The 67,148-nt window shown below is 41.7% G+C and overlaps 1 protein-coding gene across 2 annotated transcripts; it reads right to left on the bottom strand.

Moving 5' to 3' along the window:
- Window positions 1-8,648: 8,648 nt before the first annotated feature.
- Window positions 8,649-57,957, bottom strand: arhgef40 (Rho guanine nucleotide exchange factor (GEF) 40). 2 transcript variants are annotated; one of them, XM_080874478.1, is made up of 27 exons: window positions 57,706-57,957; window positions 45,646-45,735; window positions 43,284-43,391; window positions 40,143-40,428; window positions 38,707-39,847; window positions 38,260-38,498; window positions 37,994-38,167; window positions 36,538-36,652; window positions 35,815-35,908; window positions 35,612-35,698; window positions 34,458-34,574; window positions 32,754-32,852; window positions 32,474-32,625; window positions 30,996-31,134; window positions 30,721-30,840; window positions 28,347-28,538; window positions 27,698-28,219; window positions 27,190-27,572; window positions 26,554-26,803; window positions 26,243-26,332; window positions 23,787-23,993; window positions 20,649-20,828; window positions 19,932-20,112; window positions 17,899-18,009; window positions 14,971-15,080; window positions 12,444-12,487; window positions 8,649-12,266 (listed from the first exon to the last, which is right to left on the bottom strand). In XM_080874478.1, exons 1-26 carry the CDS (start codon window positions 57,706-57,708, stop codon window positions 12,461-12,463), a joined length of 5,217 nt encoding a protein of 1,738 aa, XP_080730604.1. In that variant the 5' UTR covers window positions 57,709-57,957; the 3' UTR covers window positions 8,649-12,266; window positions 12,444-12,460. The 2 variants fall into 2 exon arrangements, with proteins under 2 accessions (XP_080730604.1, XP_080730605.1); XM_080874479.1 differs by having other exon boundaries at window positions 38,260-38,495.
- Between the last annotated feature and the right edge of the window lie 9,191 nt (window positions 57,958-67,148).

Genomic DNA, 67,148 nt, shown 5'->3' with positions numbered 1-67,148 from the left:
GTCATCTCTTCACATTTGTATCCTAAATATGGCATCTGGGGTGGCGGGTAGCTGACAGTTAAGAGACATTTTTTTGGGGTGGCAGGAGAAGAAGGAGAAGAAGAAGAAAGTTTCACACCAACAGAAGTGAGATAAAAGTGATGACAGAGGCAAGAGGCAGCTAAAATGTTGTGGTGAGCCACCCCGGAAGCACATGGCCGCTATGAGGATGGGAAGAAACAAAGTGCACAAATTTCGATGTGTTGAGGAAGAGGAGGGGTTCCCAACATGAGGCTGGGTGACCAATAGGAGTCGCCCAGGGGTTTTCCAAAAGGTCCCAAACGAAAGTGTAGAGGTAAAGAGAAAGTGATGATAAAAGTACAGAATGAGTTTTAAAAAACTAAAAATGTTTCTGTCGAAACTGAACTTGAGGTCAGGCAGAGTTTCATTTCTAGAAAATGTAACAACAACATCAAAGGAAAAATAACAAGTCTGAGTCATTCTTTCTCTGTCTTTGAATGTTCTCCACATCTCCTAGCCAATGCACACTACTGTGTATTGCTGTACCCACTCTAATAGCTAAGCCGCAGCAGGTGCACCATGTCCACACCATGTACCAGCATCAATAGAGTTTGCATGAATAAGTCTCTGGAACACCCCATTTGTTTTGTCATAGACAGAAAGGAGTTTAGGAGTTTCTAATCATAGATCGCCTCTCCACCAAGTCACGCCAACTCCAGGCACGGTTTACATACACACATCAAAAGCACTGATGGCATGATAATTTGGGACCTTTAATGATTTATTTGAATTCTTTCCACTGTGAAATACGTGAACACATTTGAGTTCATTTCAGATTTTTTGGGATCTAATCAAGATAGGCTCAAATAAATGTCTGTTAGCAATATACACCTTTTGGCATGAGTCTAGCTCAGCGGTCCCCAACCTCCGTGAGTCGTTTGGTACCGGGCCGCGAGAGTTGAGGCTCAGGTGTGAAATGTATGGTTTTCAGGGTTTTTATCGGTTTTCAGCGTTATTTTGTTATCGTTTTTATTGTTAACTCGGTTTTCCTTGGTCTTTTCACGTGTGTTATGAATAAATCTTCTTTTTTTCGGTACAGGTACTAGTTTTATTTTGTTGTATTTATCCGCGACACCTTAAAGGCCGGTCCGTGAAAATATTGTTGGGCATAAACCGGTCCGTGGTGCAAAAAAGGTTGGGGACCGCTGGTCTAGCTGACTTCTTTCATGGCAGAAATGGTAGATTTTAAAATGGTTTGTTTCCTGGGACGGACCCAGTCTTTAGGTTTTAGTCCACACATTTTCAGCAGGGTTGACATCTAAGCTTTGGGAAGGCCATTCCAGAAGCTTTAATGTGTATTTGCACACGATATCCAAGTTTCAGACATCTAGCTGTTGATTCGAGGTGAATTTGAATAATTTGAAGGTAGTCCTCCTTCTTCATCATTCCATGCAATGTACCAGAACAACTGACAGCAAAACATCCCCCAAGCATGATGCCGCCACCACCATGCTTGGCAGCTGGTACAGCGTTTATAAGTTTTACAGTCTCACCTCTACTCCTCCATCCTTTCGTCATTGTAGCCAGTTAATGCAGTCTTTGTCTCGTTTGATCATAAAATGTTTCTCCAGAAGGCCAATTTAAGTTGAGTTTGAAGCTGTTGATTTTGGAGCAGGTGCTTCTTTCTTGGTCAGCACCCCGCTCCTTGGGTCTTCTTCTACACCTTGGCAACATGGTCACACATCAGAATAACTTGTACTTACAAACAGTCATTTGAACTGATAATCTTGGAATCTGCAGTTGTTAAGAAATGGCTCAAAGAGAGCTTCCAGACTCATGTAAATCTACAGTTCTTCTACCTAGATCTTCACTGGATTCCTTCGACTTTCCCATTATTCTAAGTATTGGTCAGTGCAAAGAATGCTATCAAACAAATCTGTTTTATCCTGCAAGGAGAAACTACCAGTTGAAGTAAATCATGATCACTAACAAGAAGTTAACATCCCTTGGCCTAGTCAGGTTAAAAGAGATTCTAGAGCATTCAGAACCCCTTAGTAAAAGATTTCAGTGAGTTTTCAGACTTTTGACCCTGTGTATATTACAGAAAATCCCAAATTAATACAAACTTGTGTACTCAGTTCTTTAGATTAAAGATATGTCCTGTATAATAATTCCCGGTGTTGTTGTCTGTGAGGTCTTAAGGGAACAGTGACATTGACACTGAGCTTATGGTAGCTACATTAGCAACAAGAGCATTTTGTGTGATTTTGACCTTGACTTTCATATCCGCCATCACACAAAATTTAAACACGATATCCTGAAAACAGTGGATTCCAGACTACTGACAAGCAAAAGCCTTTTTCATTAGTACCTAGTCAAATCGACTTGCCACAGTTTTGAGGGTTTTCCATTAGGCCATAGTACTCCGTACCAGGTACTAAAATAGTACCTGCTCGACCGTGGTTCCAAGTGATCCAAGCAGGTAGTAAAAAATGACGTCGTCAGACTCCATGCCACCGATTGCCTGGTCAGTGGCGTCACTCGATGAGCCATGCGAGCGCCCCATTCACGAAAATCAAAACTGTCATTTTTGAAACTAGACAACAAGGGAAATGGCTATAAAAATCAACCCCCTGGTCCCAGAGTCAACGAAAAGCCACAGATCAAGCAGCAGACATGCCTTCACTTTGACATTCACCTTTGTCACACGCTTGGCCGTGTTGCTATGACGATGACCAAGCACATTAGGTGGTACTCTATTGTAATGGAAAACCAGTCGATCCGAGTCGAGTTGTGGTGAATCGATCTTAGTAGGTACTAATGGAAAAGGGGCTAAACAGAACCGATTACATACTAGAATAAATAACTCAAGACAAAGAAGTGGTTAAACACAACAAAAGAAACTCACACAGATTTATTTAATTAGGTTTTTTATTTACTTCAGCCTACAACACTGACCTTTATGACTTTGTAGGAGTGTAGGGTCACCACTGGAGACACAGAAAGCTGTTTTGTGAGCTCTTTAAAGCTCAATTTCTATCATTTAATCATTAGTTATTATTAATCTCTGGCTCTCTTCCACAGCGTGTCTTTGTCCTGTTTTTGACCCCTCATCCCCAACCGGTTGCAGCAGATGGCTGCTCCACCCAGAGGCTGCTTCTGCCTGAGGTTTCTTCCTGTTAAAAGGAAGTTTTTCCTTCACACTGTCGCCAAAACGCTTGCTCAGTCATGTGGTTGCTGTAGTTTTCTCTGTATAATAGAATCTGGAGGCAACTGTTGCTGTGATTTGGTGCTATATAAATAAAATAGACTTGAATATCAAAAAGGTAATTGTTTGGATCCCTTTGAAACATTTAAAGAACGAGCACAACTATGCACAGCTTTTCATTTTGTCCAACAGAATCAAGGCTGATGATCTCTTGATGTACGCTGATACAGAGCAAGCGGGTTTTATTCAAGCTTCATTTAAACCCACAGTCCTCAAAGTGCAGCAGGCCAGCGGTGGCCTCTGTTAACAATTCATGCAGCCCCCTAACAACTCCAAAAGAATGCCCTTCTGTACATTTCATTCATCCGGTGCTGCTACATTATGTCACACTGCAAAGTAGTTGCACTGACTGTGACCAAAGGAGCTTTCTCTTTAGGTTTTAACTTTTCTCTGTCTTAAACCTACTTAACATTATCAAATAAAGCTGGGTTACTAAGCAGAAAAAATACAAACACTGAATATTTGCACACGTTTAAAAACCCCTGATTTAAAGCATGGTGCTGCCATTCCACTGAGACTGAAATAGTAAGTGCTGCTAGCTGGCACACAACCTCCAAAATAAGCCAGAAAGACAGGCATTTTTGGCATTCTGTTCCCTTATAAAGTTAGGTTGTACACATACAGCAGCTACACCTTCACAACCTACAACCAACCACCACGAACAACCACATGAATTTAAACCCTTGAGACTGTTTATTCATAACTTTGAAACCCTTGTGTTTCAGTCTTTGAATATAAAGAAACAGCAGTTAAAGATGATTTACAGCTCATCATCTGCTGAACAAAGCACGTCTCCTACTTCACAGGACGACATATGCAGTGTATCTTTACTGGAGGTTTCCGGTCTAAACATCACAGCACTGTAAGCTGCATTCGGTTTCCATTCTTGTGATGTCACCAAATCCTGTTTGTGTTGAACTGAACTGAAGCAAAGAGAAACTTTTTCCCCCTCAGCAGATAAATGTGTCATACTGTGCACAAAGCTCGACATCATTCCACACAGTCAAACATCAAAGGGAAGCAACAAAAAAGCGAGACATCATTTGGAATCGAGGGGACTTTAAAAGTAAGACAGCTTCTTTGTTTCTTGGTGGGTTTATCACAAATGGCCGGTTTTAAATTAGTTGCAGTCTCTGGAATCTATGCTTATATATATATATATATATATATATATATATATATATATATATATATATATATATATATATATATATATATATATATATATTCATTACACTTTCAGCCACTGTATGCCATCAGTTTTAGAGCTATATCAACTTGCACTGAAAGTAAGATCCTATTATTGCTTGGCTGGAAATAAGAAGTTATTTGACAGGTCTTGATTTAGCTCAAATATTTTCAGGAGATCTTTGCCCTCAGCTTTATCTGCTCCGGCTGGGTCTGCATTTTAAGCTCCCAAATGCTGAGTTAAACACAGACTTTGTTTTTTTGTTTTCTTTCTGCAGTGTGCTCTCATGTTCACTTGCAAGCTGCACCGTGGCTTAGAGAGTGAACAGTTAAAGGGCAAATGACAACAACAACAACAACAACAACAACAAATAAGCCAGTCAAATCTACAGTATGTGGGCCAGGGTGCATGCGGAGTGACAAAGCCCACGCGCCTCATCCGCGAGCTCTCAAAGAGAGTTCCAGAGTGAAATTCAAAATATATGACATTAACAAAAAAGCCACTTTGGGAAGTATTTCTCTTTACATTTCAGGTGCGTTCATATTCTTTCTTTTCAGCAAACAAGAGCTGTAGTATAAAAAGCATTTAGGCGTAACCTCTGTTCCTACTTTTCCGCATGACGTGCAGAAGAAATCACAAGTGTGAATGTTTCTCAGCTCCAGTCCTTGGTTTTAACATTTTAAACGTGTTGTGCTCTGAAGGTAAATGTTGGCTGGGAAATTCAAATGTCTTTGCTGACGCAGAACATATCTCCTGGATCAGCCATTGTAAGCCCGCTATTGTGTATCTGAGAGTGACTGACTAAAGTCTGTGGCATATGTGCCGTGCATGCCTGCCTCAGTGTGTGCACATAGTAAATCACTTTGTGTATACGAGCGTGTGCATGAGCATGTTTTGCACGTCAGCAGGTTATATATGTGTATACAAGTGCATATAAGCTCCATCTTCTGATGTCCCCACAACTGTACTCCGTGCATTTTGGCCTTGCGCGTGCATGTATGCGTGTGTGTGTATGAGTGTGTGCTCGTCTCCCCTTTTTTTCTCTGTTTGTGTTTGTGTGTGTGTATGCACACTACATATGTGTATGTGTTTGCGGCTGCCACAATGGCATCATCACCCGCCCCTGACGCTTTGATTGTTTTCTCCGCCGCAGCAGAAATACACCAATTAATATGCAGAGAGTGAGTGAGACAGAGATGCACACACACACACACACACACACACACACACACACACACACACACACACACACACATACAAAAACAAAACAAAACCAAAAAAAAAGAGAAACAGCCGTAGGGAGGGAGATGAGGAGGGAGGTGCAATGGAAAGAAGAGTGAGGAGGGGAGGTGGGGGGTGGGCAGAAGAGATGGCACAGAGAAGGAGAGAGAGGTAAAGAATAGGGGAGATGAAATGAAAGATGAGGAAAGTATATGTGTGTGTGTGAGAGAGAGAGGGAAAGGGAGAGAAACAGAGAGCAAAAGGGGGAGAGAGATGGAGCGAGATAAGGTGGCGAGGGTGGAGGGGATGATGGGGAGGGGGCGCATAGATGGTGGGGATGAAATCTGATAGATGTTTGAGTAAAAACAAGAGAAGGAGAGAAAGAGAAAAGAGTGAGGGATGGGGCTGAGGTGATGGAGGAGGAGGGGATCAATATGTACATATTCAGTGAGATATGTTGGCAAATCAATTGAAAGGAGGGGAGGAGGAATTGATCTGGGGGCTGGTGGAGGAGGAGGAGGTAGAGGTGGGAGAAGGGTGGCGGGGGGGGGGGGGTCACAAGGAGGAAGGGAGGGAGGGAGAGAAGGAGGTGATGGAGGAGGAGTGCAGAGGTGGAGTGATATGTGGCTACGGCTGCTGTCCTTTTTGTCGCAGTGTCAGGGTATTGATACTGTAATACACCCCCCCACTTCACCCCAACACACACACACACCATCTCACCCCCCATCACAATGCTGCCGTGACAACGTCTGTCGCGGCGACGCCTACTGGCACAATGCAGCCACAATACTGAGGGCACTGAAGCATCTCTCTCACACACACACACTCAGAGAGAGAGCAGAGCAGGCCACAGAGAAAGAGAAAAAAAGGAGGGAGGGAATAAAAAGAAAAAAGGGGGGAGGGAGGGGTGAGATATAAGGAGGGAGAGGAGGAGATTAAGAGGGAGGAAGATGGATGGATAAAAAAGGAGAGAGAAAAGGATGGAGATGGAGAGGAAAAGGGGGTGGGGGTGTGGATTGATGGAGAGACAGGAGCGAAGGGAGGGACGGAAGGAATGAAGGAGGGAGGTGGAGGAGAGATATGGTGGGATAATATTACATGTGTAAAATGCCGGAGGGTGTGTGCCCATAGAAACATGTTTAATGGCTTTTATGATTGCGGGGAAGGTTGTGTGAGGTGTGTGTTTTTTTGGCACAGTGATGTATGCGGCGTACGGGTGCGAACAACAAAGTGTTTTGTGACAAATGTGTGACGATGCCCACGTGTTTGCATGGACAGTGCACTGCGTACCTGTGTCTAGACGGCGTGGGTAAATACAACGCACAAAAGCCCGCACATGCATATGTGGTTGTTGTTTTAGGATTTTAGGGCAATTTGTATCAATTTTAGACCTCTTGCATCCTAAGTGCCTAAATGTTTCAGCAACATTTGAAAAAAGAAAAGAAAAAAGAAGCGTAATCTGTGAGACCAACTGGAAACATTTTCCAAAAAAACGGCACATTTGTCCTCTTTAGTTGGCACGAATGCAACATGTTGTTGACTGTCGTGACATGTTTTGCCCATTTTGGACATGGTTTTCTGAAGAAGTGAGGGTGAGAAAGGTTGAATTTCATGAGAAAATCCTAACAATAACAAAACCAAAACTGGCCGTTACACCTGAAATCATTTGTCAGGTTTTAAAGTTTCCTCCTCTGTGCTTGAAATCACTGGTGTCGAACTTCTACTCAGAGCAGAAAAATCAAAAGAAATAATTTATTTTTTAAAGAAAGAAAAAAAACTGACTGCTTTGACCTCCCTTTGCCAAAATGTCTGCGCTGGCATATTACTGTATCTGCCCCCCCCCTCAACATGCACTCTCATTTACAAAAGAAACGCTTGGCTGGCTGCCTATAAGTCAGTTTATCCGCGTGAGATGACCAACGTCCTTTTTTTCCCCTTTTCCCCCCCTAACACTATCTCATACAGTGTGTGTGTGTGTGTATGATCTATAGTCCCCCCACCCTTCTCCTACTTCCATCACCCTCTCCCCTCCTCCCTCCCTCACCCTAACCCTTCTTAATATGATGTAAAAAGCTAATCGCATGCAAATGTCTGTTGTCCCGGTAACCGGGCCTGAAAAATCCCTTTGATGTTTCCCCCGACTCATTCTCTTCACGTTCTCTTTGTTCGCCACAGTCTCGCTGCTTTGTCAACATCCCCCCTTTTACCCCGCTCACTCTCTCTCCTTCATCCTTCCTGCAGCTCTCTCGGCCCTCGCTCTTGGTTCTCTACATTAGGAAAGAAAGAAGAAGAAGAAGGAGGAGGAGGAAAAAAGTTCTAACTCTACTTTGTGTCTCCCTCTTTCTATAAGCCCCCCTTTTCTATTCTTCCACTTCTTTTTTTCCCTCCCCCTGCCTGGTTACCCCCCCACCCACCCGCTCTCGTGCTCCTGCTCTCCCCTTGACTGTGCCTCTCTGTCTGTCTGCCCCTTCGCCCTCGCTCATTTCCCATCATTCCCACCTACTGTCTCCTGTCCTTCTCTTCTGTCGATCCCTTTCTCTCGCTCTCTCAGTTCTGCCCCTTCCTGTCCCCCCCTCCTGCTCCTCCTTCTTCTTTACCCAGCCTTTATCTCTCATTCCTCTCTCTGTGTCCCTCACATGCACAGATGGACACACACTCATGCTCTCAAAGTGCACTCCCCTCCTTTCGAGAATTTGATCCCTGGAACTATTTGATATGGCGCTGCACTGTAGTTATCTAATCATTCGGGGTTTTGTGAGGCAGCAGCACAGCTGGCTTCCACAGGAGACCCCGGCACTCATTACTGCAAGTTTTTTTGGTTTTTTTTGGAGGGGGGTTACAAGGTTACAGGCCTCATTTTGAGGTTTACACCCTGCTGCAAAAGGTTCAAGCGCAACAAACCACCCACCCACCCAGCTCTTCAGATCCCCCTCTGTTGAGGCTGGGAACTTTAATTCAGTTTTATTTAAAAAAAAAAAAAAAAATCAAGTACGTACAACATGCATGTCAAACAATCCACATTGCTTCCAAAAAATGTAAACATCAGGCAAAGTGTTTCATACAAAAAAATAAAAAATAAAGAGAGAAGTTTCTATACATTAATACTGCCTTACAAAGTGCCATACAAAAGTGAGAGATTCTGCATATGACAATTTATGCTGCAGTAGGAATGAAAGATGGTGTTCATTACATTGCTTCCAATATAATGCAATGTACCAAACAGCTAAAGGCTATGAAGTTTACAGACTTCTCCGAGCCAACAAATTACATATTGATTCAGAAACGGCTCAATAGCCATTTGCAATTTGTGAATTTGGATGCAGATATGAAACGTGCTAAATCTGATAACAGCGAAAAACCGCTGCTGCTGCTGTCTGCAGACATGAGCTTGACCTCCTGTTGCTGCCGGCATTCGCTACCTGCTGGTCTCATATTGTACCTTAAGCATGGTATTGTCTGATACACATGCTACTCAATCAAAGCGGCGAGTGCATGTTTATTGGTTTTACTGCCTGAATGCTTGCCGTCATGAAATATGAATAACACAGTGAAATGCTGAAACCTTTCGGGGCCGTGTCATGAGATAAAATGGTATGTTTTGTGTATCTTGTGCATCTTTTTGCACATTTCCTTATAATTCATTTCAACTTCAGAGAATGAGGACATAACTTTTTGTGTATGGGCCCACAAACAACAAGTCTCCACAGAGTAGTACAGGAAGTGCAAGCTTGTCTAATCTTTTTCTTCTGTTAGTGTTGAGGTTTGATATCTCAAAGAAAAATGTGACATTCTAGAGAAAAAACAACAACTGTTTTGTTCATGGTATAAGTTAGATAAGAAAATTGACTTGAATCTCAATATTAAATATTAGGGATTTATGCAACTAGTCGACTAGACATAGCTGCCCTTTGACACTAACCTGATAGCTGAATCCTTCTGTGTCCAACTTTTAGGAAGCAAATGATCAATGTAAAATCACATTAAGATTTGATCCACTCTCTGTGACATCACAGAGGCCCGAGTAGTCAAAACTGTCTCAAACAGTGTTTATTGGCAGTCTGAAGCCTAAACCTTTGTGCCATGCATGTACTGTGACCCCATTATTTGGCCACTGGTATTTGAACGCCTGCCTGGAAAAAACAAGGCTACTGTTGCTAGCACCGCTTGGATTAGCTAAACTCTGCAAACTTATCTGACGTTGTGTGCGTTTGCAATATTATATACAGCGCACATTTCAGCAACATTTAAGACATGGTTTGATTAACGAGGAACATGATTAAGTATTTATTGTATCTCCTAAGATGTAAATGAAATATTTGTTTGGCTAATGTTTAGCATGAAACTTTAAAGTAAAGAGTTTTAAATTATTTCTGAGGTTTTCTGTCTTTTATGCTAGTCGACTAGTTTCTATTTTCTTTCATTTAAAGAACTTGTAAAGTAGTTGCCTGGAAGATTCCTACTGAATACAAACTAGCAGTAGGTTAGCGGACATTAGCCTAAGCCTGCTGACAAAACTATGCTAGCTACTTTGTTTCCAATCTTTATGCTAAAGTAATCACCTGACAGTCATTATCAGTAAGTGTTATAAGACAAAATCAAATAAAGCAATATTTTTTTATCATATTTTAACAGCATTAGCAAGAAAAAACACCATGTCTTCTTTAAAACTTCCACATTCCCCCTCAGAAGTATATGAAAACCATGATTTTGGAACTATGACTTCCAGATTTAAGAATTCTTTAGAAAAATGCATGAACGTATATTTAAAAAAAAAAAAAAAAAAAAAAAAAAAAAAGCTTTAGCTGCACTGTCAGCATTTTAGGTATCTGTATTGAGTCTAGCTTTCCTTCCATTTCTCATTTCTGTATACAGACAACATACCTTTAAAATTCAGGATAACGAAATCAGGGTCATACCATGTTCCCAGAGTCCTTTGTTCCCCAGCTTATAATAGGATCCCAAATTCGCTTAATATGATGTGGGTCTAACCCAAACACAACAGGAGGATTGATGTGCGTTAAAAGAGTATAGAATTGCCAAACATAGGACCCTGGGAACATAAATACAGTTCTGAGGAATCCCATGTCAACCAATCTGAACTAGACTTTCCAAACTGTAATTTTCTACCGGGGGGGGGGGGGGGGGGGAGAAACATGAAAATAATAGTTTTGGGATATTTTAGGAAAATGTCTTCCTTTAAGCAAGAAGCTAAGAGATTAGATTTAATTAATTCTCTGAAAAGAATTAGATGTAGTTCATGTCTTCTAGCCACAAGAATAAAAGCAGTAAAACCACAAATTAGCACAACAAACATACCCACCTTTCTCCATTTTATGGAGACAGCATTCCAATGAGGAATGCCCGTACTAAATGTACAGAAATCATCATTGCACAGTCACCCATTTTATACCTTTGGCATATAGAATATGGCATTTTACACAGCAATGTTCTTCAGTACTCCGAAGAACATTTTTAAGGCACCAATATGTTGCTGATGTAAGTTACACTTTAAAGAAGACTAAATACCATTTTGCCTTTAAATTGTGGCCACTGTTAATAAAGAAAAACAACACGTTAGCTTAAATGAAACACTCTAACACAATGTATAACAGTCTGATATGATGCTGTAAATCCTTCCTGGTCTTCATCAAGGCAAAGCTCACGGCATGCGTTTCAAATGTAACCTTGCCTGTCGTTGATGTGGTCACTGTACCAGGCTCGAAACTGGTCACAGTGAGTGTGCGGGCATGAGAATGTGAACAGTGCTCCACTGTCTTGTAACAATAAGAGTGACTGCATGTGTTGAGGGACATTGTGTGTTGTGTGTGTGAATGTGAGCGTGTGTATATGCTCACACCACCCTTGCTTAATTTACATAGATGCAATCGCACCTAGGCTATGCCACGCATTTTTACACAGGTAGGGAAAACGAAAAAAAGCGTACAGTACTCCATTCTGCGTTATGAAAATGATAAAGAACATAACACATTCTAAATCTGCAATCCAACGGTGGATTTACGCCCTGCATATTACTTCCCGTTTATTATCAGATGCTGGAGCATGTGATGCGTACAGTCAGCCAGCCGAGGCAGTCAGTGGTTCAGACCAAGTGGTTTGGCCTAGTGGGGAGTCGTGGGGCAGACAATGGCCGCACTGTGTGGCTGAAGTGCCTTTGGTGTCAATGACTCTGCCAGCAACTGAGACTGGCAGATCCAAAATGGCGGAGCGCAGAGAGTCCCGCTGGTGCTTGTCATGATTTAAACAGGACAGTTTTGATCCTTTTTGGATGCAGATTTTCTTTGGTGGGGGGTCATATCAGAGCTGGGAGGTTTTAAAAGTGGAGAAAAGCAGTGCTGCGCCGCTTAATCTGCTGGCACTTTATTTATTTTAAAGAGACGGACGGGGAAAGGGGAAGGAGAGAAAGCATGTGGGAGAAGTTCAAAAGGGTGATGGGGGGGGGGGGGGATGAGGAGGGCTCTCTCTCTCTCATTTTGTCTTCTTCCTCTTCAAAGTCCAGTTTGGCTCGCCCAGAGGTGGAACTGAGATGTTTAAAAACTTCAAAAAAAAAAAAAATCTGAGGTCCAGTTTCTGGTTGAAGCGACAGAAAGAGAAGAAAATATTAATAGTGACACATGCAGAAATCCCCAGAATAAAGAATGACTAAAATAAATGCGATCAGCGTGGGAATGCAGCGACATGAGCAGCGCATGTAAAGTGGCAGAGTGCAGAAAAAAAAGAAACGTGTGATAAACAGAGTAAACTTACGCTTATTGAGATGACAGTCACACAGCTGTAGAGGGAGACTGGCTCTGAGGAGGAAGAAACAGTCGCATTTTTACATTCGGCGCTTAAGTGTGCGTACACACCAAAAATGTGCGTGCACCCGTGCGCAAGCGGCAAATCCTCCCTCTGTTGTCGAATATGTGCATATCGCTGTCTGCGTGTTTGCCCTATCTGTTTGGGCTGTGTGTGTCCGTCTGTCTGTCAATCTGTTCCCAGCGCTGTCTGTTTGCTAATCTGTCATATTCTGTTTGCTAGATAAGGAGATTGTGAGAATGTGTGTGTGTTTGTGTGTGTGCACACTGAGCAAATTCATTTAAACTCTACCATGGCGATGGCAGGCAGGTATTGCTGTTTGCTTACAGCCAGATTCATGCAGTGTTTTCACTTTACAAACATACAGAAATGCTTTGACTGGTTTAAAGGATGCCTTTTTAACACAGATCAGCTCAGTGTGAATGAATGACTTTCTTCACCATATCACCACTATGTTACATACAAATGATTCAAAGTACATAGTGCTGTGCAAAAGTCTTGAACCATGAAGTAAGTGCGATGATTTACTGAAACGTGTAATCGTGCATGGAAATGCAGCATGTAAGGGTTTATGGAATCTAATGAGCTTGAAAGCCAAAATTTGGTACGACCACCTTTAGTCTTTAGCACAGTCTGAGCACTCTTAGGCAGCTTTCTTGTCGTTTCTTTAAGTAGTCTTCAGGAATAGTTCTGCAGACATTCAAAGGTTTTATTCAGATGTTGGCTGTGTTTCGTTTCATTCTCGGTCAGTCTTTAATCCCACACTGCTTCTGTAATGTTGAGGTCTGGGCTCTGTCATGGCTGGTAGAAAAATACACAGTGATGCACTATCGAGGTATTGGAAGTGTGTTTGGGATCACTGTCATGCTGAAAAGTGAAGCTGTTGCCAGTCAGATGTTGTTCAGATGACATTGCATGGCAGATCAAAATCTGATGGAATTATAAACACAGGAAAGTACCATCTATTTTGTCACCACTCGCTGGAATGTGGCCTCAAGCCACGATCGAGCGTCCCCCTCATACATTTACACAAGAACTGGACTGGAAATCAGTCCAGTTCTTGTGTAATTTGACATTTCTGTGAGGCTTCATTGAGCCCATCTCTCAGGTGCTGTGTCAGGTCTTTAGTGCACATGACTCTCAAATAACTTTACTATTCATCTATTATAGATAGTTTATAGGTCTTTTTGTCTTTCATCCTCGACTTGTCCAGTTACTTCAAATTTCTAAGCACATGCTGCACAAAAACAAGCTGAGATATGTCAGGGTTTCAGCTAATAGCTCTGTGGGAATCACCTTGTTGGTGCAAAGATTTTATATCCCTGGCATTTTTCATAGATTTGACTAAAGAAATTGGAATTTTTGTTTGTAACAGGCCACCAGTAAAAGGTCCCAAAAGATTTAAAATTGGCTCATTGCTTATTTATCTGTTATGTGTAGACACAAAACTGATTAGGTGCCTTTTTTTTTTTTTTTAAACGCTCGAATAAGTTATAGGTCAGTGTCCGGCTTCAAGATCACTTTAAAAGTTACAAGATAAGCGAGAAAATGGGAAGTAAAGTAAAGAGATGAAAGGTGGCTTAAGATTGTTGCAAAATCAATGTTTGTAGACTAATGTTTTAAAGCACTTAGAAAACATAAAAAAAAAACAAAAGCAGGTGTCACAAGCAAAGAGTAGTTTAGTGACCTGTCAATCACAAGAAGCCATACTCTGGTTTATCATCTTATAATCTAGAACTAATTTAGATAGTGAACATCATGGTTTATTAAATAAGACGGGAAACTAGCCATTCAGGCCACAAACCCATCAGAATAATGTTGACATAAGGTCATAAAACAAATGACAAGATGGGTCATTTTCTCATGTTCTTCCACAGTCAGAGTTATTTCAGCTACCAGGAGTCGTCCATGCTTACCATTAGAAAGAAGGCAAATCTGCTGGCTATGTTCATCTTTTAAATACAGTCTCTTCTTCTATAGTGTCCTTTAAACACACCTCTTTGCTCTTCGCTAAATAATTTTAAAAAATGCTTAGAAATAAAAATGTTTGCTCTGGAGTAATTTGTATGTCTTCAGCCGGCAGTAGCCCACAGATTAAAGGAAATAAGGCAAAGAGAAACAGAACTCTGTGGGCGTTCATGGCTAACATCTTGATACTAATGACAAAGTCATGTTTGTAGGAGTTTAGAAGGGTTGCCTACAACCATATTTAGCTCTGCAAACTAAAGCCTGGGCTTTTAAAAAGGGACTTTTTCAGCAAAGCTCCCCTTCCTAAAAGGCTCTAGAAAACCTAAGAAGATCAAAAAAGACGCTTTCGTTTCCAGCGAGCAGAAAAGCACATTTCTCACTTCACGTCTATATTAAAACACTGGTGAAGTGTTGAGTAATTACAGGATATAAAAATAGCTTTTATTCACCTCGGCGATCACATGTTATCTTTTGGGCTTGTTACACGTGTATACTTTTTTTAGCCCACCTGTGAGCAGCTTGTTGATCCAGAGCTTCTCCTGGGGTCCCTCCCAGACGCTGGAGATCCCCCCTCCTTCTGACTCCCGACAGAAGAAGTGTCTGAACAGCTACTGTGGACTGAAGGGGACAGGCAGAGAGAGTGGGGCTGTGTGACAGAGGTCTGTGCCAGACACAGTTAAAACAATCACATTTTGCCGGTGGAGGCACAAATAATAACGCCTTCCTGCGTTTTGAGTAAAATGCACATGCATGGAACAGCTGCGTTTTTAACCTTGTGCACGTTCGCGGTTTAACGGCGCTCGTGTTATAACACTTTCCTGAAAGGAAAAAAGAGATGGAGCGCACGAACGCCAGAAACAAAGAGAGAGGAGTCAGAGTGAGATGGCATTTTTCCCATCCTGTTCAATGAATTTCTAACGCTGTGTTCTGTCCCACAGGACAATTCATGCATTGAAATTCTGAACTGCTGCACTCAATGAGACACCTGGTGAGCAGTATGTGCATTACACTGGGCCATGAATGAGAAATCACTTTGGCTCTGAGACAACAACGGCTGATGGAGGCTGAATGATGGCCCTGGAATCTAAAGGACTGTACTTTAGATTAGGTACTGTGATTTTATTTATTTTTTATTGTTTTATGGAACTATGTGCCTACACCCTTTTTGAAAAATGCAGTTTGACATGTGATACAATTACTAGTATCAGATTGCGTTGTTCATTCAGCAGCATGCTGTGAACCTGTTACTAACCACCCCATATGTATCCATTGTCTCTAAGGCTTTGTCCTCCATGCACTCGGGAGTCTCTAAATTTCTCTTACTGCTTAAACACTGAACAGCTTTTTTAAAGACCGATTAAAATCCACTGGAGTTCTTCCTCTGCTTGTGTTCTACCTCTCCGGCAAGTTTTCTGAAATTAAACCAGGTAACTTTTACACAGTCTTGCAGACCAATAAACACTCAATGTGGAGAGAGTTCATATTGGCCCTACAAGCAGGAAGATGGCACGCTGTCATAAAGGGATGGACATGGACAGCGACAATACTCAGGTGGGCTGTGGAGTATTAATGATGCTCAGTTGGTACCAAGAGGCTCAAAGTGTGGCGACAAATCATGCTCCACAGCGTTGAACCGTTGACATGCTTTCATGTTGTTTAAGCCAAACTCTGACCCTACCATCTGAATACAGAAACGGAGACTCGGACAGCAGGCAACATTTTTATAGTCTTCTGTTGTACAGACAGGAGTGGCACCTGGTGTGGTCTTCTACTGTTGTAGCCCATCTGCTTCAAGGTTTGATGTGTTTTGCATTCACAGATGCTCTTCTGCCTCTATTGTAATGAGTGTTTGTTTGTTTTTTGAGTTACTGCTGCCTTCCTATCAGCTCAAAGGAGTCTGGCCATTCTTCTCTGACCTTTGACATCAACAAAGAACTTTCACCCAGAGAACTGCTGCTCAATGTATATTCTCTCTTTTTTGGACCATTTTCTGTGAACCCTAGAGATGACTGTGTGGGAAAATCAGCAGTTTCTAAAACACTCAGAGCAGCCTGTGCAGCACCAACAACCATGCTATGTTCACAGTCACCTTTCTTTCTCATTCTCATGCTCATTTTGACCTTCAGCAGGTTGTCTTGACCACGTCTACTCGCCTAAATTGAGCTGCTACCATCTGATCAGCCGATTAGATATTTATGTGTAACTAAACAGTGTAGTACTTAATGAAATGTTCAGTGAGTATATATGATAATATCACAGTATTGCTGAAAACTGGATGTATTATTGTAGTGCTGATTAATTCGCAGGTAGTTTTAACTTGTTCTCAAAGTGGGATAGGATTACAAGGGGGCTCCTTTGGAAATAGTTCTTCCCTGTAAAGGATCCCTTCAATTAACAAAACAATATGCAGTTGTAGAAAAAGTACAATGACAAAATGTTTTTTATTAAATTCTTTACTTTTTAACACTCTAAGTGGAACTTTTACCTGAAGGAAAAACTGAATCTGGGACTTATATTATTATTTATAACTTGTTGTTTTGTTACTAGGCCTCAGCCGCACAATGACTTGAAATCCAGATCATTAAAGGATAATGTTGGAATTTTGCCCAGCTCAGTTAGTGATCAGGACAAATTGGCTACATGAACCTAGCCTAGCAGTTTCAATAACGCACCCATGCGAGCGCCAGGCTGCACATTTTGTTTATGGAAGTGAGACAGTTTGTGTCACTGCTTTGAAAACAGTTTAAGGCAGACACACAGTAGCGAGGGCTGTGATGGGATTTGATCATGGCACAAGTAAAACGTGTTTCCACAGTTGAGCTTTTTGACTGCGCCGTATATTCTCCGCAGGCATGTCACAGCTCTTCAAAATTTCTCAGTGTGAGACAAATATCAAAAATTCATAGAGAAGCCCAGGGGTGCACGATTGGAAAGAAAAAAGAAAAAAAGAAAAAGAAAGAAAGAAAATAAGAACAAAATAAAATGTGTACCATATTATTACCTTGTCACATGGGGAGATACACCCAGGACCCGTTTTCTTTCCTATCTGTAATCTCAGGGCCACATCACTTGCAGCTCGGAGAGCAAATTCGAACAATCCAGTAATCCAATCTGGTCACATAAAACTGGGCGAATTCCCGAGGACACAGGTTGTACTGAAAAATGGTTTCAGCTTCCTTTATCTGCGAGTCGAGATGTGGAACAGCGCGCCTCAAACTAAGGAGTGCACCTAACTCAAACATAACGTCCTCCGCCAGATCACATGCTCACTTTTTAACGCTCGAGATAAGCTTAGTTTCCACAACAACGATTTAACACAGCCGGGAAATCAAAACATGAGATCATATTACATTATCATTCCCAATTCTACATGCACCTTTTTTTGTTAAGTCCAAGGCGCCTCAACATCTACAGGTTTGTTCCTTTTTAAACTTACTTCTGTCGCTGAGACTGTAGATGGAGTCCAACTCTGAGCCTGGAGTTCCTGTTGCATCCAACAGAAGCCTACTGGAAACTCCCATGCACAGTGACTCCTTCAAACACAACTCTGTGAGAGCAAAGGCACAAAAATAACTTCATGTTTACCTCATATATTGCAAGCTCGTAGAATATTACCAGTTTTATTTTATTATTAGCTCAGAATATTGTGTTTGTTAGAACAATGCCATCTGAACAGAAGGTAACCACGCCTAAAAACGTGCCGAGCAACTTATTCAGCGTGATACTGCAATCTAAGCCGATGGCAGGAAGCAATGCTGAGGCGCAAGGCTTCATGGATAAAGGAAGGTAGAACGCCTTCATTCACGGCCAACACTTCCTTGTTTTTTGGAAAAATCAAAACAACAAACTGGGCCAGAGGGGATATTTTTACATGATTTCTACTTAAACATCTGCCACCAGATAGCTTATACACATAACAAAGGTGATGACTCAGTCTGAAGGACTTTAACCAAGTGTCCAGAAAATGAAAGGAGATTGGAACAGTGTTATAGTCTGCTTATGATCTGACAACTTGGCACAATGTCCTGTTTAAGGATCCAAATCAATACAGGAGACCTAGAGATCAACAGTGCCGTTTGTCTTCAGAGCAGCAAACTATGTTTGAAGTTGGACAAAGATAACCAGAGTAAATGAAAAATGCAAGTTTTAATAATGATTTCGTTGATTAAGGAGAAAAAAGTTATCCAAACCTGTACGGCTATAAGTAAGTGCCCTCTAAACCTAATAACTGGTTGCTCCACCCTTGGTATCAAGAACTGCATTCAAGTCTTGGTGAACTGGCAGCGAGACTTTCACATCACTGTGGAGGAGCTTTGGCACCTCTTCTTTGCAGGATTGTTGTAATACAGATACATTGGAGGACTTTTGAGCATTAACGGGCAGTTTGAGATGCTTTGACATGACCTTAATCACTCCAAAAAAATTACTTGAGCTTAGATGGTCACACGTTCTTGTTCAGGATTTTCTGGTAGAGAGCAGAATTCATGGTTCCATCAGTTACAACAAGTCGTCCTGAAGCAGCAAAGCAGCCCCGACCATCACACTACCACCACCATGTCTGAGTGCTGGTATGATGGGATTTTTAGGAATTGCTGTGTTAGTTTTTTGCAAATGTAACGGGACTCAAGCCTTGAAAAAGTTCAAATTCTGTCTCGTCAGAATATTTTCCCAACAGTTTTGGGAATCATCAAAATGTTTTCTGTGTTCTTCTTGGTCTGCTGTGGTTTTCTCCTTGAACTCTCCCATGGACGCCATTTTCATCCAGTCTCTTTCTTATTGTCGAATCAAGAACTCTGACCTTATCTGAGGCAAGTGAAGCCTGTAGTTCTTTAATGTTCTTCTGGGGTTGTTTGTGACCTCCTGGATGAGTTTTTGATGTGATGTTGGAGTTACTTTGCTATACCATTTGTGAATAATGGCTCATATCGTGGTTCATCGAGTTCCAAAACCTTAAAAATGCTTTGTACCAGTTTCCAGACGGACATAATCAATGACTTTGTTTATCAGCCGTATCTTTTCGATCAGGACATGACGTGTTGCTTTTTGAGACCTTTTAGCCTGCTTCACTTCTATTGAAGTCATTTCTCGATTCATCAGGCCTGGCTGTGGTTTTTGAAACTGAACTCAGCTTTCTAAGAAATGTGATTAAATACAGTTAATTCAAGACTTAACAAAGGAGGGCAATTATTTTTGCACAACAGGGCCAAGATGGATTTTGACAGCTTTTGCCTCCCTTAAGAAATAAAATCATCATTCAAAAAATACATATTACATCTACTCAGCTTATCTTTGTTGATTATTAAAAACTGTTTGATGATCTGAAACGGTGCAAAACAGCAAACAAAAAAAATGAAAATTAGGAAAAAGGAAAATGTTTTCAGTTTTTGTAACAGCACTGTTAAAATATACATTGCTCCTAAGCTGCTGAAGGAATACTGAGCTGTTGCTTATCGAGTTAAAGGTCTTTACCTGTATTGTTGATGGCATGTGTCCACAGCAGATGGGCTATGTCGTGAGTCCAGGCCTCTCGGTCTTCCCTGTCGCGCGCTTGCAGGGTGATGCAGTCTCTGGTCCTCGGGGCCTGTCGGACCCACACCTCGAACTTCACTCCCTCCTCGCCGACGCTCTGAGTCAGGCCCATCTCATTCGTCTGCATGGAGAAGTGTTAAAATCACACACAAACTCTATGACAGGAAGTCTGCTTCTGACACAATCCCACTGCTGGAAATGCTTCATGTGGTTTAGGTGAGGGGAAAGGCAGGACACATGACTGGGAATTCACCAGAGATTTGCCTGCTCTATTTTCACACGAGCACATCTGGACGTCACATTGCCTTTGTGCAAGGAATACGAGAGGTAAAAGGTTTCATGCCCCATCGGTATGCACTGGTCATCTGTGCTTGCACATCTCTATCAGGTGATGTTGTGATTCAAAAGAAAAATACAGAGTTAAAAAGAGTTTATAGAGGAAAGAGGGGGGAAGATAAAGCAGCGCCCAAAAAAACTTTAGAAACCTCAAATTTAGTTTGCTTTCAACAGAATCTAGACAGAAAGCAGATTTTACAGATAAGACAAAGTGCTGGAGATGGTGTGAAGGAGAAGTGTGTGTGTGTGTGTGTGTGTGTGTGTGTGTGTGTGTGTGTGTGTGTGTGTGTGTGTGTGTGTGTGTGTGAGAGAGCTGTTCACCTTGATGCTGTGTTTGTAACTGTAGGCGGTGCGTCCCGGGCTGGGATTCTTGTGTTTAGTGAAGATTACGACGTGTTGATAAAGGAAAACGTTCCTCACGCCCGCCCGCTTCCTCCGAGTTCCCCCGCTCACCGTCAGCTCACCCTGCCGCACCAGCTCGCCGCGCTCCGTCACAGGGATCTGAAAACACACACAAACACACACATGTTAGGACACACTTATATTGGCCTTAGGCCCAGGACCAACCCTCAGCAAAAGATACCATCTTCATTTCAATCTTAATTGAATTGGTTCATTAATTATCTTGAAAACAGAAATAAAAATAAATAAGCATCATTATATCTGAGAATCCATAAAACGCTAACAAAGCGAAATATTCTCACTTTTACAGATTCAATTTTTCCCCCCACTCGCTCAGAGGAGAAAAACTCTGTTGATTCTGCCCATCTGTAGAACAAAAACTAGGAGTTAAAAATTAAACGGTCGTCGTATTATAAAGTCTCAAATCCTCCCTCCTGCACCTACTCTAATTTTCTGTTTGGAGTTGCGAGACACTTTGACTACAAAGACTGAAAAGCTTTATTCTCTATTCAACTGCGAAGGACAAAGGAGCATTATTATTACAGTGCCTTGCATGGTGACATATTCTTCACATGGATGCTTCGTTCTGCTGGATCTTTGCTCTAATTGGCCAGCTGAATCACATCTTTTGTAATAATAAAAAAAAAGAAAAAAAAAGTGACTTTTTTGTTCATGTCAATTACAGGGTTGCGACTTTGAGATGCTGTTGGAAGTCAAAGGCACACAGACACTCATAATAGGCGAAAAAGAAATTACATAATTGTCAATGCTAGATATGCAAAAGCACAAAAGAGCAACAAACAAGGCAAATGCAAACGAAACAAAAGCGTGCGGACAATGAATTTAAAAAGGTCTGGAATTTTACAAGCGGCCACTGACATACAGTAGATTCTTATTTTTAAACCTCTAGAAATGAGTGGGTCATGATATAAGTGATGCTTCACACACTTTATGAACACCCACATCTACACCCACCCAAACACACACACAGCTGTACTTAAAATCATTTTTACTTGGAGAGGTGTTGCAGCGCAATTTTGAAGTAGCTCAGCGCAAGTGTTTGTGCTGCTGTAATCTTTCCCCTCGTTCAGAATGCAGAGAGATGAGAGGTGTGTGTGTGTGTGTGTGTGTGTCAAACATTTGTCACGACTACCACTGAATATTACAGCTGTGTCAGAGTACAGTGGTGTAGGGCGCAGGGATGTTAGTGTTTTTGGACTTTTGATAAGTCTTTCGGTTTTTGTTTATTCCCAGTGGGAGAACACAGTCTTTCCTCCCACTTGCCACGTCCTTGTTGCAGCTCTCAGGACTAGGAAATAAGAAAGATTCAGCTTCATAATTCAGGTTAAACTCAGTCTGGATTGAGATCAGATGATGACAACTGATCTCAGTGGAAAACCACATCAGCTGATAAGCTTCTAGGTTTACTAGACCCCGACTCACAAAGGATTTTTAAGACAGATAATGTTGCCAATATCCGATGACTCAAAAATCTGATATTCTGATACATCGGCTAATATTTTTTTCTTTCATATTTCTAAACTTAAACAGATTTCCCTGACATGTGTTATTTGTAGCTCAATATTTAATATTAAAACTCTGTTTTTAGTTCTCCAAACTTGTTGCCAACAGGAAACATGCAGAGTGCCCCCTGCTGGACACACTATGAAACATCAGCCCTCAGAAAAAGATTGAGTGTTTTTCCCGTCTCTTTCTTACTTTTTTAAAAATTTGAAATCTTATTTGTCTTTATAATGCCGATACTGATACATTTAAAAATAGCTACCATCGCACTGAAGAAAAATGTCCGACTCTGCTCACATCAGCAGCTTGTTGTGTTTTTGGTGTTTCAAACATGTGCTCCTAACGGGAAAGTTGCACAGTGCCATCTAGTGGACAAACTATGCAAAATCAATACTCCTAAAAGCATGTACCCTCTATATTGGTAAATGGCTAATATAAAAAAAAAAATGATCAGGCAAAAAAAACAAAACACAAAAAACAATGAGGCGGTTCTGCTCGAATCAGCTACTTGTTCCTTTTTTGGTATTCCCAAAAGCTCCAGATCGGCTTCTGGGTGGAGCAGATGGCTGCCCCTCTCTGATCCTGCTTCTGCCAGAGGTTTCTTCCTGAGAAAAAGGAGTTTTTCCTTCTTACTGTTGCCAAGTGCTTGTTCTTTACCTTAGAACATCTTCTGGCAACTGTTATATAAATAAAATTGAATTGAACAGATGGAAAAACTGCAACACAAACACTCATAACACATTTGTAGGCTCTTTCTCCGATTTCTTCTTCACTTTTTAAAATGTCATTTATCAACCATTGCAGACCAATATCAATGTATTAGCAAATAAATATCATCGGCTTGAAGGAAAAAGTGGTCAGGCCCCTAACACTGACAAATCTCATACATAATGCAATGTTTGACTTGCTTTAGCCTGCCTGGAGTTGCAGCTGCCTCTGCAAGCTGCAGCCCACCTCTACCCCAATTCCTCCTCCTCATGCTGTGTTTGACTTCATCAGTGTCATGTCTGTTGTTACTGATGCCCGCTCCGCTCTGTACCAGATATGCTGCTGCTGCTCCCACACCTTATGATCTCTGCATATCCAGATGGAAGATCTCCATTTAGCCAAAGTAATGCTGACGGATTCAGTCATAGTATGCGAGTTTAGATGCTCACACATTCACGCACATTGTCCTGATTCTTTCTATAAATAGACGCCGCAGACTGTAGTTCACAATAAATGGGCTTTTCCTTTTATGAGCAACACCTCTTAACATCTTGTAGTAGTAAGAAAATGCAAATGAGCTTCTATTTATGTGCCTCCATGAATTCTTTAATGTGTTCTTCTTGAAACATGGCTAATGTAAGCCGTGTTTCTAGTGTTTGTGTGGAAAATAAACACCAATACATTTATTTGATTTATTTGGGGGTAAAAGAGAAATAAGTCACTTCCACTGGCCTGACCTCAACAAGATTTTAGTTTCTTTCTCTCTAAGAAAAGAAAGTGGGACTTGACAGTTGCAGAGACATAAACTGGGACAAGCATTCTCACCGGGCATCCGACGATGAGGTCACTGGCCCTGAGGTCCTCGCCGTGCCGCTGGGCGTGTCTCAGGATGGAGAGGGCGGAGTCTGAGGCGGGGTTTATGCCTCCCAGCTCCTCCAGCGCCTCGCAGTACTGCTCCAGCCTCTGAATGGGAGCCTGCAGACAGTGAGGGAAGGCCAGAGGGGAGACGGGGGAGGCTTGGGGAAGTTTTGACTGAAACAGGGGAGGGAAGGACAAATAAAAAGGTAACGTTAGCAAGTCTGCTGGTGTTCCCCCATCATGTTCAGCTGGGCTGTGTTCACTGTATTTTATTACACACTTCACTATAAGTTGTGTTCACCTTAAAACACAGTCAGAAGCTTCGCCCATGGATGTCACATGTCCTACCTTGTGCCCTCTGCCGGGACCCCCACCTCCTCCAACCAGAGCATTTTCGGAACTCATCTAAAGCAACCGATTCCTGTTATGTCCTATATCTTAGAAAGGGCAGCTTCAGACAATGTCCTGACCTAAATGGCCCGAAAGGTGTCTGCGTTTTTTTACTTTGACTTTACTTAGTGGAAAATCAGTGACATTTTTTTGTTTTCTGACACTGAACAAGTTTTCTTTTTTAGAACATGTGAATTTTCCCACCCAAAAATAAGGACAACAACAGTGATTTTTGGTCTTTGTCAAAACAGATGATATAAAGAGACAGTAAAAGAGGCCAGCTCGTGTCTTACACCTCTAATTCTAACAGATACGCCTATAAACCGGAACGTCAATGACACAGCAGCTCATCCGGCTTGTGGCCCATCACACTTCACAAGATTCACCTGAGAAAAAAAATCGTCAAAGGTGACATTGAGCTCAAGCACATTTTCGGCGAAGACCCATTAGGTGATCGTTGTGTCCACTGTGTGATTAAATTGTGAGCGATGCTGCAGGATGAGCGGCGATTCTTGTGAACCGTGGATGTAAGCACACTTTTAGCTCATCGCCCTTCAGCCCAATAAGCTTAATAATATATAAATCACATGCAACTAGTGAAGATTTGCCAGTTCGCTGGTCTAGAGATGGCAATTGATATGATTTTAGTGATCTCTCTATGATTATTAAACATCCAGTTCTTTATTGATTTCCTCATTGATTCCTAATTCTGATTTTTGGTTGAAAAAAAATAAAAGCTTACACAAGTTTTCAGCACCACTGCAACTATTTTATCATCTCCAAGTCTAAACAGCGCATAGAAAAGTATTTGATAACCTTTTCTCTAACAGGCAGCTGACAGAAAAACATAATAAATCTGAGCTGCTGAGCTTGGAGGCATGAGGCTCTGATGGATTGGACAAGTTGTAACCAGTTCTCAGCAGGAATCACTTTTTGATTTGGATCCCTTATAAAGACACGCACCCTCGCATCTCGCTGCTTTAAAGAAAACGCTCAGGGTCTAAATAAAAAAGTGTATGGGCTCTCCTTTGGTCCACGCTCAGCCTGCCCACCACATGCCATGAAGTCTTTGCTAGCATCAGCTCTCAAACATGCTACATCAGGCTGAGCCGCTCCTCTGAGATAGTTACAGTCGCAGTTAACACAACTCTCTGTGGATGATTGTGACATCATTTGGCATGTTTTGGCAAACGGTTCTTTTTTTTTTAGACACGTGTAATCAAGGTAACTATGGCTTTGCTCAGCAAGTATGAAAGTTCCAACTCGTAGCTGCTGCTTTAATGTTTCTTCCATTTTCTTTTCATCCGCTGATCCCAGTAACCCTGAAGAAGCAGCTACGCAGCAGTAACAATCATCAGCACCATCATCATTCAAAATGAACACCAGTTTAATGTCCCCTGCCATCATGATAGCCATATCCCTGTTATCAAGCTGCTTTACAGCTGCTGCTGCTGCTCAGTGTGGCCTGAGCACGTGCTGCCTCCTGGTGGCGACTCGTTAGAAATGCTGGGTTTGAGCGTCGCCTCAGAGGTTTTGAGCTCTTTGATCTGTCTGTATATAGCCCTCATAATAATCTCACGATGCTGTCGATGTATTAGTTTTTGTTAATTGTAGCTCGGGAGCTCCAATGACTTTCTCTGTAATCCGCCTTTAATTGGCTTTTCTAGTGTGCATTAAACTTGTAATTAACTTTACTGTATACAGCTCGTTCATAATTGCCGCCACCAACAAATAAAGCAGCTTTAATTGGCTTGAGCCTGTGATGTGTTCAAAAAAAAAAAAAAAAAAAAAAAAAAGACTCATAGCAACGCTCTTACATTGTGTAACCAGTTTTCTAAAAAAAGAAAATAACCAAATAAAAAAAAAAATAAAAAAAAGGGTTTATTGTTAAGAGACACTTTTATCGCTTTGAAATCATGTTTACTGAGATGAACTGGTTGAATAAGAGTTAAGACCGCAACTCTCTCAGTAAAATCTCTGCAGGAACAAGACTGGTTTTTACTTCTTTTTTTAAGAGGCACGATGAATCCTACCTTGAAAAAGTCGGCTGCTTGTGTGACCAGTGGAGAATCCAGGTCTGGTTTGGTCCTGATGTACTGGGAATACTGCAGAAACTGGTCCCGCTGTGTGGTGACAGGCGAGAAAGTTGTTTTTAATTGATTTTAATCAGATTAATTACACAGAGAGGGATTTAATGGATATTTTTAAGCAAATTATGCTGACTTCTAACTAATCTGTGACATTTTCTATATGCAAACATATAAAACAACCCCTCAGAGGTTTATGTAAAACTGAAGAGCAGTGCATGCAGTCATACAGCTTCACTTGGCATTTTGCAACTTACAAATTTACTGAAGCAGTCCTGTTGCAACAGGCTTTGCACAAGAGCGCCCTCCATGGCTGGGAGTAGGTCCTGCGAGTGAAAGGTGGTGAGGCTGGCCCAGTTGGGAAACAGCGAGTCTGCCTTCCCCCTGATGGAAGCTGGGGTGTCTGAGAGCTCCAGTAAGGGCAGGTACGTCTCTTCTACCCCCTTTAGCACAGTCACGTACTGCCTCTCTGAACTTAGCATCCTACACCAGAGCAGGTACAGCTTACTGCGGTGGAGATGGCAAAGGGTGGGGAGGGGAGGAAAGAAACAGTGCATGAATACACTTAAAGGAGAAACAAACATGGAAGCAAGTGGACAAGTGGGAGGTAAGGGGAAGCGAGAGCGAAGATAGCAACGGATTGAGATCAAAGACTCAGTAATGAAAAAATTATCTAAGATTGCATCCTGACTGATAAAATCAATGCGAAAGAGCCTTCAGTTGTACTTAAATTATCCCTAAAACTATGCATCGCTTTTTCTTTCATCTCAGCCTGTTCCATTCTTGCTGCGACTTATTATGTCTATCTCTGACTGATTTTCTTACGAGGAAAGTGGAGTACATGGAAAAAGGACAAAAAAAAAAAAAAAAAAGCAAAGAAAGCCAACACACACCTCTGTGCGGTTGAACCGGCCCTATCCGTCCCCGTCTCCCTGTCTGTCCTCCCCAGCAGTACATGCTGGCGCGGTGACCCCGTGTGATCCACCACCTCCTTGCTGCTGACCTCCACTCCTCGGATCAACACTCCTCCGCCACTACTACCACCACCACCACCGCTCCATCCTGGAATAGCTGCAGCCATGCTAGTAGTAATGACTGGGTCGGCCAAAGCCCGTCGTCCCAGCCAGGACATGGGGGAGTTACGGCTCGCCCCAGCCACCGGCGACTCAGCGGGTTTGGGGGTGGCTGTACCTCGACGGGGGGCCAGGAGAGCCTGGAGGTCAAAGCTTGGGTGACGCTTCCGAGGTGGCTTGAAGGGAAGTGGAGCCTCTGTGGACTGTAAGGGAATTGAACTGGTCATTGGTGTGACTGTGACACACTTCAGTTACAACAGTACAGTCCTGTAACACACCTCAGATCATAGAACAGAAAACATTACCATAAAATAGAAATCAAACTCACGCTCTTCTTTGTAGGATTCAGAAGGTTCGATAGAAACTTCCCTCCCCCGGCCCCACCTCCTCCCGCACCACTTCCTCCTGCCGTTCCCTCTTTCTTATTCCCTTTCTCCTCTCCTATCTTCAGTGTGGAGCAGGTCTGCGGTCTGAACAGTGATGCCAGGGATCCCCAGGACTGCAATCCGCCTTCCCCTCCGCCAGCTCCCAGCCCCCAGGAGTCACCCTCTCCCTCGGGGCCCATCAGGTCCCAGAGGCTGCTGGCAGAGGGAGTTTTGGTTTTCCCCTGTCCCTGATTTTGCGTCCGGTCAGACTGGAGGAATCGGGGCTTGACCTGTGCTACTGTTCGCTGGTATCGCTCAACTGTCTGAGTCCAGAGATCCAGCAGTGCCCCGCCACCCAGCTCTATTGCTAAAGAGCGTGCGTCCTGGAAACGGGACGGGGGTATTGGAGGGAGGGAGGCGAGAGGGCAGGTGGAAGAAGAGGAAGAGGAGGAGGTGGAGGAGACTGCATCGCACCACTGGGTGGCCTGCACAAGAGACAGGAAAGTCAGGGAAGTCATTAGGACTTCCGCTCGGCATTAAAACACTTTGGAACCATGACTGTATGTTTATAACTTCCTGTGTGTGTGCTGCAGAGGTCTTCCTGTGCCGTACCTCGGTCAGAGTGGACAACAACCTCTGTGTGTTGTCCAGAGTGGTCCAGCAGTCAGACAGACAGTGGGACATGTCCCTGAGCTTCTCCCTGACCGGAGGGAGTCGGATCTGGACGTCGCTCAGGCCTGCCCAGTCCAGTTCACACCAGCCCTCCAAATCACTGAGCAGTGACAGAGTCTCACTGTGCAGCTCCTGAAAGATGCAGGAAAATGGGCTGTCAAGAAGTATTTACTGTAGAAGACTGACAGGACACACTTGGGAAATCATGGATGGAAAAATATTGACTGCATCTCTTGGGAATATGCTGGGAAAACTTTTCATTAGCTCGTTTCCATGAGAATGACACAAATATGCCACTGAAAGGCACAGTGGGCTTAAAGCACATCTATTCACAGTTTATCGTTTCAGTTATTGACTTCTCAAACCCTACAGTGGGTGATTCACAGTAACACATGTGTCTTAAGTACGACTAATAAGATTTCTTATCCCAGAGTTGACGTGACAGAAAGGATTTTTTTTGTGGGCGATGTTAAGATGCTTACATGTACTGTAGAAACAAAGTGAAAGCAAAAGCTCTGAGGGCGGACGCTTTAACTGTATGTGAATATTCTCCATGTTGTTATCATGATGTGTGCTTACTTACCAAAAGTCATTTACATGCAGATAAAACTGGACACTCCCTTTGTACTTGAAGAAGGTCAGTCGGACCAAAACACTGTGATGTAATAAGTGTATTAGCGGTACATGAGACGGTGTGTGGCAGTCATATTTCACCGTTTTGTGAATATCATGAATGAAATCTAAATGACCTTTAGAAGACCAATTAAATCAAAGTCTATATGAGTCACAGCTGCCAACACATAAGTACTGTCAAGAGATCAGGGCTAGACATCGCTGTAAGCATTAGAGAAAAGAGACAGCCTGTTACCAAAACCATTTTAAAGCCACAATGTTTGCAGGAACTCTGTGTTTACAACTCCTTTGATTTTACACCTGATCTCCATCCATTCTCTACTGTTTATCTTTTTCAGGGTCGCGGGTGGGCTAGAGCCTATCCCAGCTGTCTTAAGCTCTGTCCACACTAGCAAGGATAAATTTGAAAACGCTCCACGTCCACACTAGCGTTTTCAGTCGTTTTCACAGAGTTGCGTGTCAAAAACGGACGAAAACGCTTACGTTCCAGTACTGTGCATGCGTGAAGCGCAAGACAATTCCACCTGCCTCATTTCTGTCTGCCGTTTCTTTACTTTCCGGCTCTCTGAAACATCGCAGCAAAATGTTGAGGAAAAGCACCGAGTTTTTAAATGGACTAACAATGAGGTGGAGTTGTTGCTGTGAGTAACACAAAAGTACAAAGTTGCAAAAGCGAGTGAGAATTAAAGAATTTGAAGAAAAGCTATCTGAAGCGTGTACAGACTGATATTAATCTTTAATAGGGCTGTCAAAATTGAGCGCAAACAAAACAACTGCTGTATAATGCCCTCCGCTATCTTAGTTTAATTGGTCACATGACTGCATCACATGACTAAAATGTGTCATCGTTTTAGAAAGTCTCCGTTTTTGTTGTCTACACTGCGACACGAAAGAGCATTTCCAAAACGCTGCGTTTTCCTTGAGCAAAAACGGCGTCTCAGTGTGGACTGGAGGCCAACATGGAGAGAACACGGTGCTTTTTCAAATGAAAACCTATGGGCGATTTAGAGTTTCCAATTAACCTATCCACACTAACTTACTAACACTAATATAAACTTGTATTTATATGTAATTTCAAAGAATTTCATTCAGATCACACACACAGAGTCAATCCTTCTGAGTCTCAGTCATCGCCATCAGTGACTGACGCCGTTATGCAAATGAATGAATTACTCAGCCACAGCAACAGTGTTGCTACTGTAAGATGATGTGAAAGAGGGAAATTTTCTAATCTACGTTGCATAGTTGTTTTTTATTTAGCGTCAACCCTTTAACGCCTAGTGTTTTACATTTGATACACACAGTTTTGGTGAGTTTTAGAGACTTCTACAGCATCCATGTGATCTCCCCCCCCCCCCCCCACCGAAAAATGTTATTAGTAAATTACAAAGCGGATTTTTAATCAATAAATCGCCAAAAATGCCAGATGTGGTAAATACGATGCAATTAAGACTCATATATGCAATTTCATATTTTTGTTTTTTAGCTGTCAGAAGATTCAAAAAACACTTCATCCTTTATCCCCCCCCCCCCCAAAAAAAAAAAATTGGCAATTATTTAATCAGGAATTTAAAGGGTTAAGACTGGCTCCATAACACTGAGCCCAGTGAACCTGCATATTTTAACATGACATGTGAAAATGTTTTCACACAAAAAGCACATTCATCTTTGCATTACTCACATTGGCCGTTTCTTTGAACGTCTTGAACCTCTGCTGTTTGAGCGAGAGTCTGCTGAGGGAGAGAGGAGGATCCTTGTAGTCCTCCAGCTGCGACTGAACCTGCTCAATCTCTTTATCGCACTGTGGATTAAAGGCGGAGGTTTGGGTGAGTGGAGGACATGAGGCGCTCTGTTACGCATAAGATGTGGAAAAACTGAAGATGATGAAGCAAAAAAGAAATACGCAGATTACAGAGTGTAGGTTATTTTAAAGTAAAGCAAATCTTCCTCAGATACCTTTTCCAGTTTGTCCACCAACCCCGCCAGACGCCCCAACGCCTCCAGGTCACGACCTCTTTGGTTGGACACTCGGACAAGCCGATGGAGTGCATCGTCCACGCTGTCATAAAGTTTAGAAGTTACGGCAAGAGCAGCTCTGAGAGGAGAAGAAAGAAATTTTGGTTTTCATTTAAATTCTTCGAAATCATGCTGACAGAAATGATCTAATTATAAAACAACGTCTCATGTACAGCACAGAAAAAACCCATCTTGTATTATTGCACAGCTTAAGCCAAAACTCATTACACAGTAAGAACAGAAGAGCTACAACAGGCTTCAGATCATCTCTAAGCTGCAGTCATGCACAAACAAGCTGCATCGCTCTGTCCTTTATTTGATGTGTTTTCTTCTCCAGCTGGTTTTCATTTTATGGCCAAAAACAAACAACTCTGTTTTTGTCAGGAAGATTATTTTTAACCTAAAGCTCATCCTGACAAAATAACCCTTCAATCAAAATTTTAAAAAGCATGGGAAAGGAAAACAGAAGAAAGTTTAAAATATAGTCTTCAAGTCCTGTGCTTAATGTATATTAAAGCATCTTTTCAGAATCATAACATTGTGGGTTGTTAGGTTGTATTAAAAAATAACTCAGGAATGCATAAAATGCCCACAGTACAGCTACTGGATGTTAGAAGGAAATAGCTTTCAGTTCATTGTTGGTAAAGTGTGGCAATAGGCTCCAAGCACAACTTTGGGGTGGCACGACACTCGGGTGGAAGGTCACCAGCTACTTTGTTACATATGTGTGCTCAGCTACCCATTAAAACGATAATTTAATCAGCCAATCACATGGCAGGAACCCAACGAAGTTCAAACTTAGGAAAAAGGCTGATTTTAGTGAACATGGCATGGTTGTTAATGCCAGACGGACTGGTCTGAGAGTGTCAGAAACTAATGATATACTGGGATTTCCCCCACACAAACAGCTCTAAGATTTTATAGAGAATTAAACTCTGCAAGAAAACGTCTTGTTGATGTCAGAGGTCAGTGGAAAGTAGCCAGACTACTAATGAGCTGATAGGAAGGCGGAAGGCTTGGGTGTTTGTCCTGTCAGCAAAGAATAGGAAAATGAGGCTTCAGTTTATATGCAAATCCAATAGTTTCTGTAAGATGACAAGGCATTGAACTAACACTGCTGGCAGAGCTCAGAGAAGGTGTGGCCAATCAATGGTGGAGCCAAATCATGTTCAGCATGATGGTGCTAACACTGACAGATGGCTAAAAATCACTATAAAATCGTGGTTTAGCGTGTTAGCATATGCTGATTAGCACTAAATAACCGGGAGTGTTCGTTTTCCAGGGTTTTTGGCCCCAATATTTTCATTGGATTTTGTTACTTGATTTAAAAAAAAAAAAAAAAAGAAAGAAAAAAGTATAATCCATAAAATAAAAATTCAGTAGTCCTACAAATACTGGATGAATTAGGTGTCTGGTACCTGCAGTCTGGTGACTTTTGTGCCAGTCCAGATGCTCTATTTGTCAATCCAGCAAGCCAGGCCCCGCCCTTCTGCTGCAGCTCAGTTAACCGTTGGTCGGCCAGGACGCTGGCCATGAGCTGCCTGTGTTTGTCAATGCTCAGAGGAACAGCCTGAAAAAGATAAGCATGTGTATTGTACCTTTTGTGTGTGTTTTTATAGAGACTGGTAAGTTACTAAAACACAAATATATCTGAGCGCACACAACGAGTAGAATGAGCATCATGTTAAAGTTATGGACCTTTATGTTGTCTGGCATTGGCTCAGCGTCCATAGACTGCAGTGCTTCTCCAAGCAGTGAGAGGGCGCTCTCACAGCGCTCTGTCAGACTCTCCAGACTCTAAACAGGACAAAAAGAAGTAGAAATCCACACAAACACATGAAATCTCTCTTTCATTCCACCTTTTTTGTAATCCACAGGAGAGGTCAGAAAAAGTCCAGAGGATAGGAAAATGTTTTCAACTGTTTAGATAAAGCAACATAAACTGTGGGGGGAAAGCCATTAAGGGTCCTTGAGATTCTTACGGGCTGTGTTTTTTCTTCACCTAGTTCATCATGCCTGTCTGGAATAATCGACCACCAGCAGACGACCACTCTTTCCCAGCCAACATCCTTTTATTTCGCCTCCCTCCCTCCTAGATGTTCTTTCTCCCACAATACTCCCTCAACTGTCAGAGGTCATATTTTACACTGGAGGTACCCAAAACTCGAAACAAGTTATGAGCTACAAGAACTCCGGACTTTGAGTGGGTTACTTGAGCTTGTTCATTCCAAGCTGTCTGTAAGAAGTTTAAAAATAATAACAATAAAAATACACTAAGGACTTTTTGCTTTAGAAAATTCCTCAGCTACATACAAAAATGGCATTTCCTGTGAATTAACAGAAACTTTCCGTTTTATAATTACAGAACAAAACCTCAAACAGTCGTGCCGACACATTTTTTTCATTTACTAAGGCAGCATGTTTTAATAATGTGAAAAAAAAACGAGACATGCTATCGAAATTTCATTATTTCCTGACAGAAAGGGTTAGGGTTAGGTCAGTGGTCCGACAGCTTAAGATCAAAGTGAGCTGTATGTGAAAAATGACTTTGACATCCCTGATGTACACATGCTGATGCACACGGGAGTAAAAATAGGACAGCAACCCTCTTGTGACTAGAGAAAATCTGTGGCTGCCCAGTGATAGCTTAAATGTTTTGGATTTTAAGTCATTGTGGCAACTAACTAGTCTCCAGGAGGCTGAGCATACAACACCCACAATCTCTGGGCGACAGCTTTTGATTACAAGGAGATGGCATGGGTCACATATAGGAGGAAACATGTCTCCAAACAACCACTATCAGATGGATCGGTGAAGGTTTTGCAATCAAGGTGCAAGTTTTCTGTGACGTGTCTCTTTGCAAAATGGATTTGGTTAGCTGTATTCTGGTTATATTCCTGTTTAAAAGAAAGGTTTTCCAGCTCTTATGTCAAGTAGCTGTTAAATTGCCACTCTGCAGCAACTACATCATGATTTGTGGAGGAATTTATGAATTTCTGTTTCAGATCTCTGAGTTTCTGGATAGACTCTGAATACAAGCCGTTAGTGTGAATTTCTGTTCATCGAGATGGCGACAGGTTTGAAATTTTCACTGATTCATGAGTTAATGACCGTATTATCACAAACAAATTGCATTCAATTGCCATTTTGACCTGATTCAATCACAAACTAATAGCAGACTCTAATTGTTTTTATTGCTGCCCTGATACACCAAAGTCACTTTGAAGACTGCAGCTGACTGATTAATGTTCCTGTTTACACTGAAGTCTAAACTTCGTCATACCTCCACTCTGTGGATGAACCACTGAAAACACAAATGCTATAGTGGAGAATCAAATGTGAAAAGTTCAAGGATGCTTTTTCATGTTTGCATAATCGAACAGACAAAACAGAGCTCCTCACCAGTCTGAAGGCCAGCCAGTCCGCGTGGCAGTGGATAAAGTCCCCGTCTACTTCTTTGGGCAGCTGTTGTTTGTCTACATACTGCTGAAGGACACTCGTTCCTCGCACTGTGTGGACCTGCACAGGAGAGGAGAAACAGTAAGGGGCAGAGGAAGTGACTTTCTTATTGTATGTTTGAGAAGAATAAAAGCTTTTAAGGAAATTAGACCAAAAAAGAAATAAATTAAATCACACTGAAGCCTGGAACATATAAACTCTTATCTGAATGTGTTAGTGTTGGCAATGTTTACTGAGTACACACCAAGTGAAAAGCTCCAAGAGTTTAAAAACATCAACAAACCTGCTGTGCCAATCATAAGTTTTCAAAAATCACCTGTTTAAACCATATTATCAGGGCATGTGGTCACTTTGAGTGAGAGAATAATGCTGACCTCTTTGTTATTTGCGATTCTATTAAATGGCAATTATGGCTAGAGGTTCTGAGAATGGGAGAGAATAAAAAAAAACTAACTTGTATTATGATTTATTTTTTACTTTCTGAGCAGGTACACAACTGGTTACTGAAATTCAACATGGTGCTGACGTTGTAATTTAACTACAGCGTTCACATCTTCTTGGAAGTGTTTGTCGTCGACATCCAAAGTTTGAACACTGCCTGCTTGAAACACAAACCACGTGGCATGACCGATCCTCCCGTGCCTGTGCGCAAGAAAGATTTCTGCTGATCGGTGCAAAGCAATATGCTGAATTAGCGGTAAAACCGAGTTATCTGAAAGCAGTAGATGTTCCAAACGTATGGAAATTGGGTTTAATAGATTCAAGCTCAATGTGAATGTGCACTCCAGCTTAAGCACTTCTGACACTGATCGCATTGCAACAAGGAACAGGGACAATTTATGGAACGTTATTTCCTCTCGCGCAATTTGCATTTCCTATATGAACACTTTTTCCTGTTGACATTATAATAGGCAATAGAATTACAGGAACTTGCTTTCTGCTAATGTTTTCTCGTGCTATTTATCACTGAGCTTTTGACATGCTTTCATAACTTCACATTTATTCATTTTACGGATCTGCAAGTAAAAGAAGTATAACCGACTTAACCATGAGGAGCTTAGTAATACAGTCTAAACATGTGATGTGCATGAGGTCACCTCTGCTCCTTCCAGGGAATGAGAAGGGGACTCCTGCTGCTCTTCCACCAACACCAGAAGGGATCCAAGACCACCGGGGACCGATCCCTGGCACGAACACAAAAACACATGTGCTCGAGCTACTATCACATCTGCAGCCTAATTAAAGCGTGCATGCAAACATTTAGCACTTCCAGTTAACCAGCGTCCTTGTGCTGTCTCACCTGGAACAATTTAAGAGCAGAGAACAAGAGAGCGGAGGGTGGGGCGCGCCTGCTGTCCATTAACACTGTTAAACCCTTTTCTTTGGCTGCAGGCCTGTTGAGGGTGGATGAAGAGAGAGATGTTAAAAATAAGTGTTTAGCTTTAAACCAGTGTAATAGCCATTTTTATTTAGGTATTTTCACCAAACGATGAAGTTGAAACAAACATTTGTTCTTAAACAAGAGTTTTTTGGTCATTTGCATAGAATCACATCATTTCTACCCAAAGCCGTTGAGAAGCTTTGGTTCTGACTTGCCACAAGTAGTAGCAGTTATTGTGCCAGGTAAACTGGCAAGCTCAGATGTGTTTGTGAAGCTGACATTGAGTCAGTTTGTTATGTTTGTCCTCCGTTTTCTGGCACACTCTGTGTTTCCCTCACACCACCTTATGTTGTATTTGGAAAAGTCAAGAAGCGAGTCGAGTCGAACATAATTATGAGGCGCTTTTCGTTAAACAGGCTCGGTCTCGGTGGTATAACAGGAAACAAACCACACAAGCCTAAATATAAAAATGTGAACAAAAAAAGCCAGTTAAAGATTTTTAAACATACATTCAGAGAATCGGGGGAATCAGAGAGCCGAAGGCTACATTTATTGGCAATATCCCCCTGTATTTAAAAGCCATAAATCTCTGGTGACAACGGACGACTAAAATAAACAATCAAAGGAGGAACACGCACTTACCGCGTGATTGTGTGGTAACAGGCCAAGACGCGGGCCATCTCCTCCCCAGAGAAACCCACTTCTGATGCGTCGGCCTCTGTGAAAACCAGAACACGCCCCAGCCTGTCCACTGTACCTGTGGTCAATATGCATCAGGTTAAGCATCGAGTGGGGAAGCCAAGAGGACAAACTAATTCACCGAGGCTACAAGCATACAAATCCATTTGGTTTTTCTCTGTGCTGTAAGCTTGTTGGTGTTATTGATATCTACTAAAGACACTATCTCTACTTTTAAGATTAGACCTCAAACTTTCCTTTTTGCTAAAGCATATAGTTAGGGCTGGATCAGGTGACCCTGAATCCTCCCTTAGTTATGCTGCAATAGGTATAGTAGGTATATGTTGGGGGATTCCCATGATCCATTGAGTATTTCTTTTTCACCTTTCTCACTCACTATGTGTTAAAAGACCTCTCTGCACTGAATCATACTTGTTATTAATCTCTGTCTCTCTTCCACAGCATGTCTTTATCCTGTCTTCCTTCTCTCACCCCAACCGGTCGCAGCAGATGGCCGCCCCTCCCTGAGCCTGGTTCTGCCGGAGGTTTCTTCCTGTTAAAAGGGAGTTTTTACCTCCCACTGTCACCAAAGTGCTTGCTCAATCACATGATTGTTGGCTTTTTCTCTGTATCTATTATTGTACGATCTACTGTACAATATAAAGCGCCTTGATGCAACTGTTGTTGTGATTTGGCGCTGTATAAATAAAACTGAATTGAATTGAATTACTTAGGATCACCATGATGTGAACTTTGGAAATAAAGCAGGTTTTGTTTCAGTACCATAAAAAAATAAAATATTTCTTTTGATACTTGGTAAAGATACAAGCCAGCTATGCAGACTAGAAAGGCAACAAAAAAGAAAAAAGTTACTACTTTACAAAAGTAATTAGAAAGGCTTCACTGAAGCAATTTCACAAATAACACCCAGATAATGTGGGAAAACCCAGGAAGGACATGGTCCAAAGCTGACTTTTCTGATAAGTGTAAAAGTAGATTTTTAGCTCAGGAATCATCTGATTACTGGAAATACTTCTGGTTTTGGGGGCTGCCTGGGTGGAGTGTACAGACAGCTAACAGCAGACCATTTACTGGGAATACACCAGCCTGCAGTGTTCTCACATTGGCACTAATCAGTGCCATTGGACATAAATATTCTAACAGACATGCATCAAAACTGTCAAATAGTCCTTTTTGTTTTTCCCCAAAACTTAGAGTTGATGTTGTGGTAATCACCAATGATGACTTAGACATCTGTGTGTTAAAGGCTGTTGGTTATATGTTCTTGCTTAAATTGCCATTTGCATTTATATATGCAGCTCTGTCAAATAAGCCCTAGAAATGTCCAGTGCACATATCTAAACAGGCCCTTGTTAAAATGTTCTGAGCTGATTATGCAGAAGGCCCTAAAGAAGCTTGCCTGTCAACTTGAGCTTCCCTGACTGGAGAAGGTCTGCGTCCAGTTCCCTCAGCAGGGCGGGCTCTTTTGAAGCATCACCATTCTGTTTGTCAGGTGACGCAGCCTCCTCATTAGAGTGGTTAAAAAAAGATGTGCCCGACTGTCCGTTACACACAGGCAGAGATGATTCAGCTTCTGTGAAGGGACAGAAAAATATACAAAACAGTCTGAGGACAGTTAAGCACACATGACCAAATGTTCGTGCACAAACACGGTTTACTTCAGACCTGCGCTGCTTTTCACTGTGTTGTCTGTCGCCTCGCTATCTGCAGCAGAAGCACCTTCAGTTTGGTCAGCCTGCTCTGCTTCCTCTGTTTGGCTCTCCTTGGCAGTCGGCAGTTTTGTTGAAGCAGTGCAGGTGGCTGGGCTTGGTTGAGGAGTTTTAACCTGCATTTTCAAGGCCTTCTCCTTTACACGACCCCCAGATTTAGCTTTCCCTTTGGCCCCCTTTCCCTTCCTTTTCCTCCTAAACACAAAGCAGAGGAAAATCTTAATGAGGCACACCATAAAATTAATAGCTGCACTTACAGGCATGTGTCACGGTCATGCCACATTGCGTTTTTGAGGCCTTTCTGTGTCCATAAGGTTGCAGCTAAGTGTTATCAAGTTGTGTTTTAATAAAGAAGTGTCAAAAAAGAACACAAATAAGATGAAAGAGTACGATATTTCAGTACCTTGGTGCTCTGAATCCTGCCGTTTTAACCTCTTTTCCTCTGGGGCATACTCTGTCCTCCACTTTTCCTTCATCCTTTTCATCCATGGATTTTTGGTTTGACAAACTCTTCTTTTTAGACCCAGTGTTTGTAATTTCACCACTTTTTGAAACAGCAGCGAATGGTCTCTGTGGTGCATCTGATGTTGGGGTATTAGCCTCACTGTCTCCGCTCAGTGGTTTATCAGCATCCTCAAAAACAGAGTCCGAATGTGATCCGTGATCAGAGTGGCCCTCTACAACGTGTCCATCTTTGTGGTTTGTTGACTCATGGATTTCACCTGTGTCCAAGCTGTTGTTGCTCTTGGATTCTTTACTTTTGTGGTCATCTTTACATAGCTGTGTGTGACCATTGCTATCTCTCTCCTTGCCCACTCCAGGTCTCCTTTCCTTGAATGGGCCATCAAAACAAAGGCGGCGGCTTTCCAGGCCTTCAGAGTCTCTGTTTGTTTTATCTCCTTCATCAGAGTCATGGACTGAGGAGGAGTAAGACCGCCTCCCTCGGCCAGGCTCGGCAACTCCTGGCACAGGCAGTGGCGGTAATGCTTCACCCTTGGCAGCCACAGCGTCTCCTTTGATGCCAAGAATAGCCCGAAAGCTTCCTGACCTTTCCGTTCGCCCATATCCCCATGCTTTTCCTCTGCGAACCTTGATAGCCTTTCCTCTCCTGCAAAGAGGTAGAGTCTTGGTCTTACAGATTCCATGCATCTCTTGGTACCGCTGCCTTGGATCGACTCCTCCATCAGGACCCCCCCTGGGTTCCAAAAGCTCGACATAATCCCCATCGAGCTGAGGTTGTCTCGATGTCCGCCCAAGGCCGTCTTCACTGCGCCTTCGTCGAGGAAGCACACAGTCAGAGTCCAAGCCATCCGGTTGCAAATCCTCATCTTCTTCTTCATCCCAGGACCAGGAGTCTAATTCCCCAGAGGATGAGCCACCCCAGCCTCCGAGGCTGCTACCCCCCTCGCTAGGCAGACGGTTGGACATTAGGCCCAACTCTTCAGAGGGGTCGTGGATAAATTTTGGGTAGACTACCTCCTTCCATGGAAGTCTAACCACACCATCGCATGTACTGACCAGACAGGTGTCAAGTCCTCCTCCAACTTTGTAAAGAAGAGAAAGGAATGCATTTATGAAGAAAAAGTACAGGGTAATTTAAAAAATAAGAAAACACCAACATCAGCTTGACTTGACTAAAATGAGCTTTGTTACATTTCTTTAGCTCTGCTGTTACGTTCTCCCCATCTGCCATCATCACCCTTATATACATAGCCCCCGTCTTTCTGTCCTTCCACCTGGTAAAAAATATGATTCTTCAAGCAACCCACCTGTATTACCCAATCTTCAGTTCCCCAATGATCTTTTCTAACGGTCAGATAAGAGGAATCTATTCCTTACCTTCTCTCTTGTGACCTCGCTCTTTGTTGATGATGTGAAGCCACTCAGTGGTGAACACAAGGGGATGCTGTGACTCGGGCACCAAGATTTCCTGAACAGTCCGTCCCCCAGGAGCCAGGCATTTTAGTGCCAGCCTTGGGCAACGTGTAGAGAAGGGAACCACCTGTAGGTAGAAGTCATTACTGCGCAGAAGCCTCCAGTCCAAAGTGGAAAGTTGGACAACCACTTTTTCGCCCAGGCAGAGAGGCCAGCCAGAGTGAAGGAACAAGCAACCCAGGTACTGAGACTGACACAAGAAAACAAAGAGAGAGTGTTAAATGTACGAACAGAAAATTAAACCTTCATTCAGATAATGTTAGATTTTGCTGAACAAGTCATCTTTCTGAACCCCTTCCGACTGTGTGATGCACTGACCTCATTTTAGAACCATTAGAGTCCCCTCAGTGTGCACAATTGTGCTCTCCCATTCACCCACACCCACACTGGTGTCCGCCTGCATGGTTGTATCTGGCTTAGTTATTTAAATGAGCAGAAATTCTAGAACTGATACCACACGAGTCAACGGTTTTCACAAGCTGAACTGGCCAAAAGCCAGTGCCACATACAAATGTCAGACATGACGTGTGTCCTAAGTGTAAAACTGCTTAGTTAGCAGAGAGTCAATGAGTCAGACAGAAACTTGCAGATGACCAGCTCCTCGCAACAGGCAGCCACTACTAAAACAGTTGGAAAACACATCAGGTGGCTCTGTAAGAACGACAGAATCAATTTCAATCAGTCCTAAATACAGAAAACCCTCCAGTGAATAGTAAAAGAATTTAACTGCAAATTCTGTGATTTCGGGCACAGCAGTGTGGGCCTCTTGTGGGACCCTCTGCACGATTAATCAACTGATCTATTTAGGTAATACACCTTAATCCAAGCACTATTCCCACCTTAATCAGTGGTGTGTCCAATCTATATCCCCTTTCTTAAAGCCTTGAAGCCTAAAACTCATCCAGAGCCTCTCTCTGCTGTTCCCAGTCACGTCTAATCGACTGACACAGGGCTGCTCGCTCCTCTCTCTGTGCCCTCCAGACTCACGAGACGTGATCAAATTAAATTCCTTCCTCAGCCTCTCCTCCATCTCCCCTTATTCTACCTCTGTCCTTTATTCAATTTCTTCCTCTTAAGCCTCCCTTCTGTCTCATTTCGTGCCTGTTCTGTCACTGTGGCAAGCTTTGGGGAAGCAAGTATCTGATATCTGTCAGGGTGAATATTAGCATTAAAAAGCATGTGCAGCTTTTCCTCTCTTAAAAAGTTTGCCTATTTCGAGCCAGTCCACAATCTGTAACTCTCTGTGTCCTCTGGCCCACCCCCTCCTTCTCCCTCAATATGCCCCAGTGTTTGCTCCTTCTTCCCCACCTCCCATTACTCAAAAATTCCTCAATCAGTCTGCTATTGCCTGCTAAACTCCAGCATCGTCTCTGTTTTCACACAGGCACAGTGAATGGGAGTCATGTTCATTCTCTCCTTCGACTCCCACCACTTCTCTGTTACTCACTCTTTCTCTCGCAGCAAGTAACACACTCACATATGGAAGGCATTATTGTCATGACTCACAGTCTAACTCCCATCCCAGGCAGCTCCACTCAGCGACAATGAAAACATAGTTTGCTCACAAACGCTGTACGGGGGTGTGTATATGTGTGTGTATAAGTCTAGGAAAACTGTGGAGGGAAATATGAGAACGTTCTTAGCTACCAATCTTGCACTAAACACTGCGACTTGTTTACCTTTGCGTGTCTCAGAAAGTTCAATATAAAGAATGCTGTTCAATTAAACATCAGGGATTCGAGTTAAATAGACATCGCGCCTTATTTCTTTGTCTCGGTTTGGCTAAGTGTGGCAGAAACAGCAAGAGAGTGACACAAAGTGGAAGTTGCATGTTTGCACAAGGTTTGGACAGTGTATCCTGTATCATATTATTTATATGCGTTTGTGTTTATGTATGTGGGATCCTAAAGACATCACAACATAAACTATTTATTTACACAAGACTGCACTGCATGTCATTCACTCCTGGAGCTTCCGAGGCAGGAAAACCACCTCATTTGTTTGCGAATCTCAAATGTCACCAGAGACTTTCACAAATTTTACCGAGCAGCTAAAGTTTAGGGGCAGACTCGAGCCTCCATAACGTAGTGAACAACTGGTATTGGGTTACGTGTATCAAACTCTACATGTTTTAAGTTCTGGAGTCTTCCTGTCACCAGCTACAGAGACACTACAGGACCCCCGGCATAAAACTTGGACTTGACTGTTGAGAATACAACCCCAGTTTATATTGGAAATCACAGACTTTTAAGCCAGAATCTGTAGAAACCCCAAATAATAAAAAACAATCAGACAGGTTTTCCACTGTTCTGAAATGATTTAGTGAGAAATGTTAAAGACTAGACTGAGGCTTAATTTGTGCTGCATTCTGCCAACAAGATCAATACCAGCAGTTCTTTGTCTCCATCAAACTGCAAATAAATTTAGTCTTATTGGTTCCTTTAGTCGTTTGCTGTCTTTTAAAGTACTTTTTAATAACTTGTCTGTCAATTTTAAATGAATGTTAAAATTGACTTAGCTTAATTTGACCTTTATAACTTGGACTTTACTAAACTTCATGTTGAAATGAAATCAAGACAGTAAGCATCTCCTCATGCATCTGTGGCTAAAACTTCCACGGATGCCACACAGTTACAGTGCTGATAACAGAAGAGATCAAATAATTTGGTTTCTTATCATGGGTATGCTACATAATTGTAAATAGAAGTTATTGACTTACATTTATTTATCTGCACTTTAGAACTTCTGTTTAAGAGATTTGGCGATGTCGCATCTTTTACTCACCTAACAGGTTTGGGTTTATTCTGCATAGCTGAATTTGACAAGGCATTGCTCAGATTATGAACTACGGCTTGACTGCCTTAAATTGTCAGTTCCAATAAGTAAGTTACCTGAGAAATGACCCAAGGACCATTTTAAAGGAATCAAGAAGCTAGCTGGTAAATTTCTCAGACTATACTTCTTGTGTGTGATGGCTGATTCTGTTTCTAAGTATTCAGCTTTGTGTGTGTTCCATTCAAACAGTGTTTGCAGTTTAGAACTCACACAGGCATGCTGCTGGAGTTTGTGCAGGAGGTGCTTTGCAGGTACGAAGTAGTCCAGGAGATAGCGAAGACTGTCGTGTTGATAGGTCGACTCCAGGACTGAGAAGACCTGGACAATGGATGCAAGACTCGGTAAAAACACTTTGGAGTGAATAGAAAATTAAGCTATTCTCTGAATATCAGATTCTTAGGCACTAAACAGCATTTACTTTAGCAACATTTTTTTTGTGTGCGTGTGTGTATTTTTTGTCTATCAGTGGATTTGTAGAGGGTTTAATTTCCCCTTGAGTGGAAGAATTTGCTCAACCCAGACAGCATATGATCAGTAGTTAAAGCAAGCAAATCACCAAGGCTGTTTAATTTGATCCCTCTTGTTGTATCAAACAGCTTTTTCCATGGCAAGAAAGAAAACTGACTGGAAGCTATGTGACAACTTGGAAAAAAAAAACAATTACAAAGTAAGTAGAGTAACTCTCAATGGTTCAAGCCGTTGCTAAAAAATCTGTTTGTATCCAGAATTTTAAGGAAACAAAGCACCGAAAGCTAAATTAATGCTAGATATAGTTAGGGGTGCTATAATCTAAGAATATTTGGTTATAACTGACTAGATTTGCTTGTGTTATCGAAAAGTCAAGGTGTTCTTGTTGTAGGGTTTCAAATAGGGTTTCTGGTAGAGCAAAGATATGGATAACATGTGCTTAATGGCAATACTGGAGTAGCAGCATTGAATAAATCACAAGCTTGTGTTTTCAGTTAAACTCAGGTTTAAGGTTTAACTTCGCACTTGGTTAGGTTTGGAAACTGCAAACCTCGTTGGATAGTTAGTTAAGATTTTTTTGTTAGATTTAGGCATCAAAGTCTCTTCTGTAAGACTTGAACACCAAAGACTATTTGGTTAGGTTTAGGTACTAAATACTTCTTGGTTAGACTTCTTGGATAGATTTAGGAACTAAAACCTTCTCTGTGAAGTTTAGGTAACAAAGACTACTTGGTCCAATTTGAAAAAAGAAAAAAAGAAATATCTAAGCTGGTTACTAAAAATACTAAAAACTAAAAATTTGAAAACTAGATGGAAAGTCTGTGCTATCCATACAAACCCAACTGCAAAAACAACTCAAAATTTGGCAAATTTCATTTTATTCCTAGAATATATAAAAACATTTTAAATGTTTAAAATGAGCAAAACATATTAGCTCATTTTGAATTCGATTACAGCAACACGTCTCAAAAAAGCTGGGACACCGCCATGTGTACCACAATGTAAACCGAGCTGCTGGAATCGTGGGAGAGGAACATTGTCCTATACTTGTCTACTGGAGGATTCTAGCTGCTCAACAATCCTCGGGTTTCTTTGTTGTGTTTTTCATTTCATGATGCTCCAAATGTTTTCAGTTGGTGAAACGTCTGGACTGCAGGCAAGGCTCTTCAGTACCCTTGTACTACAATGGCACACTATCTTTATAGATGCAGTTTGCTGCGCTATGCAAGGCCATCCCTGAAAAAGAAGTAGTCCGGATAGGAGCATGTGTTGTTCTGAAACCTGTACACAAAGGCTTTTTTCCCCGCTAATACTGACTATAGACATTTCTGTGCATTTACAGAAGCTGTCTGTTTTGTAATTACATGACAGTACAGGCAATGGCCTACACATTTTACACTGTTATTTCCTACAATTTAAGAAACAGATGTCTTTCATTTACTACAACAGCATGTGGACAGAGATAAACTGTTGAAACTGCACTTCTTTTACTTGTATTAAGAAGAAGAATATGTAGTTAAACCCGATTAAACTTCTTTTGCTGGCAAAAGGGAACGTGTTTGACATCCCTGCCATAGAAGATGGCAGCCTTTCTGGATCATGTTCACATATGGCTTCTTCTTTTGATAAAAGCGCTTTAACGTACATTTGCAGACGGTGATTTCCATGACAGGCCAGAAGATGACAGCCATTCAATATGGATTTTTTATATTCTGATTCTCTAAAAGGCTCTTTTTATATCCAATCGTGTGACTGACCAGTAGGTAATCAACCTAATTAGTTGTAAATGTTCTGCCAGCTGTTTCTTTTCAGAACCAATTACTTTTACTTTTTGTTGACCCTGTCTCTGTGACCCTTTTTGAGGTGCTGCTGCAATCAAATTCAAAATGATGTCATATTTTCATGAAATAGTAAAATTTCTGTGTTCTACTGTGAATAAAATAAAGCTTTAGGAGGTCATAGCATTCTGTTTTTATTTACGTTTTACACAGCCAACATTTTCAGAATTGGGTTTGTACATCACACTGTCTTTGTCTACACAACCCTTGTATATTTCCCTGAAGACGTGCACTGGGATGAAGTTGTGCGCACTAGAGAAATCTACCTGGGAGAGGAGGGGTGGGGCTGTGCTCTCAAAAGGAGGATAAAGTGATGAGAGCGCCCCCTGCACGCAGTCCTCCATTGCCTCTGAACCCTGCGAGAGATAAAGAAAGGGTTAAAAAAGGGGTTTAATTCATCACCGGACACTGAATCAACTGTAATATCCGTTTGTGTTGAACAGCCGGCTCGTGTCTGTTTTTGCTGACGCCCACACGTACACATAAATATACACACATGGTCGGCTCTGAGCTTCCTGCTGTACGGCCTCCAGAGTGTCAAGCATTTCCTCCGAGGCCCAGTAAATGTAGAAACCCCCCAAAACAAAGGTGACTTCACTTCAGTGTGTTAACTCCCTAATACTTAGCTGCACACACACACACATCATAGCACCGGGCAGGTCAGTGAGTTGGAGCATGGAGCACATAACACACTTGGTGTTTATTTTTGTTGGCATGGTAACCTGTAAACCGCCCCCCTCTCCAACTTCTCTTTTTCGCTCTCTACTTTAACATTTCCTCACTGATCCTCCAGCAGCTTCTCTTTCTATTTTATTAAATTTTTTACATCATCTCTATTTTTTTAACCCAACTTTCTTTCTTTCACCTCCCGCCGATTCTCTGAATGTCATCTGACAACAATTACATTGAGATTCTCTGCAACAGCCTGCATAGCGTGTTGAATATCTGCAAAAACCAAAGCAATAGACAGAAAGCAATAAGTTAAAAAAAAGGCTGAGGAGGGGAGAACAGAGTGTGTGGAAAAAAGTGGAGAACAAGAGAGAGAGCCAGGAATGAATGAGCTGGTGGTGTTGTGGGGGCTTTTATGGAAGAAGACCTAGGTTGAACTGTATTTCAGTATTATTTTTTGGGCTTGTTTTTGTGTGCAGAGGAGAGCTGAGGTTTAGCCACAAAGGAGGACAGAATGAGTCGTACAAGAAGGATACCATTTGAAATGTACCTCTTACACAACTTTTTGACTGAAATGCTCTCACAAAATGAAGCAATCAGTTTAAGAAAGATTAAAATATAAAGTCATATCTTATTTGCAACTGTTTTCGATCCAGATCTTGGGAAAAATAGTTGTGCTATTAACTAAAAGCAACAAGGAAAAGAAATGGTGTGGAAAGCGATTACTGTATCCTGCTTTTCAAATGCTGAAAATGAAAAACAAAGTGCATGTGAGATGGTCACAACAAGTCAACAGTATAACTGGGTGGAGTGCTGTTCTGCTGAGGTTATTCAGGGCTGCTCTGGACAGATGTTCGGTTCTGTTTCCTAACTAGTCTTTTGGCTAGAAAGATCATTTCAGTCTGTTTAGTTGAACCCCTGTACAGAGTGGGTGAAAAACTCGACTCTGAAAACCAGAGAGAAGTCAGACACAGACTGCATACGAACATGGCTGTAGTCACCGCGATGTCATGCATGTTGGTGTTTTGAAACTGGATATGACAATCGAGGGGTACACGTGACTGTTAAAATTAGGAATGCTGCAAGTTTATATAATAGCGTGTGGTACTTTGGGCTGCTCCTACTCCATTTCCCTGGGGGTCGCCACAGCGGATGGATAGCATGTTTGACTTGGCACAGATTTTGCACCAGATGCCCTTCCTGACACAATCTTCCCATTTATCTGGGCTTGGGACCAGCACTAGGAGTACACCAACTCGTGACTCCCTCAGTTTGTGTCTCCTAATGGTCTCAAACCAAGGAACAAATGTTAACCACTACACCACGGAGCCCTGTCAGCTGGGAGGTACACCCATCCTCAATTGTACAATTGAACAATATAATGTTCACTTTATAAAATGAACATTTATTGCTGTAAAAAGACTTAGAATTGGCACAGAAGCCCCCCCACCGTAGGGTCTTCACCTATGGACCGGTCTTTAAGATGTCGCGGATAAATACAACAAAATAAAATGATACGACCAAGACAAAAACTGTGGCATTTGGTAAATATAATGATCAACGTGAATTCTCTGTGAAATTGTGTAACTTTATTAGCAGCGCCCTCCTGAAATGCGCCAACAACACTGAGAGTAACATCCTCCTCTCTGCCCCTTAATGCTCTCTGGTCGCTATAGTAATGCATAAATATTTCTTTTAAAATAACACACAACTACAACACGGGAAAAGACACAGGGAAACAGAGTTAACGATAAAAGAAAAAAGAAACCCTGAAAACCATAAATTTTACACCCGAGCCTCAACTCTCGTGGTCCGGTACCAAACGATGGATTGGTACCGGGCCGTTGCTTGGCGGTTGGGGGCCGCTGATATAAAGCACCTTGAGGTGACTGCAGTTGTGATTCTGCACAATTTAAGTAAAAAGGAGTTAAAAATGGGGGGGAAAAAGTAAAAAGTGCTGTTTTGCTGTAGATGTATTTATAGTGAAACCTCTTTATGCAACCAGAGGCCAGTAGAAAAAAGAAAAGCAGGTTTAAGGCACAGCTGTGCTGGCTTTACTTTTTCAAAACACAGCTTAGATTTCCATGGGCAGAGCACTCAGAGGACATGTTTGTTCACTGGTTTTCTTTGAATGAAGCCACTAAATCACCAACAGACTGTCATTTTATTATTTAGTTTCCAGAAAAGAAAATCTTAGTAGACTCAAGTGATATTTTCAGTCTTATTTGACTCAAAAAATGGAAAAGTGTCAGGTTATTAGAATTTCAAACTTTTTAGGCAAGTTAATGCAAGTCAAATAGTCTGTTTTATTACCTTAAACAACACTGAAGAATACACTGAATATTGGGTGTAATTAAATGCATTTAGACATGTAGACAAGGTTCGGGATGGCCTGCTTAAGCTCAAACCAAATGTAAGAATAGTGGCTTTAAATGTGGTCTGAGTATTTCAGAAACTGGACAATTTTCCCACACAACCATGTCTCTGGTTTACAGAGAATGATTTGAAAAAAGAGAAAATATCCAGTGTGCAGCAGTTCTCTGGTTGAAGAATACCTTATTAATGCCAGAGGTCAGAGGGGAATAGCCTGGCAGATAGGAATGCAACAGTAACTCAAATAACTATTTGTTTCAACAAAGTATGCGGAAGAGCATCTCTGAACACAGTAACAGAAGACCACGCCGGGTGCCATTTCTATCAGCAAAGAACAAGAAACTGAAGCTACAGATCACACAAGCTCACCAAAAATGGTCTGACGAGGCTACACATGCTACTTCAACATTCAGGTGGTAGGCACAGTGGTGTATAATAGTGTGTGGCACATTTTGGGCCACTTTGAAACAACATTTAAAAGTAGTGCTGTCATCGTTAAAATGATGTTAACGCCATAACCGTATTAACGTGGCAAATCTCCGAGTTACCGCAGATCACCACACTAACATGTTGACGCCGTGCAGCCGCACGCACGGGGTGATCTGCGGTAACTCGGAGATTTGCCACGTTAATACGGTTATGGCGTAAACATCCTTTTAACGGGATTAATGATGACAGCACTATTTAAAAGCCACATCGTGCATCGCCGTTCATGACCTCAGTGGACCCATCTTCTGACGGCTGCTTCCAGCAGAATTACACAGCGTGTCACAAACCTCAAATCTTCTCGAACAGGTTTCTTGAGCTTGTTGATGTGACCACTTTACCTGCACTTTTTCAATGTTAAAATAAATAAATTATAAAAAAATAATTTATTAATTGCAAAAAACACGGTACGACCAATTGTGTGCAGGATTTGTGCTGCCAAAACTGTCTTTGTATAACACAGGGTGTGTATTTGTTTATTCACGATGGTCAACTGTGGACTGTACTATTTTACAGAGCATGCTATAGTAGGTGTAACAGTAGTAAAAAAAATAAAGGCTCAGACAGCCTTCTGGCTCACTGACAGAACATATTGAGTCTAGTAAAAGCACAGCAGGTGGTTCTGAGGATTGCAAGGCAACCCAGCAGTAACTTCCTCTTAACTGAAGCCCTTTTCAAACATCCCCACTAGACAATTCAACAAAACACTAAATTAAAGCAAAAACTAAAAGATGTCAGCTGAAAATCTTGAATGTTTTAATTCTTTTTTGTGTGCTTCCTGTAAGACACAAACATTTCAGTATCATTAGACTCACTGTAAATATTAGCCAGTAAGTGTGCTTAGTCTTTTCTTTGCAAAGCTTTTGTGCTTTGAAGACTCTAAAAGACGCAAATAGGAACAACTTAGCTATTTCAGTCCATCTGGTGCAATAGTGGCCTTTGGGGGACTTCTGCCAGATGAATCATTCACAGTGTGCATGCACCACTCATACTCTTTATTTAAATGTTGCTAAAAAAAAAAAAAAAGACATATAAGCATCATATTACCTATTTGGGCATTAACTGATATTTAGTGGACAACGTGAATTCACTAGCTGACTTTGTGGCCGACTAGCTAGCCTACAATAATATTTAGTTTGAATGTGCCATGTGCAATTGTATACCACCAGCAACTTTTTTATTTATTTATTTATTTTTTTAAACAGGCTTGAATCTCTTTGTGTTCACAGGCCTGTGCAGACAGCCTTCAACAGGATATACCACTGTTAACATCCACAGAATGGAATTTCTGTCTGGAAGCACAATTATTAAAAATGCACAGTGGAAATGATGTCTAACAGAGGCAGGAAAAGAGCAGCGCTGCTTTTCCACTAAACTGAAAAAGTCCTCGTTAAAAAAAAAAATCAATACTGCTTATTTTCCAGTAGAATCACTGAAATGATGAGTGTTTCTGGGTAAAAGGTGAACACTCTTCTTTTTAACTTTAACTCTTTTGGTACACACAAAGCAAAGCAACAAGGATACATTCGGTAAATCTGATTTGTTGCTGGAATCCAAGACAGTAGAAGACATTCATGTTAAACCTGCTGCCTCTGCTTTGAGGGACTTTAGCTATAATCCAATTACTCTTCAATTGGACAGACACTGACCTTGAAATACAGGTCTTATTTTATAAAATGCTACGTTTTCAACAAATGCAGTCAACTTGCTGATAACTGTGCCCATGGCAAGTTATTACCAAACAAAGGAAACCAAAAATTGATGGAAAACAGAAAATGAAAATAGCTTTCATTTCAGAAGAGCATGAATGGTCGTGCATATATTCGAACATGTACTGTATGTGCAGAAGGATTTTTGTGAGTCAGTTTTTTGAGGCTATATCGAATAATGACTGCACTGTAAAGCCTGATGAATGCTATATATCCACCAATACTTGTGTTCATAAAGCACTACACTCACCAGCCATTTGGTACATGTTGCCAGTAGTGGGTTGGATCGTTTCCGGCTTCCTCTGAAGCCACATCTTTGTGGCAAACATTCCCCAGAGTATCCCAGAAAATATCCCCCACACTATTACCCCATGACATTGTGTGAATTTTAGAATTAGTTTCCTTTTTGTAGCTAATTTAAGTGATAACTAATGCGGTCTACTGCTGCTGTTCAGAGATGCTCTTCTGCATGCTGCATTTTTAACAAGCGGGTATTTGAGTTACTGTTGCTTTTCTATCAGCCTGGCTATTCTCCACTGACCTCTGGCATCAACAAGTCCATTTCACCCAAAGAACTGCCCTCAGTGGATATTTTCTCTTTTTGGACCATCCTGTGTAAACCCCAGAGAGGGTTGTGTGGAAATCTGCAGTTTCTGAAATACTCAGACCAAGTCACTTTCAAAGTCATTTAAACCACCTTTCTTCGTCATTCTGATACTTGGATTGTCTGATACTTGGATTCAGTAGATTGTCATGCTCATGTCTCCAAAATGCTGCCATTTGATTGGCTGATCCAAGTTAACGAGCAGTTGAACAGCTGTACCTAATAAAGTGGCTGTGGAAATAGGAAATAGGAAATATGTAAGAGTACTAAAAAAAACTGAGGTTTGATAAATTACGAATGGCAATGTAGCGTATGCAGATGGGGGAAAAAGCACTACAAAAATGGTCGTGACCAGTCAGTGAATTTCTCTTTTTTTGTCAAAAACCAGCTTGTTTTGTGTTATTTCAAAATGCTTTCACTTGATGAACAGCAACCAGAAACACAAATACCCCGTCTTCTAACTACAACTTACAAAATGATGGGTGACATATTGCTCACTTTGTTTTGGTATTTTAGAGTCTGACATGGTTGAGTCATCTATAAAATCGTGTGCTTTTTCAAGGCAGGACAGTCTGTTTAGTGTGCATCTGTATCCTCATGTTTGTACGGTAAAAAGTGGACACTGTGCGAAATTGGGGTCTGTCATTCTTGAGTCAGACTTCCTGTCTTTCTCTCCCGTACGGCAACTTGTCTTCCACCGATGACTGGCAAAGAGAGAACAATGGAGATATGCAGGAAGGGGTGTAGAAAAACGAGTGAGAACTCAAAAAAATAAGCCTGAGAGAGAAAAATAAGAGCCTGAGAAGTGGTTTCGGAGCTTATGACTGAGCGAGTTGAGAAACAGACTGAAAGAGAGACATTGAGAAGACCAGACAGATTTGCAGTGAGTGGGGGTTCAGACAGAAAGTGAGGGAAAAAAAGAGAACAAAAAAAGGAGGCTGACCAGTGGGAGAGATCGATGGCAAACAAGAGCAGCAGCAACCATGATAGAAACCAGATGTACATGAAGGACAGAGAAAGAGAGGAAGACGATAGAACAGGGAGGGGGCTTCGGTGAATGGAGGAGAGATAGAAAGTGACATGATTAGGAAGAAAACAGGAGAAAGATGCTGACAGGGAAAGAATGAGGAAAAAGAAAAAGTGAAGCGAAGCCAGCAAGGGAAAAAAGGCAGACAGACAAAAGGAGGATGAAGGGGGAAAGGGGGGAGGCCCAACATTGATTTGCTTTCTTAAATAAGCCTGTACAGCCAGATCTGATCTGACCTACTGTTGGTCAATCGGCTTCCAGGGATTTCTTATGGTTTGTTCTAGACTATTTAAGTGCTGAAGGAGTGAGGGCTGTTCTGAATTCATTAACTGCAACATAAAAAAATCACAAATATAAATGATTAGAATGGGAGTTTCATACATTTTTTTAAATCATTAGACTTCCAGGAATGTAGAGAATCCCAGAGTTAACAGCTTATGAGCATAGTAATACTCCTGTGGAAAAAACCCTGCTTTTCATGCCTCTCCTCATTTTTGTATATGTTTGAGAAGTCTGCGCAGATGTCTGCTGAGCGAGGGGCAGGGGTTAGCACAAAGTTTGTTGAACTATGACTCTAGCCATCTCTGCAGGCACATGGGGTCACAGCTGACCAGTCTTTGAACTGAAAGATGGACAGAAAACTAATTGGCTGTCTTTTGTTTCTGAATTAACAAATTATATTTCACAAATTAGCCAACATTTCAGGGATATACGCATGTATCAGTCAAACAAATGTCCATCCATTTTCTGCTGCTTATCTGGGTTCGAGCCACTGGGCAGCAGTATGAGCAGATAAGCCCAGACTTCCATCACTCTAGCCATCTCTTCTAGGTCATCCAGGCGGACACCCAGTCCTTCCAAAACCCGTCGAGACACATTTTCCAGTGAGTCCTGGGTCTGCCCCAGGACCTGCCCTGGTAGGAATCGCTGGAATACCTTACCTAGGAGGCATACAGGTGTCCTGATCAGATGCCTGAAGGAAGGAAATTTTGAAGGAAACTAATTTCCGCTTGTATCTGTGATCCCATTCTGTCAGTCACTATCCAGAGCCTGTGACTTTAGGTGACAGTAGGAACAAAGCCTGGCTGGTAAACTTTCATGCTCAGCTCTTTCTTCACCAGGGTCTCCCATGACAAAGTGGAGGGGCCAGACAAGAAAGACTCAGACAACCCTATCACTTCACTATATCTCTAATAACTAAGAGATCTTAATGATCTAATCAATTACAGATCTAATAAACTAGAGATCTAGCGAACCCTTGCGGGGCAGGGTTACTGGGCCCTCACCCTGTGGTAGAGCATCAGGGGAGAGTATTTGGTGGCTTCGCTTTATCCGTAAGAAGCAACATTGATCCATCCCTCTGTGCACCCACCATCCACTGGAGGGCTGTAGGGGTTCGGCTCTTTGGGGATTGGCCTAATTTGTGAATGATTGTAGGCTCTGCCATTTGAACTACAGCCACCCAAAAGCAAATGCATTGATATCAACAATGACTATCATCATTTAAAAATCACATGCTAAATGATTCATAGCTGCATGGACTGTGAATTTTCTCGAGCATAGTCATTTACTCTGAACAAGTTCAGCACTGTTGTTAAGGTGGAAGCAGCACAGCAGTGCCAGCAGAGTGGGAGTGGTAAATACTATGTTGTCTAATGGTGAATGCTCTACACATAAGGGATCAGAATAATGCCACCTTGAAATGAAACCGAAATGGGGGGTTTTTCGGTTTCATTTTGTCACACAGTGGAAATTTGTATTTATCTTGTATATTGTTTTTATTCTGATTTTTAGTGTTTATTTATGAGTGTTTTATTTGCATGGTTTTTAGTGTTTTATGTGACATGGTTTTTATCCACTGTGGACTGGCTGCACATGGGACAAATTAGCTGATAGGGACCACCTGCTGAGGCAGGGGTGTGTCCAGAGGTGGCCTATCAGGACCATTGTTCTGGCCCCTATTTGTTATGTTGCAGGACACCGACGCAAGGGGAGCTGTGGCGGTGGTCGCATCATGGATTCGGGTGCAGAACGCAAGCCGGGCTGGGAAGTGATGGGCCAGCGGAAGGACAAGAAGATGGGTGGCTCTTTCTTGTCTGCTGAAGACAGGGCTGGCGTGGACTCTGCTCTAAAGGAGGAATTCCTGGCCTGCTGATGGACCCATACTGAACATGTGGCCTAATTATAGCAGGGGGGGTTTTAGTGAATGTAGAAAATGGTAGTTTTATGGGTTTTAGAATTGTTTTTAGTAGAGAGCAAACATTTTATTATGTACATTTTAAGGGTGTTTTTATTTGTGCTCCCTGGCCTAGTAATAAACTGTTTCTGATCAGACCTGCTCCCTCTCTGTGCCCGTGGTATCTGACTCGCTTGCTCCCCCTTGTATTTTAAAGAATCTTTCTTTTTAGCGTGACATTCTGGCGCGACCGCTTTAGTGTCCGCAGCGCGTTACAATTTCAAGGTGGCATCATTCTGATCCCATATACACAAGGGTCCTTTTTTACCCAGTGCAACAGAATGGCAGCTCACCAGCTTAACTGCCCCTCCACTGATGTACAAACAGTGCTTTGTTATCATTTATTAACACTTAGTATAAGAGTGAAAATGAAAGGATGTCAAATGATTTGGCAACTACTTTGTTTTAAATTCAGACTAAGAGCAAAATTAGATTAAAAAATGTGACACAAACTCTTATTAAGTTAAAAATAGCTAGCTAGATATTATAGTAACAGCAATTTTCTGTTATTGGGAAAGTCTATAAATATATCGGCACTATTCTAATCCTTGGTAAACTGTGATGTCAGCCATGAACACTTTGGGGGATAATAAATGTTCAAAAAAAGAAACCTGTTAACATAAACACCCGTTTACCTCTTTTTTTTTTTTCTTTCCACGTCCACATCAAAAATGCAAATCTGAGTTTCATTAGCAGCTAAACACCATTTGGTTACCACCTAGTTAACATTTTGTCTGCCATTTGGTGCAGAAAGCATGCAGTGGGTTTTATTGGAGCATTCTGGTGTGGCTCTGGGTCCAAAAACAGAAACAGTGAGCTGGACGTTTCTAAAATGCTCACTACAAGAAAACTGCAGACTTTTTAAGCCTTCTGCTCTATGTTCTTTGGTCTAATATTAATACATATTTAAGCAAAAGACCACAATTTTTATCATTTATATTATCGCGGAAAAAGCTAGATTGGTGATTATGAAGTTGGATAAAATGTCCAATAAAAATGGCCCAAACAGCAAGCTGCTGAGCTGAAAAGTAGCCATCCTCGGTCTGTATGCACTCTACGTGTCAGAAACTCTGAACAATCACAGGAAACTTTGTTTGCTGTGATTGACAACATGATTCTGTCCTGTCTGGCTCTTTCTAGTGCAGTTATCTCCACTGAACTGGCACTGCAAGCATGTTTAAACAAACACAGAAAATGGTTTGCTATAGCTTTCATAATACTGTACATATTTTTCTTTTTTTCCTTTTTTTTGATGGATTGCCTTGCCAAACTCAAGGACTGGTACATCCCATTAGTTTCAAAATCAGAGATTTCTGGGCAGAGGGAATGGAATTTTCACAAGGGAGCCCTGCTGTATGTGTTTGAGTGTGTGTCACTTTGTGTTTGCTGATTTATGTTAGCGCCTATGTACATGTGTTTGTTAGCAGCCTTGTTTGCCCCTGAATGGGAATGCACCCTCATTGTCCACCTTGTTAGGTATTCAACTGTTGGTCAGCGTAAATATTTTTAATCAGCCAAGCAAATGGTAGAAACTGACTTTGACAAGATGGAGTTTTAAAGTTTAGACTGAGCATCAGAATTGGGGAGAAAGGTGATTTAAGTATTTGAATGTTGATGTCAGACAGGCTGGTCAGAGTATTTTAGAAACTGCTGATGTACTGTTATTTTCCCACACAGCCTCTACAGAGAACAGTCTGAAAAAGAGAAAATATCCAGTCAGTTCTCTGGGTGAAAATGTTTATGTCAGAAGTCAGATGAAAATGGCCAGAATTCTTCAAACTGTAACAGTAACTCAAATAACTACTCATTACAACCACAGTATGCAGAAGAGCATCTCTTCAGCAGCAGAAGATTACGCCAGAAGCTACACCATGTCGAAAAGCTCAAAGCATCTCAAACTGGTTTCATGAACATGAAAGTAAGTTCACTGTACTCAAATGGACTCCAGTCAGACACACACAGTCAGACAGATCGCAATCCAGTAGAGCATCTTTGCGATGTGGTGGAATGGCAGCCACATCATGGAAGTGCAGCCAGCAAATCTGCAGCAACCATGTGATGCCGTCATGTCAACACGGACCAAACTCTGTAAGGAATGTTTCCAGCAACTTGTTGCACCAATTTAGAATTAAGGCAATTCTGGAAGCAAAAACGGCTCCAACCCAGTGCTACAAAGATGCAGCTGATAGAGTATCCAGTGAGTGTCCATGCGCAATCACGTTTTTGGTGGGCTGTTTGTTACATAAACTCTTATGAGCACAGTACTGTGGGAAAAGTTTGATTTCTCTCCACGTAACGCTTTACTGTGACTCTGTGTTTTCATGTGTACATCTGTTACTGTTTTCCATTCTAAACTGTCCCAACTGGGGATCGAGGAGAACAAAACTGCACAGCACATGTTCGTCCTTCCCCGAGGTCCATGCCATCCCTTGTTCCTCCTTTCTCTGCTCCCTCCCCCTTTTCCCCTCTCTCCAGCTTTTTCTCCCAGGTCCAGTGTGGAAAATGCAGCATCACTGAAACCACCACCGCTGCTCTCCAAGTCTCCTAAAAAAAAAAAAAAAGTAACCCTACCCTTCTCTTTTATTCTCTTCCTTCCCTGCACAGCTCTCCCTTTTTTTTCTGCTCTCTCTCTTCCTCTCCCTGCCAAACTGCTCCACCCAACTCGCAGAAGTTGAAATACAGTCACAGACTTTCTTTGTTAACTTGGCATCCTCTTGATTTAACTTCTCATCAGACACATTTGCATGTGTTTGCCATCTCCCAGTCTGTCTGCCTCTGTATGTCACTGATCAGACCATAAGTGGGAGGAGATGGTTAGTCAAACTCCCAAGAGATGCAACAGAGGACTCTTTTCACTTTAGAGGCAGTCCCTTACTCCCTCCGCAAGTCGGCCACAAAAATCACCAACGTCACACATTTTAAATCGTATCATTATGATTTAGAGCCATTGGGATCTAAGCTGAGCGTTGTAACTGCTGACTAAACATCTTCTCAAATCAAGAGCAAGCCTTTGTCAGAGATGAATGAGGGATCCTTCTTCTTGTTCAGTTTAAAATGCACATGTGTGATCATCTATGCACTAGTCATGCATTCAAGAAGTAAAACAAGATCATTTATATCCATGGGCATAAAAGTTACACAAAAACATTGTGACAATGACGACTGGTCAATACCAGTAAAGATTTCTACACACAAAAACAAAAAACAAAACAGGGGACTTACCATGACTTCAGTCAGGAATTCCTACGTAGTCTTCGGGTCCTTTCCTGAATTCATTTCCTCTGCGCATTCTCCGCAAAACTTTCTCTTTGTCTCAGTTACAATAATCAAGCTGCAACTCCTTTACTTTATAGGTTCGTGTCCCCTTCAAAGCTCGCCTTCTGTAAGATTTCGGCACTTGAGGAGCAGCTCTCCTCCCCTCTCTTTCCCTTCCACTTCCACACTGTCTCGCTGTATTTCCCAGCCTGGGAATGTCCGAGCTGCACTGCTTCCCCCACCCCTCCTCTCTCCTGCCCGGCAGTCCCACGCACCCCACACCTCCCTCTCCTCTTCCTCCTCTCACCTAACAAGAGAACTACAGTCCCTCTCTCTCCTCTCAAACTTTCCATTTCCCCCAGTGGTAACTTAAATGAATGCACAATGAAAAACCGTTACCCCACCCAGCCACCAGCCACTAGAAACCTCTGATGTTTTATTGTGAGCTTCTATTCTAAGGGCAGATAAGCTAAGTGAGTCTGTGTGCAATCAAATGTAATCTCATGGAAAAGTGTGGGCTTCTCATCGAAAACACTCAGATATTAAATGGAAGCGTACGCACATGTTCAGTGCATCACTGAGGGGAGAAATCCCACCCAGCTGCCCTCCCCTTGACACATAAGCAAATGCCAGTGCAATTTGATAAGTGAGTCAACAAATAATGAAAATTCCCAGGTAGCACACTGGCAGCTGAACCAGTGGGCTCAGTTTAGGGCCCATCCTATGTACAGTTCAAACTTTTAGGGGGGCTCAGCTCCCAGTCAATGTAGGTGTTTCACATTTGCAAACCTCAATTCATTTGGATAAACTTTACAATGCTACCTTCAGAAGCAAACTAATTTGTCAGATGGCCTATTGCAATGTCCAAGAATAATTCAGAGTGAATAATCAGGGATTTCAATACAATCCACCCGTTTTAAGGTGGAGCCTTTAATTATCAAACCCGAGGCAAAGGCTCAGAAGTTAAAGAAGTATTTGTGGAAAAGTGGATACGATGAGAAACATGCACAACATTATTTCAGTCTCTTAACCACAAACCCCATGATATACAACAGCATTATTCAAGTACTGACACTGGAAAATCTCCCTGCCACTTCACAGACTTGCACACGAAGTAAAGTGGCAATAGAGTTGTTTTTAAATGAATAAAAAACCCTCCGTCTATGCACACTCAGCACAGAGCATCATGTAGCACATTTTCACGAGTGGAGAATACATTTGTAGCTCCTCTTCCTCACATCCCCCGTGAGCAGTGCTTTAAGTGGCCCAAAAGAGGTGCCGGTACTCTATTCTTTTTCCGCCTCCCCTGAGGTAACAACAACTATATTTAATGGGTTTTATATACAACAGTCAACAGACAACCTTATACAAAATAATAAATCATTTTATTAGTTTGTGGATTTGCTTGAGCTAGAAAGAGCTACTGAACATAAATAAAATGTGCAAAAAGGTATTGAAATTTTTTTTTAACAAAATGTACACAAAATAAATTATAAACTAATTTGTATTTTGCTCTCTCTCTTGAGTCCCTGCTGGTATCAGCAGCAGCACTTGTAAAGTGTACCTGCAGAGCTTGGTAGTTCTCCCATACTGCTTTCACTGTTCTCTCATTTGAAGCAACCCAACGCACTGATAAAACACGGCCTATCACAAGGAGACGTTGTCCAACATTGTGAGCACTCTCGGTTAACTCCCTTTGGTTTTTTGGTGATGCGAGAGGGAGTAAAGCTGATCTAAGAATATTTTAAAGTGGTTGATTCCTCCTACCTCCTTCAAAACATCACAAACTGCCAGTTCCAGTCTGTGATTGGAACAATGCCAGACAAACAGGTAAGGGAATTTGGAACAAAGCTGTGCAGCAACTCCTGCTTTCCTCCCAAGCATCACTGAGGCTCCATCACAAGCAAATGCCAACAAATGTTCCTGTAGGTAGTGAGGGTCAAAGCCATTATTATGAAGACATCCTAACAGTGCTTCAGTGATGTCCTTTGCTGTGGTCCCCTGCAGCTCAATCAGTTCAAAAAATATTGTGTCTGGATTTTCAGTGGAAATAGCTGACCGCAGGCACACGACAAGCACAGACTTTCCACTTATTGTAGTGGATTCATCAATGAGCACACACAATTTTCTTTCATTCATCACTATGTCATTGACTACCTTCTTTTTCATTTCAGCTGCAATGTGATCCAGTATATTTGCACATGAGTTATTAGAGTGCAAAACTCTGCCCATCTTGACACCATTTAAGACTTGCAACTGGACATCTATTGGCATGTCTGTAAAGGGACGCCCATGCTTGCCAATCTTATAAGCTGTTCTAAACACATTGAAGTTGAAGCGTAGTCAGCCTTTCTCACATCTTCAATGTGTTTTTGCATTGTATTTTGTGTTGCCTTCTCTTTTATTTCAACTGCTTTCTTGTGATAAGTTGAGTCTCTGTGCTCTTTTATTTTCTTTCGTAGTGAGTTTTGTTGTGCAGCCTTGTCCCTTCCAAAAGACGAGATTAAGCACCCACTCCACTCCTGCGACACTCTCTGCCCTTGCTGCATGTCCACGCGAGCACAAACTTGACTACACACACTACAACCCAACTTTTGATTTCTGCTGATCAGCCACTTGTAATTTGTGGAGAAATACCGGACTTGCGCTTGGGACCAACATTCTGGCCACTCATGCTCGCTAACGCGGCTGTTGTCATCGGTAGAAATGGTATCATTCTCGTCCTCGTCGTCGCAAAAAGTGCCGTCGTCCGCGGCTGCGGCACTAGTGCAGCTTTCATTAGCTTGCGTCTGACCTGCAGCGATATCATTCTGGCTCGGTGGGGTGTCAGCCAGCGAGTCCTCTGATTCTGACCTTGTTCTTTTACTACTCAGAGTCTGAAGCCAGGAGAGCATATTAAGTGTTCATTGTTTTTGTATTTTAACCGAGCAGCTGTTTGCGCGTTTTACACACCCTCTCCGGACCACGTTGAGTTGTTGACATGACAACGGCAAAAGCGACGCATGCGCTTTTCACTTTAAAACACATTGGTGTATGGGTAATGTAGTCTCTGCTCTCGGTGGGACGAATTAGGAAGCGTGCTTGTGAAGGGCGCTCTGAAAAGCGGCAGCGCAGCCAAACGATTATAACAGATGTGCAAATGAGAGTACCGGTACGCTAAAAGCACGTTCTGGGCGCATGGAGAGGTGGCGGTACTCTCAAGAGCTATATTTAGAAGTGGCGGTACTGAGTACCGGCGCGTACCGGCCCACTTAAAGCACTGCCCGTGAGGCCTTGTTTGTTGTTGGTACTTCTGTTCAGCTAACATGTCGTTAATTTCAGACACTTTGCAGCATCTATTTTTTAGTCTTTATTCTTTTCTCTCAGCTTTCTACCTCCAGCTTTTCACTACTTCTACCTAACTTTTTCTACAAGCTGAGAAGGTGTGGGAGGAACCGGTTTGCATTAAGAGATTTGATTGGGCAATCCAGTGTCAGTAATGAAAATGAACCAATAGGCTGTTGTACAGCCGGTGCACATTGGCCCACAGGGAAAGGCCCTGTATGGCAGATAAGCAGCCCTGCTGTAGACCAAACATTACCCACGTGGGCCCAGCCTACAGTACTTTGATAACCGAATAAGAGTTTAATTCAAATCATGCTGCATCTAAATTTAAAGTTCTCCCTAATACGAATCTCTCTATATAAACTTCTTGACTCAGAGTCATCCAGAACAAATAATGCTGGATATATAAACCACTATAGACCTGCCGGTGATTAATTAAGCCTATAAATCATAATGGGGGTTATTTTTCCCCCGAAGTTTATTCACTTTGAGGATGAGCAGAATGAGCTAAATTAAAAGTCAGCTTTGTTTAAGGTTTGGATCACATTTTAGCTTTGAGATGACTCACAGTTTCTCATATGTTTTTACTGGATCTTTTCACTGAAAAAAGCACCGCACTGGTGGTTTTACTGTGCTTAATTTAACCGTAAGGGTTTGTGTTATGGATCGAGGAGGAACGATCTCAACCACTGCATCAGCGCCCCCCTGTGTTGTGTGTATGATATTGCAATTATGGAAAACCAGACAACGATGAGGAGCAAAGCGACACTGTACTGCCAAAGTATTCTCTCATGTGCCTTCACATGCACATGAACTTGAGTGACATCCCATTTTTAATCCATATTGTTTAATGTGAACATTTAATATTTGCAGCTAAAACAGCACCAACTCTTCTGGAGAGGCTTTCCACCAGGTTACAAGTGTGTTTATGGGAATTTTAGATCATTCGAGCACGTTTGTGAGGTCAGACATGGATGTCGGAATGAAAAGTCCTGGCTGTGCTCTGACTAATCCCAAAGTTTGTTTCTTTTTTTCTTTTTTTAAGGCTTTCAAGTGTTCCACACCAAACTCACTCATCCATGTCTTTATGGACCGTTTCTTGCCCACTGCTGTGCAGTCATGTTGGAACAGCAGGGAGCCATCCTCAAACTGTTCTCACAAAGTTGGCTGGATGAAATTGTCCAAAATTGTCTTGGGATGCTGAATCATTAAGAGTTCCTTTCAAACTAAAGGGCCGAGCCCAACTCCTTAAAAACAACCCCAAACGTTGGTGACCTCTGTGTTCTATGCCTCAGCAACTGCTGACTCCGCTCTGTGATTTTACGTGTCCTACCACTTCATGGCTGAGTTGCTGTTGTTCCCAGTTGCTTCCTCATTGTTATAATACCAATAACAGCTGACTGTGGAATAATTAGTAGCAAGAAAATTTCACATCTGAGCTTCTAAGAGCGATGCCGTTCTTTCACAGACGTTTGTAGAAACAGTCTGCATTTTGTACACCTGTGACCATTAAAGCAATTGGAACACCTGAATTCAATAATTTAGTAATTCTTCAAACTAAAACTAAACTGAAATCTAAAACTTGATGTGAAAAAACTTGTTAGCTTATGAAAATAAATATAAATGAAACTAGACATTAAAAAGAGAAAAGAAAAACTAACTGGACTAGAAAACTAAAATAAAAACAGTGAGGAGATATTTTTAGTCTTTTTAATAACACACGTAATTGTGTTATGTGTGCAGGCCAGAAAGACTTTAATGATCTAGAGATGAAATAATATTAATACTAATTATAATACTAATAACGATAATGATAATGATAACAATAGTAGCAATAATATAATGCACTACAAATTAGAGGAGTGTCATTTCAAAGGAGTGACTGAGCTTACACCTGGCAGAGACACCAGGCAAGCAGGACAGGCAGAACCAGTTCAGGCCATTTTCAAACGTTGGGTGTGTTCGTCGTCACTCATTTTATGTTACACACTTGTCAACACATATTACTCACCTGTTCCTTTTAAGCTACATGGCTGTGCCACACCTAAAGTAATGCTAGATACAATTGAAAGAATTTGACCTTTTGATTTGCGTTTACATTTCTTTCTATGTGCAACTGTTTCAAAGCATGCCTTTTAGAACTGGATCATATAAAACAACAACAGCAGAAATATTTAGACCATGACATTTTGCCTTATTCTGCCTCTGTGCATCACTACAAAAACATTTCAGAACAGACAGTTGGGATGTAACTGACCTGCACGCTTTCAGTTCAAATTCAACAAAAATCCTGATTTAACTGTTTGGGAATCACAGCCAGATTCCATTTGGTGCAGAAACATCCTACAGAACCTTCCACGGAATAATTTACATCATTACAGCAATGAAAGGCATCAAATTAAAACCTTGTTTAGTCTTAAAAACATGCATTTCAGTATACACAATACACACAATAATTCATTGAAAACCACTCGCTTCCTCTTAGGGATCCTAGGACGGAGCAAAATATATAAACACAATGCTTATCATAGCCTATGAAGTTTAACCTGTTGTACTCAAGGAGTTATTTATCATCTATGGGATGAGTTGTGTTTGCAACTTAAAGCATGTATTAACTTTGTCATTACACTAACTTACACTAACTTTGTCATTGGTAGATGTATATTTTTTAGCTAAGAGGACAAAAAAATCTATTTATTCATGAAGGACATAGCAGTACACAGAAAATCCTGGTTTTCCCCCAGGATATAAATGCAGCACGAGTTTGTGGATGTGTGGTTTGAAAGTCTCAAACGTCGCTCATACCACAGTGAAGAAAAAACCACCAGCACAGTGCAATTTAAGCATTTAACATAAGATAGCCTTTTATTTCACTATTTACAAAGACTTTATAATGTAGAACTCAGTTCGTCGTAGGGTGAAGAGGAGACAAGCAGAGGGCCGAGGTGGCATCCGGCTGGAGGTTAAGATCCGATCCAATCCCCGCACAACAACTTCTTTAAACAAGTCAATAAGCCCTCTTCACCTGTCTCAAGAGCCAACACACACACACACACACACACACACACACACACACACACACACACACACACACACACACACACACACACACACACACATGCACGCACGCACCAAATGTGCACCAGGAATTAACTGTAATTAACCACATTTTTAAAAAAGCTAAGCCAATAGCCACACCCACGTCTGGTTACTGTCATATCTGCTGAATCAGGACTTTATTTAGAGTCTGTCTGACAAAGTGAAGCAGGCTAAAGTAGAACATCATGACACAATCTAAAGAAACAGGTGAAAAACAAAGTTATTGACAGCTATCAGTCTCAAAACGGTTACAAAACCTTTCTCAAATTGTGGGACTGTTTAAACCACAGTGAGCGCTTTTATCCACAAACAAAGAAAACCTGGAACAGTGGTGAAGCTTCCCAGGAATGACCGAACTACCAAATGAGTCATCCAGGAGGTCACAAAAGACCCCAGAACCACATCTAAAAAATTGCAGGCCTCACTTGCCTCGGTTTAGGTCAAAGTTCATGATTCAACAATAAGAACGAGACTCGACAAAAATGCTGTCTATAGGAGAGCTCAGGGACAAAACCACAGCTGAGCCAGAAAAACACAAAGGCTCGTCTCACATTTGACAAAAAACATCTTAATGAAGCGCTTGGATTTTGGATAAAGTTCTGTGGACTGATGAGACATGGAATGATTGCTCTTGTCAGATTACCTAGCCCGAATACTACAGAAACTGCTGATCTACTGATTTTCCACAGAAAAATCTCAAAGGTTTACAGAGAATAGTCGGAAAAAGATCAAATATCCAGTGAACATCAGTTCTTTAATGAGAATGCCTGGTTGATGTGCTACTTTGAGCTGACAGGAAGGCAACAGGAACTCAAATAACCATTTTTTTGGGTTTGGTTTTATAACAAATGTATGCAGAAGAGCATCTCTGAACCACTAACATGTCAAAACTTTGAAGCAGATTGACTACAGCAGCAGAAGACCGCAGTGAGCGCTGCTCCTGTCAGCTATGAGAAAACCATTACTTACAATGACGTCAGTCAGGAATTCCTACAAAATCTTCCTCTCCTTTCCTGGATTTGCTGCCTCTACACAATCTCCACAAAATTTTCTCGACCTACATCTAATCAAGCTGCAAATCCTTCATTTATTTAGTAAGAGTTCAGCGCTCCTCTCTTCCACACTCTCCTGCTGGATTTCTTAGCCTGGAAACGTCTGAGCTGAACATTTTCCCTCCTCTGCCCAGCAGCCCCCCCCCCCCCCCCCCCCCCCCCCCCTCACCTAACAAAAACACCAGAGTCCCCTCACAAACTTTCCCCCAAGTGCTGTGAGGTTCTTTAACCTCAGTGGCAGATGCACTAACAGAAAATTGTTGTGAATACTCCCTTAAATATTAACTGCAGCAATGCCTGCACATGTTCGGTGCACTACAGACATGATTCATGTCGTATGCCATGTAACAGACCTGTAGGAGAAAAATAAGATAATGATTTATAAGCCTATAAATCATGCTAACATTAATTAAAGAGTTTTACTGTAACGTTTTGTAAGTATATTCAGTCAGAATGGGGTAAATCAAAAGTCAGCCTTGCCTAAAGTTTTGGATCACTTTTTAGTTTTGAGATGACTCACAGTTTCTTATATTTTTTATTGGTTCATTTCACTGAAAATAGCACCGCAATAGTGGCTTTGCAGCTGCTAAATTTAACTTTAAGTTTTGATGTTTAAAACCGAGTGAGGAGAAACGCTTTGATCTGAAACACTACAACAGCGCCCCCCATGTGCTTGCAATTATTATAATACAAAGGATGGAAGGCAGACGATGCCAAGGAGCGGGGTTACTAAAACTAGCTGTGAACCCTCCCCCCAGACACAGACACAAAAAACCCCAAACTTAAAAACATTAAAAACATCTCTGGCTGCATCAGCGCCAGAGATGCTGGCAGGATCAGCACAGGGCTGGATCATCACTGGCCAGAATCTATCCTCCCATAGACTCTTCTATGGGACTCTTCTGCCATATTATTGCTCTATATAAACAGTTTAGACATTAAATAAGAATTAATTTAACAGCAGAAATAAAACAATGCACAGTTTGATACACAAGTATAGTTTCAAACGAGTGACTCAGCCTGCACCAGACACAGACACGAGACAAGAAGGACAAGTTAGACCAGGTGAATCATTACTCAACTTTACACTGATTCAACCTGTCCTAATTTTTTGGGTGTATCTGTCCTTACTTGGTTTATATTAGAACTTGTCAACGTGCTTCAGTTAACACATTACTCAGATATGGGAGTTGCACGCTCCCTGAAACTACAGGATTGTACCACACCTAAAGAAATGTAACAGAAACACGTGCCCTGTTGATCTACAATCACAATGTTCCCTTTGTGTAATTGTGTCCTTTTAGAACTGGGTCATTTCATTCCCAAGTCAACGCGTCACACAAGAACCAGTCATCAGAAAACAGATCAATCATCCAGGGTACCACAGCTCATTGCTGTTTCTCTGCAGAATGGATATTTTGCTTTTAAACATCGATATGTCCCATAATGCTGTTCTCACAGTTGGCTGCAGAAAAAAATATTGTGCTGGGAAAAAACAAGGTTGCAGGTTTAGATTGTGAAAAACTGCTTTACTTAGAATTTAAATATGTTTTCCAACCCTGAAAATTTAACGTGTCTTACTCCTGTTCATATAAAATTCTGACGCTCAAACAGGCAAGAAAATACTTTGATTTAAAAAAACAAAAAACAAAGCTTTGGCTTGCCCCTTTTCACTTTGAGGCTTGTAACGCTGAACATATTCACTGTACAAAGACAAAACTTCCCATGACTTCATTTAAAGCACTAAAACTGTTATAGAAAATATTCTAATGTGAGCAAGTGGAAGTCACTGATTTATTTACCCAGATGTTCCCTTAATGAGTATGAATATGAGTATTAAACCAAGCACTCACAAGAGAAAGCGTGTGTCCTACATGTGTGCTATTTTAATATTTTAGCATATTAAGAGTCTCAATATTTTTTCCTCAAGGTCAA

Source organism: Rhamphochromis sp. 'chilingali' (assembly GCF_963969265.1).
Source record: "Rhamphochromis sp. 'chilingali' genome assembly, chromosome: 1".
Lineage (NCBI taxonomy): Eukaryota > Metazoa > Chordata > Actinopteri > Cichliformes > Cichlidae > Rhamphochromis > Rhamphochromis sp. 'chilingali'.
The sequence above is the reverse complement of the archived record's forward strand: the minus strand, read 5'-3'. Positions and strand labels throughout refer to the sequence as shown.

Coding starts and splice junctions, on each gene's coding strand:
- arhgef40 (XM_080874478.1), bottom strand. Junction 40,429..43,283: donor AACTCCAGCAGCATGCCTGT/GTGAGTTCTAAA, acceptor TTCTTGTGTCAG/TCTCAGTACCTGGGTTGCTT. Junction 12,488..14,970: donor GATCAACAAGCTGCTCACAG/GTGGGCTAAAAA, acceptor CTTCCTCCTCAG/AGCCAGTCTCCCTCTACAGC.